This window comes from Acartia tonsa, chromosome 9, assembly GCF_053477335.1.
Source record: "Acartia tonsa isolate MP-2025a chromosome 9, ASM5347733v1, whole genome shotgun sequence".
NCBI classification, from domain to species: Eukaryota; Metazoa; Arthropoda; class Copepoda; order Calanoida; family Acartiidae; genus Acartia; species Acartia tonsa.
In genome coordinates, this window is record NC_137268.1 from 33,864,551 (window position 1) to 33,919,345 (window position 54,795).

General features: G+C 33.1%; 4 protein-coding genes across 5 annotated transcripts in view; all 4 read left to right on the plus strand.

The window, feature by feature from the left end:
- Positions 1–5,847, plus strand: part of LOC145328830 (methylcrotonoyl-CoA carboxylase subunit alpha, mitochondrial-like) — a 7,435-nt gene extending 1,588 nt beyond the window's left edge. The window contains exons 3-7 of the mRNA XM_080172737.1: positions 162–245; positions 2,969–3,040; positions 3,393–3,506; positions 3,868–4,029; positions 5,245–5,847. Of these exons, the coding sequence (XP_080028863.1) occupies positions 162–245; positions 2,969–3,040; positions 3,393–3,506; positions 3,868–4,029; positions 5,245–5,439 (627 nt within the window). The 3' untranslated portion in view covers positions 5,440–5,847. The remainder of the gene's footprint in view (positions 1–161; positions 246–2,968; positions 3,041–3,392; positions 3,507–3,867; positions 4,030–5,244) is intronic.
- Positions 5,848–6,046: 199 nt separating this feature from the next.
- LOC145328831 (E3 ubiquitin-protein ligase HUWE1-like) lies at positions 6,047–7,955 on the plus strand. The gene is made up of 4 exons (XM_080172738.1): positions 6,047–6,112; positions 6,480–6,560; positions 7,121–7,239; positions 7,815–7,955. The coding sequence occupies exons 2-4, from the start codon at positions 6,494–6,496 to the stop codon at positions 7,827–7,829; spliced, it is 201 nt and encodes a 66-aa protein (XP_080028864.1). The 5' UTR covers positions 6,047–6,112; positions 6,480–6,493; the 3' UTR covers positions 7,830–7,955.
- Positions 7,956–25,093: 17,138 nt separating this feature from the next.
- LOC145327838 (Golgi-associated plant pathogenesis-related protein 1-like) lies at positions 25,094–37,700 on the plus strand. Of its 2 annotated transcripts, none has more exons than XM_080171380.1 (12): positions 25,094–25,179; positions 30,747–30,821; positions 31,413–31,458; positions 33,243–33,301; positions 33,955–34,038; positions 34,350–34,436; positions 34,856–34,917; positions 35,839–35,920; positions 36,174–36,234; positions 36,819–36,880; positions 37,234–37,273; positions 37,431–37,700. In XM_080171380.1, the coding sequence occupies exons 1-12, from the start codon at positions 25,114–25,116 to the stop codon at positions 37,505–37,507; spliced, it is 801 nt and encodes a 266-aa protein (XP_080027506.1). In that variant the 5' UTR covers positions 25,094–25,113; the 3' UTR covers positions 37,508–37,700. The 2 variants fall into 2 exon arrangements, with proteins under 2 accessions (XP_080027506.1, XP_080027507.1); XM_080171381.1 differs by lacking the exon at positions 25,094–25,179 and adding an exon at positions 29,827–29,904.
- Positions 37,701–43,451: 5,751 nt separating this feature from the next.
- Positions 43,452–45,608, plus strand: LOC145327839 (oplophorus-luciferin 2-monooxygenase non-catalytic subunit-like). The gene is made up of 3 exons (XM_080171383.1): positions 43,452–43,595; positions 43,710–43,779; positions 44,145–45,608. Exons 1-3 carry the CDS (start codon positions 43,520–43,522, stop codon positions 45,139–45,141), a joined length of 1,143 nt encoding a protein of 380 aa, XP_080027509.1. The 5' UTR covers positions 43,452–43,519; the 3' UTR covers positions 45,142–45,608.
- The last annotated feature ends 9,187 nt before the right edge of the window (positions 45,609–54,795 follow it).

Sequence of the window (54,795 nt, forward strand, 5' to 3'; positions counted from 1 at the left end):
ATTTTCTGATCATATTTAAGCCTTAAGATGGATTTTTTACTTTTTCTATTGAAACTAAAATAAAAAAATGTTGGGATCTATTTCAACTCACCACTAACTCAAGTGCCCCTAGAGGCCTCTAGGGGCTTAGTTACTATTGACCATACACTGTATTATCTTAGGTTGCGGCGGAAACCGGCTCCGATGCTGTACATCCTGGCTATGGATTTCTCTCCGAGAATGTCGAGTTTGCTAATCTTTGCCAGGTAAATGCAGGGAGGGAGGGGACAATGGGCTGTTAACTACACGTGTCCCCAAACTTTTATAATAACGTATTCTTATTCGTTGGCTTAACAACTTTGGGGATTAAGTGATCTCTGATTGGTTGGTACATTAAGTTGAGTGTCCAAACGTATCAACCACAAAAGGTAATCTATGTAAGGGGTAATTTTGTGTATCATCAATGGGGTTGTACATGTACAGTACATCAATTTGTCGACCATTGTCTTATCCCTTAAGATTCTTGGGTAAATGGATATATTATTACCTGGATGTTACACCAGTTTTTCATGTACTCTAATAAAGCGGTACTCACAGCGGGCTAAAATAAAGATACACCCTTATTCCTCCCTTACAACACCCCCTTACCTCCTTCTGGGTAAACGAACTGACCAATATATGAAGTCCATGTTAGGAACCTAAATTCATGACAACAAATTTCCATGATATGTCATTAATAATATCCACGTGTATTTTATATCCCTGGACAGGTAATATTTTCCATTTGACTGCAGGGAGGGAGTGGATATTAGACTGGAAGTTATACTGGTACCCAAAGTTTTATAAACACGTTAGCTCACAACTTTAAATCTTGATTGGTTCATTCAAACTAGCACACTATGTTCCAGCGAGTGACAAAAAATCGTTTTTTACATTTTGGAAAATACACTTTTAAACAATTGTTTAGTAATATACACAAGTTTTTGGAAATAAAGCCGAAAGAATTAGCTCTTTACTATGAAAAATAAGAATTTTATATGTAATTATACCAGAGGTATGGAATTAAGTTCCTTTTCATCATTGTAAACAACTATTTTTAAGGTCAACTAAACTACATTTCAAATCAGTGTGGACCCTTTATTTTTAAAGCTATTTTTAAGTATTATATATTTTTGGAATCAGTATGTAATAATTTATACGTTTAGCCTTCAAAAGAAGTCAAATATCCATTTTTTGTTGTAATTGTAGATGGTTTTCTAAGCATACCCGATTTCTGTAAAATAGACAATTTTCTTCTAATGAAAATTTTACGTTTGGTTCCAGATCTCTTAAGCGCAAAAGAGCGCAAGCAAATCCTCTTACATGGTGATATTAGATGTATGTATAATATCAGAGAACTTTACCCTGTGTATGCGAAGCTATGCGAAGTTTGTTTTTTTAAGCCCTAAAAATACTAGGTCTATCAAAAAATAACAATTTTTTAAGAATTTATTTTCTACTTATTTTAAACACATATTCATTTAAACTAAAAGTAAAGATAAGTTTTAAATAAAGATTATCCCTAAATGTCTAGGCTCTTATCCGAACCATTTTACCTTTTTTATTGGGGGGAGGGGGGGGGGAAAGCCCCACTTATATCCACATCTGAACCCATTAAAGCTAGAAGTTTAAAATTTTTTATGTCGTTTCCTAGTTCAAATATACATTCTTATCTAATTCTTAAGCATTATGTACTCCCTTCACCCTTTTATTAAGCAACCTTTTTCCAAAGGTGCTTTCATACTTATTAAAAAAAGACAAGTATAATTTGTATTGTTTAAGATAGAAAATGCTTCCTTTCAAGTAAATTGAAAACAAAATGAAAGTCTTACATATCAGAGATTTACAGGGATTAGACAATGGCCGAGAAATTTTTGTACATTCCCAATGCTAATTTACAAAATTGCCCCTTCTATAAATTACAATTAGTGATTGAAACTTTTGGACACTCAACTAATAAACCAACCAATCAAAATTCAATAAAAGTCCCACAAATTGTTATGCCTACAAATTAGAAAACCCTATTTGGTGAATTTGGGGACTATTATAATAAACAGCCCATTGTCCCCTCCCTCCCTACATATACACACAGAAAATAAATAAGAAATAGGCTCAACTGTATGTCAACTTCAGATTAGAAATCTCAAAATATAAATTTCGGCAGCGGCGGTCAGCGGGAAAACGGCAGCAGATTTTCATATGATTTCAGTAGGTCATACATACTTGTTAGAAAAGCTTATGTTTAAAATTTGAAGTCTATAGGTAAAAAATTGCGGTCTCAAGAGCTGTTTAAAGACTTCTGAAGGATCAGAACCTGCAGGATCATACCTGGACCCTGAAATTGACTTAAACACTTAAATTTGATATGGGTATGTACTGGTATAGGATATTTTAGTATTTGGTAACTTAAAATGCTTAGTTTAAGGCAAACAAAATATTTTTGCTCTTTACCTGTATGACCCTGCCAGGTTTGTTGGCATCCTGTGCCAGCCAGGATGGAGATATTTAAAATTTCGCCATTATATTGAAAGATATATGGATACTTATTGCTATTTAAATAAAATTTCATCAAAATTTTAAAATATACACTCTCTATGATTTTTTGTCATTTTTTGGCTTTTCTGGAACACGGTGTAGCAGTGTCTGAACTAATCTAAGGTGTTGTTTTGTTCAATATATTTGGGGATTTATATATGTATATTTCGTTCATTATCTTGTCCACGGTCATTAGTGTGAGGAATGGGGTTGACAACACACCCCTTAAAATTAAAATTATGTAGATTCCCCCCCCCCCGTTTTTTAAAAACCTCTAAGATTACATCCCTTCCCGTAAAAACCCTGTGCACGCCACTGTACTGCTTACGTTTTTTTCTGGTTAATTTCAAGAATGTAATATTATATTAATAAGAATGATACCTACCTTTTAATTTAAATTTTTTTTTTTTATCAGGAGAAAGGAGTTATATTTGTTGGTCCACCGTCCACTGCCATTAGAGATATGGGTATCAAGTCTACATCTAAGGTAAATGATAGAGTAGCTACTCAGGAACTTATTTTGGTTGATTTCAAGTAGAAAAAAATAACACTCTATACTATACCGGAGTAACAGGATGTCTGTTCATTTGTCCTCTACGATCTCAATCTTCTGGTCTTCCATAATTTTCAGGGAATGTTTATGCTGTTTTTTTGGCGGGGGGGGGGGGGGGGGGGTATGACACCGCTTCTTGGAAAAATGACCTCGAATATTTTCATTGGTAAAAACCCTCCAACCATCCTCTTTTAAGACGAAACACAAGTAGGCTCTAGGAAAAGCAACTGTGTATTTAAAAGAAGTCTGTCGTTACAATTTTTCTAATATTTAACCTGTTTTTTAGATGATCATGGAAGCCGCTAACGTACCTGTAATCCACGGTTACCACGGAGAGGACCAGAGCCTGGACACCTTGAAGGCGGAGGCAGACAAGATCGGGTTCCCTGTTATGATCAAGGTGGGAACAAGGACAAGTATGTCCACATGTACCGCAATAAAATAGTAAATAATATAAATATAAAACAGGATGTTTAATATGGACAATGACATAATATATTTCAACTTCAAGGCTCGATTATAACATTAAACCTTAGGTATAATTCTGGGAATCAATGTTAAAAAATAAAAGGAATATGTAAGTTATATAAATTAGATATATGTATGTAAAGAAATGTAGTGTTATATTTTTCTACCATTGTGTAATGATATATAGTACAGTCAGACGGAGTGACGGCATACCTTATTGTAGAGTAGCTGCTAAATTTTATATTGTTTTTATTTTTCTACCTGTGGAAAACTGTTATTTGATATTGTCATAGGCTGTCCGCGGAGGGGGTGGCAAGGGTATGAGGATTGCCATGACCGCTGGCGAGTTCGAGGCCCAGCTGGAGTCTGCCAAGCGCGAGGCGATGAAGTCCTTCGGTGACGAAGTGATGCTCCTGGAGAAGTTTGTTGTTGACCCCAGACACGTAGGAGTTCAGGTCAGTTTTGTTCCAGGGGAAATTATCAGGAACGCATGGGCTTTTTATTTCACTAGTCCCCAAAGTGTTATAATAACGTTTCCTTATTCGTTTGCTTAACAACCTTTGAGACTTTTATTTAATTTTAATTGGTTGCTTCATTATGTTGATTGCTAAAACGTTTCTACCACTAATTGTAATCTTCAGAAGGGGCAATTTTGTGTATCATCATTGGGGATGTATATCAATTTATCGGCCATTGTCTTATCCCTTTATATCCCTGGGAAATTATACTTGATTAATGCCTATGGAGAGAGATGGTTGATTTAAAACGTAGTTAGACATTTGTATAAAGTTCCAAACATTCTTACTAATGCATACAATCAATCATTTGATTGAAAGATCTTTTGTCTTCAAGACCTCACTGTGCTGTGCATCCTTTTGCTAATAAGTAAGGCAAGTTTATCGTAAAAGAATATCAAATTCGATCATAAAGGCCAATTTAACACACTGCACTGATTATGACTGTTTAATTTACTCCTCTGTCTTTTCTTCATTTTTTTCCCCTAGGTAGCAGGGGTGTATATTTTCAAATTTGACCCTGCTGAGGAAGGGGGGGGGGATAAAAATATGTGGTAGGGGGGGGGGGGGGAATGTAAAAAATTAAGAGAACTGAAAGCATTTTTTCCATTTTTCTCACCTTTTTGGTGAAAAAAAACTAAAAGAATATATGGGAGGGGGGATAATATGAATAAAATAAAGAGTTTTGAAAATATTTTTCCATTTTATTTCCTTCCTTGCTGAAAAAAACTAGGGAGGGGAAAAAAAATAAGAAAATTGCAGCAGGGGAAAAAAATGAATCTTGTGCAGAATATACACCCCTGAATAAGAATTTAAAAAAAAACAATATTAGGGTTACTTTTCCTAGGAGTGAGAATATATATATAGTTATAAACATTCCCTGATCTTATGAGAAGCTAATTGAATAGGAGAACCATACAGATCGATCCAGCGGTTTGTAAGCTCAGCATTGTTAATTTTTAAAACATGCATTTTTAAACTCTCTTTACAAACTAGAATGGAAGAAAATAAAACCAAACAAATCAAATACATATAAGACCGATCTTTATTTATCCATCTTTCTTTATTACTTTAAATATATAATATTTATTTCCATATTTTTATTCTGTTCTTTACTTAGGAATGATAACTTTTTAACCTAACCAAAATATTCAGGGTCTGCTGTATTCCGGGCTGTTCCTGTACCACCTGGCGTCGTATGAGAGCGGCGGCGAGGCGCTGGTGTCCTGCGGCATGTTGGAGTCACTCCTTAAGGTCATACAGTTGGCCAGCAGTGAATTGGAACACATTACTTTTGTTACTAGGTATGTTTTTCATGGTTTGATATACAAGTATTACACTGAAAGCTAGGTAAAAAAAACAAGGTTGACATCATCCATAATGTATATCATAGAAATAAAGAAAAATACGCACAATTTATAAAAATAAGTTTCTTTGTCTTTTAAAGCATGACCGACGGACGTAGTAAATTATATACTGGTTTCTCGCCGTCTGTCTTGAAAAGGATCGCATGTTAAAGATTGCATCACAGACGTATAAAGCGGACAAACAAAGCGTATTATAATAAAGTAGATTCTTTATAATAAGAAATATATTCAAAAGTTTAGAAAAATTTGTTTTTCATTCTTTTTCCAGCGTGGCTTCGAAACAAATTAAAATCGATTAGAAACGGTTCTCAGCCATAATGATAAAACATGTATACTGACCATTTTCCAAATAAAAATCATAATACAAGTACCAGTTTTGGTAGCCTAAGCCTTAAGCCTCTCAGGGCTAACAAAACTGGCTTTAATTATATGATTTTTATTTGAATATCCACAGAAAGCTATCTATAATACGATGGAATAAAAAATATTATTTAGGGCTGTAAGAGTGATAGATCAGAAACTATTCATATGACGTAGCGGCCATAGCCGCTCAGGAGGAGCTGGCGGCGGCTCAGGATGCGGATGCTGTTGATCCCATTGGTGGTCCTAGTGGCTCAGGTTCTAGCTCTAGGCTAGCTTCTCATCTTATTCAACAGGTATGCATTGTTTATTTATACAGGGATCTTAAGGGATAAGACAATGGACGATAAGTTTTTTAAGTTGCAAGCCAACGAATGAGAGATGTGTTGATTAAACCTTCAAGACCAGTAAAACTTACAGTCCAGTGTAACTTCCTTTCCTGGCATTTATAGAAGTTGAATAAGAAATGATAAAATATTATAAAGATATGCGAAAATGTAAAAAAGAGATAGGATATATGAAGAAATATTGATTTTAATCTTATATTGTATAACACAAACTTTGCTTAAATAAAAATAAAATCCTATAACGTAGCCCTATACTATTGAAAATAGTTAAATATAACAAAACATATTATTAATATCAATCTATCTGATTATTTAGGACGTACCCAAGCCATGACCTGCCTACCCCAGCGGGCTGCCTTGCTAAAATCTATGCTCAACTTCTTAAAGAAGGCTATTCAGGAATGGGTTACTAAATGATTTAAGACGAAGTAAAATATTGTTTAAGTTTAAAAAAAGATTGTACTAAAATAATTTACGTTTCTGTAGACACAACGGGAAACATGGTTCTTATGGGATAGGACAAAGACGAAGTATTGAAATTAAATCAAGATTTACCTAATAAAAATTAGGTACTCAAAGTTTTTGAGTTGACGAATAAGTAAACTTGTTTCTGAAACTTTGGATACCATTATGATATTTACACCATATTTTACCCTCCCTGCCTGGGATTTAGGTCTAAATTTATCTAATATTAGTACTTGTTTGGGACAGGGATCTAAAGGGACAAGACAATGGCGGATAAATTGATGTACATCAGCAATGATGATACACAAAATTACCCCTTCTGTGGAGTATAATTAGTTGTTGAAAGCTTTAGACACTTAACTTGATTAATCAACCATTCAAAATTCAATAAAAGTCCCTAGAGTTGTTAAAGCAACGAAGAAGAAAATAAAGCTTTGGGGACTAGTGTAATAAACAGTCCACTTCCTTCCTTCATTTAATCCTCCATAACTTAGGACCCCGCGTTCCACGACTCCATACGCCACGTGAAGCATATAATCAGTAATGCCGAGTACTATGGCCCCAGCCTGTTCTTGTTAGCCACGGATGTTGTTACTGCTTATGTTTTCCAGGTAAGCTTTCCCTTTATTTTTTCTCGTTCTGCGTTTTCAAAGATGTTTAGTTAGATAAGTTTGCTGATTTTTTTGCCACGTGTCAAGATGCCTGTAGGAAATGAATGAGGGGGGAGAGGGGGAGTCGAACCTACACACTTTTATTTTTGCTTTCAAAAGAAAAAATTTAGGTGTGAGAGTAAGGGGGGGGGGAAGTTCTGACACATTTGCGTAAACAGCGAGTATAGGCTTTATCTTTGGGACGGACAGACGGACAGACATCGTTCTACTTTGTATTATAGATTAGATATTTAGTAGGGAGGGATGGGACATTGGGCTGTAAATTACACTAGCCCCCAAAGTTTTCAAATAACATTTTCTTATTCTTTGGCCTAACAACCTTGGGTACTTTTATTGATTTTTTATTGGTTGGTTCATTAAGTTGAGTGTCCTAACATTTCAATCACTTATTGTAATCTACAGAAGGGGTAACGATGTGTATCATCATTAGAGATGAACATCAATTTATCAGCCATTGTCTTATCCCTTTATATCCCTGTAATTATCTAATTAACTAATGAGCAATTTTATTCCAGGTTGAATATCAGTGATACGAGGTCGAATGGGGCCGGTGCCCAGCAAATCCAGGAGGTTGCGCAACAGTTTTCGGCCAGAGCAGTAGAATCAAGAAAAATATGTTTAAGTGTTGTTTCAATCAATAAAGATAAAAATGAAAACAATTTTTTTTTTATTTTTGCGATTTATGTACAAGCGATGTTTTTCTATAATTAAGGTCAGTCGTTTTTTACCACTTTCTCGTGATTTTTACCACCCGTTTTTACCACAATTTTTGGTCAATTTTTACCATATTTACCCTATTTCCGGTAAAATTTTACCAATTTAGGGCAAAAATAATACCAGGTGTTGAACAGTTTTACCACTTTTTCGGTAAAATCTTACAGAAATTTGCGGTAAGATTTTACCAAAAAAGTGGTAAAAATTGGTCAAAATCTGGTATAAATTTGCGTCCTAAAATGGTAATATTTTACCGGAAATCTGGTAAAATTTTACCGATAATTGTGGTAAAAATCGCTGGTAAAAAGCGTGAGAAAATACCACAAAAAGTGTTTTTACCACGGTTACGGTAAAATTTTACCACCTTTTAAATCGTATAGGCTGGTAAAATTTTACCATAAAAGTGGTAAAAACTAGGTGTTTTTATGGTATTTCGTAGAACCTGGGATGCATTTGAAATTTTTGTATGAATTAACGTGATTTCTAAAACTCTTTAATTATTTCTAGAAAGTCTGTATGTCCTATTTTAAGCTTGATGCTTTTTTACATCCAAAAAAAGAAACCATTCAGTTTATAACTTACTTTGTCTGTCGGTCAGCAGATCATGTAAATTGACAAATAAATAGTTTTCCTATATGCTAGTTTGATAAATTTATCTTATCGTAAACCTATTATTTACCTAAAATGTCTTTTTTATCAATATAATTATGTTCCTTTCTGATTTTTATTTAGAGAAATTCACGAAACTTTATTCTTATTATGATAAAAACATTATTCACGAAACCTTATTCTTATTATGATAAAAAAAATTATTAAAATTATTTTACACTCTATAATGAAATAGATATTTAATAAAAGTCCATAATTTTTTTAGCCAACAAATGAGAGAACGCGTTTATATAACTTTTTGGTCCAGTAAAATTGAAGGACAACTTTCTTGCGGAGGTGAAAGTTCTTGAGGTAAATTATTTCCAAAATTTTGAAGGTCCCTACGTGGTACCTTCAAATTTGGCACCCCTTTACCACACCCCCTCCCCTTCTCTTATACGTCTCGTAGGGTAGTGTTTAATTTAAAGTCAAGAAAACAATACATTATTATAACCGGTTCTACCCCCTCCCTTATTCTCTTTCCCACTTTCAGGTTGGTGGGGTGACGCAAATTTCAGATCCATGATTTCGCGATTTGAGAAAAATTTATCTTTATATTATAACGAATTAAATAATCTTACAAGCTTCGCTTTTATCTTATGAAGAAAAATCAGCGAAAAACGAGATCTGAAATTTGCGTCACCCTTCAAATATGACGCATGACCGTTACGACCGCGAGACGTGGCAGTAAATTGTCCTGTAGTCCACTCATTCTCTGGAGAAATAAGAAAGCAGCAATGTAAAGTTAGAAATATTTGTAGACTAACATATAAGCATATTCATATACAATTAATTCTTTTATTTAATCTTCTTTTTTTGATCAGGAGATTTTGAATGACGCCCACCCAAAACCCTAAAATATTTAAAATATTATCAAGCTGAATTTTGATAAAAAAAATTTGAAGAATAAAAATCAATATTTGATTAACCTCTCCCTCAACCTGAGTATATTAATTTGTTTATAAGTTCATATTTTAAATGTAAATATCAACAATTTTTATAAATTAGACTTGATTTATAAAATTCTTTATTTTGTATAGAATAAAAAGATAATTAGCAAAGAGAGAGAAGGAACATTTACTCTTAAATAGATTTAAACAATACTTATGCTAGTCACTATCAGGGGTAGCTATTCTAACAGTCAATTTTAAGAAAAATCACGAAACCTTTTAAATTATAGTGGGGGTATATTTTGTTTTTACGTAACTGAAGAGGGGTGGGTAAGAACGGGAGGAAAAGGGGAAGGGGGTTGTGGGGAAATTTTCCTTTAGAATGGTTTGTCAAAATCACATCACTACTAGTCCAATGTCCCCTCCCTCCCTCTTTAATAAACAAAGTACTTGAATATTTATTTGTCTGTTTGTACATAAAGACAATGTAGGTAAAATAAAGCAGACCCCATGAATGGTTTTAAATTTAGAGAAATTTTTTATCTTTTAAAGAATAAAGTCACAACTAAAAAGTGTGTAATATCAAAACATTTCAATGATTTTTCAGTTTTAATCTTTATTACTTCTGTATTAAGTGAGCTAGATTTGATAAAAACAAGGATAATTATAATATCCATAAATAGACAAGCACATGAAATTTCGATCATTAGTAAATTTATTGGCGAAAAATCACAAAACCCTTAGAGAATATTTACAAAAAATCATCCGTCTATCTTGAATAGTAGCCGAGAAAATCCTGTTTATGCCATAGTGTTACAGACTGACGGACTGACAGACAAAGGTAATTATAGAGCAGCTTCGCCATGTTTATTGCAAACTATGCATGGAAAATTAATTGAAGATAATTTTATCCTCTTCCAAGTGAAATTCTTTTTTCAATAAAGATAATTTAAAAGCTTGGTTAAATCATATTCTTTTCTAGAGCGTGCGATCGTAGAGGGCATTTGCTCATCCTACCCCCCCCCCCCCCCCGACCATTCGTATCTAAAGCAGTAGGGGGGTGTCCACAACCCGCTTAAAAAATAAACATTCTTTCCTTAATGCCCCCTCGAGGCCTCTAGGGGCATAGTCACTAGTAATGTAGATATCTAATAATTTTAAAACAATCATGATTGTTATTTAGTACGCCACAAACACACACACATCATGTTACTTATCAGGATACAGGGGCGTCCAAGCTTTTATTTGGGAGGTTTTAGAAAATATAAATTAATATAAATAAATATAAGAAGTTATAACAAGTTATAAAGAGTTATAACATGTTATAAAGAATTATAAAAAGTTATAAAATACAGAAAATATCTAAAAAAAAATTTAAACAAAATTATTTTAATTCTCCCCTGAACCTTTAGGGAAAAAGCCCCTAGAGGCTAGGGGCGAAGCCGCTAGTTATTATATAAAGTAGTAAGCTTTTATGTATGTAGCGAAAGATCTTGCTGACCGCTGAACCGATATGATTCTTCTTTACAGTGAAGCTCTTATATGTCAAGAGAAGGTTTATAACTATCTTGGGGTAGGGTATCACCACCCTCCCAAGAGAAATAGCTGTTAGAAAAAATACCCCTCTAAATATTTTTTTAAAATCTCCGGGCGGGTTAGCTCTCCCCTCTCCCCGAATTAAGTGCCCCTAGAGGCTTCTAGGGGGCGTAGCCACTAGTATTGTATAAAGGGGCATTAATATTTATAATTTTATTTTACTTTTTGCATCTTTTTTCTACGTCTATTATTTTAAAAAGTTAGACAATAAACATTCATACGAGTGCAATTATTATAATAGATATAGAATATACGTGGATATTATGACAGGGGAAAATTTGTTGATAATTAGGTTGCTAACATAGACTTTATTTATTGGTCAATTCGTTAATCCAGTAGAAGGAGAGGCGATGGTGTAAAGGAAGTGGATTGGGGGTATATTCTTTACAGCCAGCTGCGCGTACCACTATATTAGGGTACATGAAAATTTGGTGTAAAATCCAAGTAATCATAAATCCATTACTATTATTATTACGGTCAAACAATTGAACTACGACGATACATTTGCTAAAAATAATTTTTGATCAAATGTTAAATCTTTTTAAATGTTTCATTCTTCTTTGATTGAATATAACATCCTACTAATTTAAGTAAAATGATGATACTTAGGACTATACGGCGATTTGATCATTGTCTTTTAGGAGGAGGCCATCTGATATTTCCCCCAACCCCAGATAAAGGAAAAATTCTCCACAAGGGCTAGAACTCGAGTTGTAGTGCTCAGGAGAGGTAAGTAGAAATCAAAATCAATAATGTTTTCTAATTGTCATTGCTTGGTCATGATTTGGGTCATTTTTTGTTAGTTTCTGACAAAAACTGTAGGGTTTATGTTGAAAAGAGTGAAGCTATCAGTATTTTTTTAACACCCTTTAGGAAAGCTTGGACTTTCTTAGTAATTTTATATTTTAAAAGACGTATAGACTTTCTAGAACGATTTAAGAGTTTCTGCACTTTCTACGTAGTACATAAATGTTACAGGGAACCATCATGCAAACTTTGTAATCTTATAGGACAATCTATACATGCACAAATAACGGACGGACAAACAGACCCTGTTTGTAGAAAAGCTTCGCTTTTAACAATGACTTTCAGAATTATGCAATGAAATCGATCACTTGAAGAAACAAAAATTTATACACTTATTTAAAACAATCGAATATAAAAAATTAAAGTGTTTACCGAATACAACAAATATTATTAATAGTACAAACAAGGATAACAACACCAATGAACAGCGAAGCACAAATAATGCATGAAATATACAAGAGGTCAAAGTTAGTTTTAGAGCAGATTTTCGGTTGTCAAAACAGAGAAAAAGAGAGAATATGCACCAAAAAAACTTAAAGAAAATCACAAAACATTTACAAAATAAGTTTTTTTTAAAGCATTACATACAGACAAATGACAAAACAATGTATAGAGTAGATACGCACATGTCAAAGGAATCTTCAATAACAATTTCAGCTGTTTATCTTTAATAGAAGTTGAGAAAATCCCTAATTTCCCCAATCGCGTAACGTCCTGACGGTCGGACAGACAAAGTAAATTATAGCAGTTTTGTTTTATATAAGTCTACTAACGGCTTCCCCCCTAGCCTCTAAGGGCTGTGCCCCGATAGAAAGTTTTAGAAAAATGATGTAAGTATGGGATTCATTGCATCTTGTATTACCTACCCAGCCGAAAAAATTGTGAATGAATCGACAACCTCAGCTGAAAAAATTGCGAATAAGTCGCCTAATTTCAAGAATAAATGGCGAATTCGCAAAATATATGAGAAAAGAATTTTTAAAAAAACTTCGGAGAGTATTTTTTGTTTTGTGTCCCATCCCCCAAGAAAAAAGCCTAAAATTAACACAGGACCAGTAGGTATATTCCCTGAAAAGTGTAATATAATCAGTTCAGTGGTTACCGAGATCTTAAGGGAGGGACGGTCAGACAGACAGACGGACAGACATCATTCTACTTTGTATTATAGATAACAATATATGTTATCATATAATGCCTCTAGATTTATCACAATAATTTATACATTTAATCCTTTTACTAAACTGAAAATCATTGCAGGCAAAAGATTAACATTTTTGTATCAACACTAAAGTAGTAATAATTTGAACATTTTTGCGGACTAAATAAAATCCATGATTTTAGTCAAAACAAAGCTTTGCTATGGTTAGCTAATTTTTACTCAGTATTATCATTTTAACTGTGCATTGATATTAATTCATGGTGATTGTCTTGTAACAAGGATGACAACATCCATAAAAACGAGGCTTTAAAATAAGAAGGAAGGAGAAACAAACAATTACACTTGTAGAGTGTCCGAACTAAAAAGCAGAATATAAATGTATATATGTATTAACAAAATGTTAAAGAGGTTAAAAAGCAATTTGTTTTAAATTAAAGAAAAGAACCAACTGTTCCGGACAGACGGACGGACCGACCATAATTATAAAAAAGCTTCGCTTTTAACAAGGTTGAGAACATCCATAAAAGTGAAGAACAAATTATCAATAACTCTTGTAGAGTGTCAGAACTTAATGGTCAGTACAATAATTTGTAAGTTGAAACAAAATTGTACATAAATTTGGTGCTAAATTGCGTGAATAAAAAGACAGAGAAACAACATTCTTACAATTTTGGTTTTTAATTATGGAGATGCCTAGCTTATAGTTCTTCATCGAATCGTATTATAGACTGCTTATCGTGGATATTAAAAAGAAAAATTGATTTTATCATTTGTAGAAAATTGTCTGTAATACGATGCTATATATGATTTTTCAGCATGGCGGAGCTCCAGATCTTATCCAGCGTATATTAATCGATTTCAAAGTCAAATTTACTTTTCAGTTTTGTTTATTATTTAATACCTATATTTGCGACAACTTTTATTTAATGAAATCTTCCAATTTTTAACATGTACAAAACGGCCTGCTTTATTGCATCAAGATCCATGACAGATCTATATAGGAAATAAAAGTCTATAAATGAGCTCGAATCTTCCAAGCATATGGTGTATAAAACTCATAGTGTTCCAATAATCTCTATTAAATTCTCATTGACCATAACGTTAAGACTCATTATTCTACTTTTAGCATCATAAATTCAGTTTTTTTAATTCATGTTGCTATGTAAATAACATTGAAGTATTTGATTTCTATTCATAAAACAGAAAACCTAAATTTATAATATAGTAAATCTAAGAAAACTTAGTTTTAAAATGAAATGATTCATGCGACACTCCCGTAATGTGGTCAGATATTAACCCATTAGTGCCGAACCGGGCATTAAAACCCGGTTCCAGAAAATGAAAAAAAAAACGGTTTTCGGCTTCATAATTGCATCATTCTCAGTATGAATCCCCCCTCTACTACCCTGGCTTTCATTTCCCCCTGGAGCAGGCAGTTTTGCTTACTTCCGTTTGCTGGTATAGCTCAACAAAGTTTGAAAATCATGAAAATTCAAAATACCCCATCTAACTTTTTTGTTTTTATAGTAAAGTCGCTGATTTTTTTTGTTAAATCTAAAGTTTATTGACAAGTACATCTATTTGTGAATTCGTTTTATTTAAATTATTATTTTTTATATGATTTTTTTATCATTTTTTTACGCCCTATATAAGCCCGGTTCGGCATTTCCATTTGGAGTCTGAAATTTTTATTACCCGGTTTTACTAATAGATCTTTTTTGACAACAACAACAAAACCGGGTTTTTTTACCCGAAAATGGCGGCACCTATAGCCGAAACACTAAATTTGAAATAAATCGCTTCGTATATTACTTGTAGCTCTATAGATTACATGAGGTTATGTAGTTTTCAATTACGGATCGTATCAAAGTTCTAAAAAGTGTTCATCTCACTTTGGGCGTTCAAAAAATACATTTTTCAATTTTTGGTCGAAATAACCGGGTTTTTACAGCAAAACCGGGTTTTAACGCCGGCGGAAACCGCCCAAAACGGGTAATAATGCCTGGTTGGTATTTATGGCCAAGCCGGACCGGGTTTTTTTGCAACTTTTCTGTGCACGCCACTAGAGCAAAACAAAAAAATACGTTTTCCGTTTTTACCATTATAAAGCTTCCCTGAGATTTTCAGCTCGATCGGCCCATAAAAGTGGCGCTCGGCACTAATGGGTTAAACTAAACATTTCAACCCTTTGAGGACGATAAATTGAAATGAAGAATATTAGGATTTCAATCTTTAAAATATGATAAAAAAATGGAGCAAAACATTAAATCGTGTATTGTTACATTGGGTGTAAATATAAAACTAATAATTACTGATTAAATATATATTAAACAGATATTCTAACGTAAAATGTTAAAGTTGAATGTCGTAAAATGTGTAACGTATATATGAAGAGAGAGAAAAAGAGAAGGAGCGAGAGAGATAGAAAGAGAAAGGGGGGAGACCGAGAGAGAACGGGGGAATGAGAGAGAGAGAGGTTGGGGGGGGGGGGATGAGAGAAAGAAAGAGAGAGAGAGAGAAGGGGGAGGGGAGTACATAATGAATCATAGGCATTCTAATTTTATTACAAGCTGAATTTGAAAAGATGATAAAATGAACATTTAATTGAAGAATAAGAGAATAAAATTTGTAAGGCAAAGAGCGATAGTATTTAAAAGAGTAATTATCTCTGATAATTAATAACATTAACAAGGATGACAAAATCCGTAAAAGAGAAACATTAATCAATTCTACTAAAGAACATTAAGAAATATAGAGTAACTGCACTTAAAACTGAAAATATTTAGATTTCAGCAAAAATTTAAGTAAATATGTCATTTAATAGCTTAAATAAAAGTTATTTTATTTGGACTTACTAACGTCATGGTGATAGGGCTATCAGAACTATCTGTTAGGGACGTACGGATGGACAGATCAACCCCCACTGTAGAAAAGTTTGGCTTTTAACAAGAAATAGATCATTAACATTATACAACCCTTTTACCCAATTTCCTTCCCTCTTACTGGATGAAAGAACTAACAAATAGATAAGGTCCATACTGGCAAGCTATATAGGGAATATTAACACAATTTTCAGCCATTGAATAGCAAATGAGAAAATTACTTTTTCCTCTAATCCTAGCCAACAGACGAACGGACGGACATTTTGAATTATAAATAAGCAATAAACAATTATAATAACAAATGTCTATTATAATCTTGATTAAAAATTTAAGCCATCTAATTTTTATAGCAGCTGAGAAAACAAATATTTTAGAGTGAATTATAGAGTAAGAAGGATAATTTCAATTCCAAAATTTCTTTTCCTCAGGGAAGGAGGTAACATATGACTGTAAATTACACTGTTAACCAAAGTTTAGTAACCACTTTGACTAAAAAACTTAATCAGTGTTTCGTCAGTTCTAAACAAGAAGTGTTCAAACTTTTAAATCAACCGAAGGCTTACCCCTGTTTATCATCATGGGGGATGTAAAATAAATATAAAACATTATTTCCTAAGATCCCTGAGTTTAAAAATCATAAACAAGGATGATAATATACATAAGTAGCAAAAATCCTAATAGTAAAAGTAAAACTCAAAAGCAAAAAGAAGAAAACGCGACACAACCAACAGACAGACGAACGATGATCAGAGCAGTGGTCATACAAATCTTTACACAAAATATTTGTAGTCTATAGACAGAATAACAGACTAAGTAAGGAATAAAACTTTTAACGTTTAAATTAATTGACTTCGCTACTAACATTTAACATGTAAATAAGTATGACAACATCCATAACTATAGAAGCTCTTGAATTTAAAAAAACAAAAGGCAAAGCAAATAAAAGCAAAAAGGGTGCACAACAGACAGACATATAAAGTAATGATGCATAGTGAATCTTTACACAAAAAATATCTTCGATAAAAGCTGGGAAAATTATTTAAGAGCATTACCAATAGACCGACAGACAATATTATTCTTGCATTGGAGTAGAGGTGCATTGGTCAGCAAACATAAAATGAGTCTTCTGTCTTAACCCTGAAAGATCGGGCCCTCTACAAATTCTTAACTGATCGGATTTTAATAATTGCATTAGCCTTCTACCTTTCCAGTACGGATATTTAATATTCTAAAGATCATTACAGACCAGCGAACAACGTGAGCTGTAGGCTAGTGTATAATATTTATTTATACATCAAACTCAAGCTCAAGGTCAGGCGCAGGGATATTAAGACAAGGATGACAACATCCATAAGTAGCAAAGCGCAAAATTTTGAATGGATATCAGTAAAATATTTACTATAAAGCAGTGTCATACCGTAAACATTAAACTTGATAAAAATAGAGAAATAACGAAACCTTTAAAATCACGAAAAATTAAAAATCTAGGAATCGATCTATCACCCCAAATAACAGACAGATGGACAAAACAATGTATAGATTAGATGGGCATATGTCTTAGGAATCTTCCCTAAAAATTTCAGCTGTCTATCTTGAATAGGAAACGAGAAAATCACGTATCCCCCAATTTATTAATTACGGACAGAAGGACGGACAGACAGACGGACGGACATTCGGAATTATAGAGTAGTTTCGCAACTAACAATGCAATGGAGCGATAAAATGATATAAATCTCCAATGAGCATGATGAAATGACCAGTTTCGTCGTTTTAAAGTATTGCTATTAAAGTTTAGACACTGCTAATTTGAACCAATCTATCAAGATTAAGTATTAAAAGTACCCAAAGTCTATTAACAAACGAATAAACGAGTACCAGTATATATTTTTACTGGCCAATGTCAACCCCCCCCCCCCCCCCCTCCTTTTAGATCAGTCGTTATTGGGAGAAATCAAAATCCCCATGCGCCAATTTGAAAGCAAAGATTTTTATGTTTATTTAACTCCCAATGTCCCCTTCCTCCCTGATAACTGATAATTAGACAAATAAATCTATAAATAGAAAATTTATTATAAAAATAGAATTTTAATGATCAAACAAAATTATTTAACTATGTAATTAATTGAAAGATTTCCAACAAAATGGAATATGTAATAGTAGCCTAATGTATTGTCAGACAAGAATCCTTGCAGATCCTCTTTGACCAGGAGATTCTTAAGCGGAGTAGATTCAATTCATGGCAGAGAAATCTCTATGTGATATAATTATCCTATTCATCTGATTTTTCAATACTGATTTTTATTACAACAAGGTACAATGTTTTCATGCGAAGCATCTCTATAATACATTCCTAAACATTTTAATAAGTAGGTCCTTAAACAATATCCTATATTTAAGCAGTTTTAAAATAAATTTACTTACAATTTTGTTAAAATTTTATATATGTAAATTCTGATCATTCAGTTCTGACACTACAGTATTCATGTTCGTTTATTCAATCGTTTCAGAGCCTCGCTTTTATGGATGTTTCATCCTTGTTTTTAAATATGGGTGAGTGTTTTTTAGAGTTTTGAAGATCATAATAACTACTGATATAAAGAAATCTACACTTTTAGGAAGCCTTACATAGGTCCAGGGATAGTTTTAAGCTATTTATTTTTAGATTTAAGGATTGGGATAATTTTAGGCTGCTTTTTTGACGTCCTTTAAATAAAGAGCTCTGAGATTGTAACCAGTTTTACAAAAGTATTTTAATGTATTTTTATTATCAACTAAATTGAGATATCCAATCAAGGAAGTCAATACTTAATTCTACTTTAAATAAATGAATTTGTATGATGATGTACGATCTTATTTGACATTTTATGTATAAAATTAAAGCTACCATGTAGAGAAAAAAAAACAATATTGGACATATTTTTTCTGAGGCCAAAGCGGGGATCGGCAAATGATTTGAATGAGTATAATACACCTCTGGATAATTTAAAATTTATCCTAAGTCTTAAACCGCTGACGACCAGACATACAATTGTATAGCTATTTGTAAATGGGAGTCAAAAATTTATTGAATCAGAACTATGGCTTCATGGTGCTCCCAGGAAAGGCCTTGAGGAGTAGAATCAGGAACTTTTGACCGATTCAAAAAATCTCGTTCCTAGCCTGAGACAATCTAAAAAACCTCTACAAATTGGACAATTCTCAATAAACCTTTAAAAAATGTGGGTTTTTTTTAGTGATTTCTTTGGCTAGGAACGAGATATTTTGAAACGGGCAAAAGTTCCTGATTCAGCTCCTCAAGGCCTTTCTAGGGAGCACCATGAAGCCATAGTTCTGGTTCAATTTTTTTTTGAATGTCGTCTTTGCATATTAATAAGTAATCAAATATTTTTTTTAGTGGTCGCGTTCTAAAACTCAATTTTTTAAAATTCTTTTTCGGTCAGAAATATTTTAAAGGTTAATTTATCTGTTCCATATCCCCTCTTTGTCTCATTCCGATATGAACCCGCCCTATTAAACACCCCCCATTATTTTCTTATTTTTCTAATAAATTGAAAATAAGTTGTTGGTACAGGGGGTAGTTTTCCTCATATGCCTCTACAAAGAGCCTGTACCTGCGGTACACCAATCCCAAAGAAAAACCCCCCTTGTTTTCTATTTATCCGAAAAGAGAGAGGGGGGGGGGCAAAAAATCAAAAAGCCAATTATGTTCTATCAAAAGATATATAGTATAAATGTATATACAGATAACTACCTCCCTTCCTTTTTCTATGACCTTTTTTGTCTGCTACCAAATTGTTTTCTAAATCTTGATTGGGTTGTACAAACTATTAATTCACCGACCAATGCATTATTATTAAGATCTCTGAAATATCCAGTTTCCAAGACAGTCATCTTTATCAACTAGCTTTATATCCTGTCATACATACCAATGGAGGGACATACCCTAGATATAGAGTAGCTGTGTTTAGATAAAACAAGGATGACAACATCCATAAAAGCGAAGCACTGAAACGGTAGGACAAACGGACATTAACACTTGTATAGTGTCAGAACTGAATAATCAGAATATAAATGTATAAGAGTCGAAGCAAAATTGTAAGTAAATTTGCTGAAAAACTGCTTGATTCAGGATAATGTTTATGGACATACTTACATTTTTAGGACTTGATTATAGAGTTGCTTCGCTTATTACATTATACTTTGTTGTCCCAGGAATCAATATACCAAAAATCAGATCAATCGGATGATTAGATCACATAAAAATTTGTTGTTAAAAAAGTAAAAAAATCAACATGTTTAAAATGGACGTACGGACATTTTGGTGATGATTATAGAGTTGCTACGCTTTCTAAATCGTACCTAACTATTAAAGGAATTACCATGCAAAATTTGAAATCGATAGGACAATTCTAACATGCCTAAATTAACGAAAAAAGCTATCCGTTACGGACGGACGGACGGACCGACCAAATTTATAGAAAAGCTTCGCTTTTAAAAATAGATATAGAATACGTGGAAATATTGACAAGGGGAAATGTAGGTTGCTAATATAGACCTAATTTACTAGTCAGTTTGTTCATCCAGTAGAAGAGTATGATTGGGGTAATTGGTTTTATGGGTGGGTATCTTTAGTTTATTAGAGTACATGAAAATCTGGTGCAACATCCAAATAATCATAAATCGATTATATTAATAAAATTACCAATTTGCCTCTAATTCTAATAGATTTATTATCTTTTATTTTCTTTGTTTAAAACGTAAAAAAATGTTAAAAACTTATCTCTTTTGTTTACATACTTAATACTATAAAATACAGGTGTCCATGGATAGGTAATGGAGGTATAAAAGAGACAGGATGTCTATAAGTGTAACTAAGGATGTCGCTTACCGATGAACCGATATGATTCTCCTTTTCAGTGCAGCTTTACATAAGTCCTAGGAAAGGTAGAGTAGGATATCACCAACCTCCAAAAAGAAATCGCCATTAGAAAAAAGGGCCCCTCAATTTTTTTCTTTTTTTAATTAAAAGTTAAAGTGGAGGGTGTCGACTCTCGTCCCTCCCCTTTCCTGGGGCCCTCAGTGTAGCGAAACCGCTAGTATAAGATGAATTATTACCCCGCCTCCCCATTTATGCCAAAAAAAATATATGGGGTGTAATTTGTATATTAATTTATAGCTGCCATTATCATTACCCACCCTGGGAATATGTCATTTCATACCAAGTAGTTAAGACATAAAAAAGGCAAATAAAATATTTATTGTCGTAGTTAGGAGATGAATGCCTGAATGCTGTCGGGGAGGTATCGGGTTCGAGTCTGGTGAAGTCCCTAAATGGATTATGACGTCATACGATAAAATAACCAAAGAGAGGACAGCATAAATTTTACCATTGGTCAATTACAGTGTATACTGGCCTCTCATTGGATATTCTATCGTATGACGTCATAATCTGTTGAGGGACTTTAATCATCTTCAGTCTGGTCCACATCGCGTCATATTGGAGACGTTAAAAATGGTACCTACTGCTGCTATGTCTGGCACAAATAGTGAGGGATTGGGAATGCCTTGGCCCACAATTTATTAAAAACAAATGTATTAAAACTGAAGGCATTTTATTAATATTTATTGGTAGGTTCAAACTAGCAGTGTTTAAACTTTTTGACTAATAATTATCATTTAAAGTAAGGGTAATTTTGTATATAATAATTGGATATCTATATAGTAATTTATCTTTCATTGTCTTTTAAGATTTATTTACTCGCCGCAGCTATGATAACTGGTGATCTTCTATGCCCAACTGCAGACAGAAACCATATAACGCTTACCAGCCGCAAATAAGAAGATAGCTGCAGTCGCAAGCCAGCTGCAATCAGCTGCATCCATTAACTACAGGGCAGCTATTGGCGGCTTAATGTTAAACTGCAACCAAAATTGAAATTTTTAATCATGCCTTTAATCATTAAAGATATCAAAAGTAGTTATTAGTAAATAGTATACTAAATAATTTTTGGAAAGGGGTATCTTCACCAAAGAAATCTAAGATAGCAGCCGAGATAATCACATTTACCCAATCGCATTAGTTTAATAGTAGCTAATTAAATCTCATTTCCCCCATAGCGTTGCGGACGGACGGACGGACTGATGGAAGGTATGAGAAAGTCAATTATAGAGTAGCTTTGCTACTAAAACAAACAGGGCATAAAAGACGTAAAAAAAAATTTTATGAAAGTTACTCATTTTTACGCTTTCTAAGAATATCCAATAAAAATATAAATTAATAATGTGGTGTTACATTTCTCAAACGAATTCAAAATTTGGATGTTTTAAAAAACATGAATCCTTATGTAAAAGTAACTGGATCTATGTCTGTCTGTCTGTAATGTACAGAATGACCTCGCTAACCACTGAACTGATATGATTCTACTTTTCAATGCAGGTCCGCATAGGTCCAAGGAAGATTTATAACTATTTTGGCAGATTATACCATCAAAAATTACTCCATAACATATTAGATATATAGGCCAGGAATAAATAAGAATTACTAATTATACGACACATATATCAAATAAAATTATGTAATTGGTTAAATTCGATGAATTTTTATTGCTTATATGTGTTACAAAATTAATTTTTCTTATCATCCTTAATTTAAATGAAGCAATTTATTCTAATTCGTGTAATTTCCTTTCTATAGTAAGAAGATCCATTTATAAAAACCCGCCCAATGCTGTAAATTATGACAGTTTTGTTTAAAGTAACATCGAATCAAAAGCAGTGAACTATGGAGTCTTGTATCATAAATGCTACAAGACAATAGATTATAGATACTGTAGAGTCTAAACTATATACATACTATGGAGTCTTTTTGCATAGATACTGTAGAGTCTAGACTGTATTGATACTTTAAAATCTACACTTTAAAGGTGCTGTAAAGTCTAGACTGAATAGATACTGTATAGTCTAGACTGCATTGATATTGTAGAGTCTTGACTGAATAGATACTGTAGAGTCTAGATTGAATTGATAGTGTAGAGTCTAGACTGTGTAGATACTGTAGAGTCTAGACTGTATTGATATTGTAGAGTCTAGACTGAATAGATACTGAAGAGTCTAGACAGTATATATACTGTAGAGTCTAGTCTGCATATATACTGTAGAGTCTAGACTGTATAGATACTGTAGAGTCTAGACAGTATATATACTGTAAAGTCCTGACTGAATAGATAATGTAGAGTCTAGACTGTGTAGATACTGTAGAGTCTAGACTGGATAGCTACTGTAGAGCCTAGATTGCATAGATACTGTAGAGTCTAGACTGTGTAGATACTGTAGAGTCTAGACTGTATATATACTGTAGAGTTTAAGCTGTATTTATACTGTAGAGTCTAGACTGTGTAGATACTGTAGAACCTAGACTCAATAGATACTGTAGAGTCTAAACTGTGTAGAAACTGTGGAGTCTAGACTGAAAAGATACTGTAGAGTCTAGACAGTATATATACTGTAGAGTCTAGACTGCATAGATACTGTAGAGTCTATACTGTATATATACTGTAGAGTCTTGACTGAAAAGATACTGTAGAGTCTAGACTGGATAGCTACTGTAGAGTCTAGACTGTGTAGATACTGTAGAGTCTAGACTGAATAGATACTGTAGAGTCTAGAATGTATATATACTTTAGAGTCTAAACTGTTTTTATACTGGAGAGTCTAGACTGAATAGATACTGTAGAACCTAGACTCAATAGATACTGTAGAGTCTAAACTGTGTAGATACTTTGGAGTCTAGACTAAATAGATACTTTAGAGTCTAGACTGTGTAGATACTGTAGAGTCTAGACTGAATAGATACTGTAGAGTCTAGACTGGATAGCTACTGTAGAGTCTAGACTGCATAGACACTGTAGAGTCTATACTGTGTAGATACTGTAGCATCTAGACTGTATAGATACTGTAGAGTCTAGACTGTGTAGATACTGTAGGGGGGGGAATTTAAATAATAAAGAAAATGCTTTTATTCTTATGTGAAAAGTTGTATAATATATATGAGTAAGTAATATTTGCTTTTTTAGTAGTAATAGTAGTAAACTTTTACTAGAACAGAGTGATAAAAAATACAGTTCTTAACTTTTAGAATTTGGTATAACAATCTAATTTTTTGCGAAAGGTTTGCTTCATAAATCTTTTACATCCTATCATATAAAATATTCTTTTTTCTGTCTGAAGCTTAAGAATTAAATAACTAATGAACAGATTGAGTTATCTGATTTAGGGAAGCTTCATATATATTCCAAGATGGTTTTAGGCTTTTTCAATCTTATTAAACAAAGCCCATATATGCTAGGAGTATTTAATAATAAATTGTGCTCTTACAAAAGTAACAGGATTTTTTATTGTCTCTGTGTACCAAAGAATATAGCTTACCGATGAACCGAAATGGGTCTCCTTTACAATGAAGATTCTATTGTATTTTCGGGTATAGTCCTTTTCACGACATCCCTCCATAAGGAGCGATTCTTCGTATTTTTCACAGTAGCTTTTCTCCTATTTCTAGCCCCTGCGGGGGGCTCTAACCCTGCGGGGCCAATTACCTAACCCTGTGGGGCAATCACCTAACACAATATAACCTAACCTAACCTAAAATAACCTATAAAAAGCCATTTTAAAAATACGAAGAATCGCTCCTTATGGAGGGATGTCGTGAAAAGGACTATACCCGTATTTTCAAATCGTGATTTCTTAATTAACTACTTTTGGTTGATGCAATTTGATGCGATTGATAGATTAAAACCTTTCCGGGACCTAAAATAAGCTTCACTGTAGATTCAAGCCTTGGCAAGATTTTTTTGATACAAACGTTATAGCAGATAGACAGACAGAAAAAAAAGAATCTTTAATTTACTTTGTTAGTTAATCAGTTATTTTTTTCTCAGCTGCTAATAAAGATAAAGTTTAAAGTTTACTCTTTGTATATTGGACATCTAATCGTTAAACCCCATAGTCCATATGTTTATTAGCTTCATATAATTTAATATTTATTTCAATTTAGCTCCTATCAAAGATAGCTTTCTTAAAATTCTAATAAAGATTTTAGTTGATATTATTCTTAGACTTTAAAATGTCCCGAATGGAAAAGTCGGAAGCTTACACAATGATAACTACCACGTCTACTACATTCAAAAATGTAAGTATCATTCAATAGTTATAGAAAACCTTGCTCCATTATTATTTTTAGGCCAGGTTTTTACTGGTGTTTTCCCACAAGGTGTTTATCGAGCACAGTGCTCCATCCCCTTCTCTTATTCTTGAAATAAAATGAAAATATGGAAGGCTATACCCTGCGAGGACGCTAACCCTGCGGAGCCACATACTGCAAACCCCTCACACTGTGGGGCTAACATGTAACTTCATCTAATCTGAAAGTAAAAGACAAAAACACGGAAAATATACCCCCTCTCTTATTTTGAATTAATTTCAAATAAGTGTAGAGTACTAGGGGGGGGGGTATTCTATGCTCGAACAGACAATTTTAAGGGAAATCGCCTTTTATATCTGTGTTTTCGTCTTTTTATCTACTTAAATATGCATCTATGAATTATCGCACAAAAAAATGCTTTTACTTGTAAAATAAACGGACGAAATATTAACTGTAGTAGACATGTATATAGTCAGTGGTGTGCAAAATGTTTTGCCCTATGGGTGTGCTAAAGGCACCTGAAAGTTATGGGATTGAAGTCGCCCCAAAACTGTTATAGCCAAAAACTTTCCTGGGACTTGAAGTTTCGATAAAATGGAGAACTCAGCAGTTCAGTGGCTAGAGAGATCTTAATCTACATACAAAAACCTTACTACTTTATGCAAAGGACATATAGATTTACACTAACATAATAAGATTAAAATAGTTGAATATTTGCTTCTAGCGTTATATGACAATAAACATGCATAAGTAACATATTGGTTAAACCCTTATTATCCACTAATTGAAAACATTAATTACATCCCCCCCCCCCCCCCGACTGTTTTGACATTTTTATCTCAAACAAAAGATGAGAAAAGCCAGCTTAAACCCTTATGGTGGGGTTTTCCTAGACTTCAATTATATTATACTAATGGTTTCGCCCTTAGAATCTAGGGGCTTTTTCCCTAAGGGTAAAGGGGAGGCTTTTTCCTAAAATTTTTTTTTTTACCCCCTCCCAACAAAGTAGGTTAAAACCACCTTAGAAACAGTATCTACCTTCCCTGAAGACTTGAGCCCTTGGTTCAACAGTTACAGACGGACAGACAGAAACAGACAGACAGACGGACAGACATAATTCTACTTTGTATTATAGATAAGGGAAGGAGAGGGGTGGTATGGATGCTACACAAGCAATTCAAAGCACATTCCCTGCTTTTTTATTATGACATTGACACGTCTAAATGTCAAACACTAATGGATGTTTTATTACTTGGATGTTACATCAGATTTTCATGTTCTCTAATATAGTGAAACTAGCGGCGGGATAAAATAACGATGACAACCATACACCACCTTTACCCCATCCCCACCACAGATTAATGTGCTAACCAATAAATAAGTCCCAATTTAGAAAGCTAAATTGGCGACAACTTTTCCCCCTGTCATAATATCCACGTATTTTGTATATCTATTGTCGAACATGAATATAATTTGTTCAGTAGCGTATTAAACTTATTACCGTAGGGGATCAACACTTTGTGGGTGATTAAAATCGGATTTATAGAATAAAATGAAGATTACTTGAAGAGTTAAACTTACTATGTCAAATAGTTATCGAGATAAATAGACAGACAAAACAACAGACTGCAAGTAAGTAGAAATATAAAATTACTGGTTCTACTGCAGTTCACGGTAAAATATTGCTGGTAAGCAATATTTCCAAAAATCTATTAATTTTAAAGGCTGCTAGTTGCCAAACGGCTGAACGTACAGAACATGCCCGCACTCTGTTTTAAGCGGCATAAGAAGGCCTAGAAATAATCTGGAATAGCCATAAATCAATAATGCATAATTATCTCGCAGTGCAGAGAAATGAGCGAAAAAGACCTATTTTACGCGTTTTTTCTTCAGTGAAGCTTTCCCTGTGCATAATTGGATCTTGGCTATTATAGATTATTTATAGGCCTTCTTATGCCGCATAAAATGTTGTGCGGGTATGATCTGTACGTTCAACAGTTTGGCAGCTAGCAGTCTTTAAAATTCATAGATTTTTGGAAATATTGCTTACCAGCAATATTTTACCGTGAACTGCAGTAGATCCAAATTACTAGCAGCTATGCCCCTTCTTGGACAACTTGAGGGAAGTAAACAATATCTTATCTATAATACAAAGTAGAACGATTTCTGTCTGTTTGTCTGTCCGTCCGTCTGAAGCTTAAGATCTCGGTAACCACTGAACGGATTGGATTCTACTCTTCAGGGTATATAACTATCGGTCCTGTGGTGGTTTTAAGCTATTTTCTTGGGGGGTGGGACACCCCCAACCCCCCCAAAAATGAAAATTTCCCCCCCTAATCTTTTTTTTGCAGAAGATTTCCTTGGTCCTTTTTTATGCAGAAGATTTCCTTGGTCCTTTTTTTATGCATAAGATTTCCTTGGTCCTTTTGCGAATTTCGCCAAATTTTTTTTATCACCTCTTGGGGCAAAGCCCCTAGAGGCTAGGGGCGAAGCCGCTTTTCTTATCATAAAATAGTAAGCTTTTTTGTTTGTAGCGAAGGATCTCGCTAGCCGCTGAACTGATATGGTTTTTCTTTACAGTGAAGCTTCATATTGGTCCAGTAAAGGTTTCTATTTATTTTGGGGGAGGGTATCTCCACAAAGAAAAATTTTTAATTTTCATTTTTAAAACTCAAATTAAAAATGGGGATGGTCGTTTTTTATCCTCCCACCTCAAGTTCCCCTAGAGGTTTTAAGGAGCGTAGCCGCTAGCATTATATAAAGACGTAAGGTTTTTTGTTTGTTAAGATCTCGTTAACCAGTGAACCGATTATGTTCTTCATTTTAGGAAAGCTTTTCGTAGGTTCTGGATATTATTAGGCCATGAATATTAGGGGCGCAGCTACTAATCAAGCACACAAAAAAAACAATAAAACGTTATAAATTCTGATACTATTACGTATCGCCTCTTGATTCTTAAAACTTTTTACGTTATATTTGCTATTAGAGATAAAAATGAATGAAATAAAATAAAATAAAAAAAACAAGGATGACAACACCCATAAGTAGCAAAGCTCTAAAATGATGGATGGACATCCGGAAAAAAATACTTTAAAGCAGTGTCATAAGATTAAACATTGAAATCATAAAAAAACCTTTTAAAATTTATAACGCGAAAATTTAGGAATCGATCTAGCACCCCAACCAATAAGCAAATCTCAATGAAACCTTGTATAAGGAATATGTAATATGTGAACTTATATAAACCCTGAAATTTTAGTCTTCTATCTTAAATGGGAGTCGAGAAAATCACGAAAAATAAAAAAAATAGGAATCGATCTAGCAACCCAAGTAATTGACGAATCTTTGAATGAAAATTGGTGAAAATATGAAGAATGTAAATTTATTTAATCCCTGAAATTTTCAAGCGTCTATTTTGAAAAGGAGCCGAGAAAATCACGACTACCCCCAAACGTTTCAAACGGACATTTCAAATTATAGAGCAGCTTCGCTACTAAAAATATATCACGCGTTACTCATAAAATTTTCTCTGTTTTATGATAAAGCGTAATATATATAATTTATTACAACTTTGTTTTAGGTTGTTATACTATTGTAACAAGATTACCATTGGAAATACTGCGGACGGACGGACGGATAGTGATTATGTGGTCAAATCCTATTATATAAAGTAGTAAGATGTTTTCATCCGAAGCTTAAGATATCTATAACCACTGAACCGATTGGGTTCATTATTTTAAGTAATTTCCACATTGGTCCTGTGATGGTTTTAGATTATTTTATTTTCAAATTAAGTCTTTGATTAAGATTTTTCATTCCTTAATTTGTTCTTAATTCGTAGCACACATATATCAAAATGGACTATTCTTTTTTTTTTGGGGGGGGGGGGGAGGGGGGGTGAGGATTGACTTAGTTGAAGTAGTTTCTTTTTAGTTATCTTGTTTTTTTGTAACCACACTAATAAGACATGTTTAGCTATTACGTTTGGACACCTTTTATCAGTATTTTGCTAGGTTGCGACAACACCTTATAAAGTTATATCTAAAGAATTCTTCTTAAAAACTTGCCAAGTCGTAACCACACTATGATTAGAATATTACAGAGGCTTATTTAGAAATCTTGTCCTAATTTTTTGTTCAAATCTTTGAGTAGTTATAAAGAGTCGAAAAGGAGGGGAGGGGACAATGACTGTAAATTACACTGGTACCCAAAGTTTTATAACAAATAATCTGGAATAGCCAAGATCCAATTATGGACAGGGAAAGCTTCACGGAAGAAAAAACGCGTAAAAGAGGTCTTTTTCGCGCATTTCTCTGCACTGCGAGATAATTATGCATTATTGATTTATGGCTATTCCAGATTATTTGTAGGCCTTCTCATGCCGCTTAAAACAGTGTGCAGGCATGATCTGTACGTTAAGTTGTTTGGCAGCTAGCAGCCTTTAAAATTCATAGATTTTTGGAAATATTGCTTACCAGCAATATTTTACCGTGAACTGCAGTAGATCCAATTGTTTATATGATACAATTTCTCCTCTTAGAAACTACTCTATGCATGTAAATAAGACACAACATAAAACTTCTTAAAATCCTTATCTTTCTGGTCAAACAAAAATATGAAAACATTATTTGCTTCCCATCATTTTTTATATTTTTATTTGCTCAATAGTTTTAGTAGATTTACAAGAGTGATGCCATAAAGGCAATTTATAAGGTAGAAATACATTATTTATTTATTGCATAGTATTATAGACAGGTTTCCATGGATATTAAAATGTAAAATGAAAAACTAGTTTGTAACCTCCGAGTGGACCGAAGGCCAGGACTAACATAATGGTTTTAAGTTTATGATTTTTATCTTAATATTTGTGGAAAATTGTCTGTAATACGTAATACATGATTTTTCAGTATTGCTTAGACCATGTTAGGTTAGGTGATATCGGGTATTATGTACTATGTAGCCCTGAATGGTTAAAGCGTTGTAGGTAAAGGTCCCGCAGGGTAAGGCACCCCACGGGTGTTAGGTATAGAAGGGAAAAAAATTATGCATTCGAATAATTCAAAATGTCCGTCTGTCTTGACCACGTGATTTTCTCGGCTGCTATAAAAGATATACGGCTCTGAAACTTCTTGTCAACATTCCAATTAATTTGGACCGTAAATAATTATAAAACATACATTTATTTTACGAATGCTCTTTAAACTCTTTTTTCCGATTTTTTGATTATTTTGTGCTTCGCTGCTTATGGATGCTGTCATACTTGTTAATCTTCAACCTTGTTTTTTAGCTTCATAAACAGATCTATAGTATAGATGTATATACAGATAACTACTCCCCCCCCCCCCCTTTCCCAATAATTTTTTTTTCTGCTAGCAAATTGTTTCTGCTACTTAGCTGTGTCAATATTTCCGACACCATTGGATTATTTCAAAGACCCAATTAAGAGTCGGTGCAAGGTCATTGCGATAGGGAAATACAGTTATTTAACCCTTTCTCCCTCTAGTGTTTTACTCTAATGCTTCATATTAGAAAATATTATTTTCCTCGATTTTTAGGGTGTAGCAATAACGAAGAAAAAAGTAGAGAAGATGTATCCTGATGGTACCAGGGAAGCTGTCACTGAGTCAAAGGTGAAAACAAGGATGACAACATCCATAAAAGCGAATCTTTTAGATCAAACGATGTGACTATTTAACATTAAAACTTGTAGATGCATGCTGTTCTAACCGTGCTAGGTCAGATCCTTCGTTCAGTTCGCGACGGGTTTGAGGCTTTTAGAACAGCTACACTAAAAAATAACAGTCGAACTTTTGAATAGATATGTGTATTTACAAAAAGTGCACAAATAACTGCAGTAAACATAATTTAGATAGAAAAATGGATTGTTACATTTACACATGTCATAAAAACATCTACATACAAGATTAAATATTTGCTGGCTATGCACCTCCTTATTTTGGGGTAAGAAGGGAGTAGTACCATGCCTGGGTTCCTGACTCCCCCGGACAGCAGTTGGGGAACCCAAATAAACACCCATCCATCCGATATATTTTGGGATGGAGGGAAAATGTACATTAACTTTAATGGTCAATCATTACAAACCTTTATTACAAGCATAACAAACATTATTTGGCTAAAGAAGAGCATGTCTATTCTAGAACCGGTTCTAATCCAGCGGATATTTGTCGGTTTCCAAGCCATACTGGAAATAATATTATTAGGTTACAAATGAAGAGAGGGAGAGTCAAAGAAATTTCAAAGATGCAGGTACTAAAAACTTATTTTTTTCAGGGATCTAAAGGGACAAGACAATGGCCGATAAGTTGAGGTACATCCTAATGATGATACACAAAATTATTTCTTCTGTAAATTACAATTAGTTTAGACACTAAACTTAATAAACAAACCAATCAAAATTTTAAAAAGTACTCAAAGTTGTTAGTCAACGAATAAACATGCGTTATAATAAAACTTTGGGTACTAGTGTAAAAAAAAACAGCCCTAGGTCCCCTCACTACTTTTTTTTTTGTTACTTTTTAGTCAGATTATCTAAAAAAAAAACTGTTTCAATTATGCAATTACTCAAAACTTAATTATAAAACATATTTTTAAAATTGAAGCTTTTCTGTGATTAAGTCCGTCCATACTTTCGTCCGTCCGGAACGGTTAGCTCTTTTGGTCAATTTAGACATGTTAGAACTGTCCTATCGATTTCAAACTTTGCATGATGATTCCTATAACAGTTAGGTACAATTTAGAAAGTGTAGCCACTCTATAATCATTGATCTGATAGTTAGTATACTGATTCTTAAGACAACAAAGTATACGGCTATAAGCAAAGCATCTCTATAATCAAGTACTAAAAATGTAATTATGTCCTTAAACATTATCCTGCTATTAGTATTTTTTCAACAAATTTACTTCACTTTTTGTTTTGACTTTTATACATTTATATTCTGTTTATTAAGTTCTGACACTCTACAAATGTTAATGTTCGTTTGTCTCACCGTTTCAAAGCTTCGCTTTTATGGATGTTGTCAGCCTTGTTTCCTTGTTAAAATTAGCATAGATAACATGAAATAAGCAAATAGACTAAAAATTATTGAGTAAACATAACTAAATAATGGATATAGGATATACGTGGATATATTGATATGGGAAAATTTGCCGTCAATTCAGTTTACACTATAAATCTCGTTTAATGGTTAGTTCGTTCATCCAGTAGGTGGGGAGGGGATTGGGTCAAGGAGGTGGATGAAGGGGAGGGGGTATCTTTATTTTAGCCAGCTGCGAGTATTAATTTATCAGAGTACATACAAATCTGGTGCAACATCCAAGTAATAATTAATCGAATACTGTACCATAGAAACATGTTGTCTAATATTTCTCTAAATATGTTTCAAGTTAAAGCTAAGCATAATATTATTGTTAACATTTTATCAATAATAATTCTTTTTGATAGCGGACTCACTCTATAATTCACTTTGTCTGTCTGTCAGTCTATCCGTAATGCTATGGGGGAAATGTAATCTTCTCGGCTGCTTTTAAAGATAGACATTTGAAATTTTCATTGAAGATATCTAGTATACACATTGTTTTATCTGTCTACTGTTAGTCATTATTCAAAAGACATAATCCTTTTTATTAAAGGTTTAAAGATTATTGGCTTATTATGGTGGTTGTTATCCTAGTTATAATATATATAATTTATCTACTAGCGGCTACGACCCTACGACTCTTGGGAGGATGGTGGTTCCCTCCCACAAAATAGTCATAAACCTTCTCAGGACCTAAGCTAAGCTACACTGTAAATAAGAATCATATCAGTTTATAGGTTTCCGATATCTTTTGGTACAAACAGATACACAGAGAAATAACCTGGTACTTTTATGGAAGGTTAATCAATTTCATTGATTTATTGATTTAGTTGTAAAGAAACTGACTGGAATGAGTGATGCAGATAGTGGTGCACATCTGGAAAATTAAACAGACAGACAGAAAGACATCCTTTTACTTTTATAAAAGAATAATCAATTTCAATATTAATTTAGTTGTAAAGAAACTGTCTGGCCTGAGTGATGCAGACAGTGGTGCACATCTGGAAAATCAGGTAAAAAACAATTTTGTCACATTAATCATTTTTTGATTTATTAATTACTAGCGGCTTCGCCTCTCAAGGCCTCTAGGTGCACTTGTGGCAGGGAGAGTTGAATCCCAAAACCCATTTTTTTAAATTTAGATTTTAAAAAATTGTTAAAAAATTTTTCTTGGGAGGGTGGTGGTACCCTCCCCCAAAATAGTTATAAAACTTCCCAGGATTTATGATAAGCTACCCTGTTAAGGAGAACCCGATCGGTTCAGCGGTTAGCAAGATCTTTCGGTACAAATAAACAACCAGAAAGACAGACAGACTTCGTTCTACTTTGTATTATAGACTAGTGGATTCACCTCTAGAGGCTTCTAGTTATTATAGATAACAAATACTTCCTCTCAAAAAAAAACCTCGTAAATCCCGTAAAATGTTTTTTTTACACACAGTACATATGCTTTTTCAATCCTCCCCACTCCTCTAAAAAAATAAGGGGGAATAAATACCCACTCTGCTGCCCTGGGTATACTTTTTATTTTTTGGGGAGAAACTTTAACCCAACCCCGCACCCCTCCAAAAAAAAGAGTTTGGACGTCCCCTTGATTCAAAGTTCAATCAGTTCTGCCATATTATAAATTTTTAATAACCAAATTAGATTTGTATAATATTTATAGAACAATGACTCAAGCAGTGATTCTTCAGATGACGACTTTTCAGACACTTTGGACAGGTCGTCTTCCAGCGTCTCTGGAGAAAAGGTATCAATAGATAGATAATTAATAATAGATCTATTTATATCCAAGAAATAGAATAAATCATACAGTGTGTTTATTTAATGGGAAAAAAAGTATTGCTTTATTTTACCCGCTTACCATTGACATAATTAATAAGCAATTTCATATTTTCTTCATTGGCTTGGGGCATATCATGTAGAAAAAAATATTTTACAGTTTTCAGCAAATTATACCCCCAAAAATAATTATTTTTCTATAGCTAACATAAAGCTTATTAATTTCTTGATTGATTGAAATAAAGATTTATTATATAATTTCAAGTATGTTATTTTTAGGTTGATAAATTTGCAGAGAGATGTCTGAAAGAACACAATAAGTTTAGAGCTATGCATGGTGTTGAACCTTTAAAACTAAACCAAAAGGTGCAAAGGAAAAAATAATATATAATTAATGCCAATGCATTATTATCACTAGCGGCTTTACTTCTAGAGGTCTCTAGGGGCACTTTTGAGAGTAGTAGAACCCCGTCTTTTTAAAATTTCAGTTCTTTTTTCAAAGTAAAAAAAAATTGAGGGGGGGGGGGGCATTTTTGTCTAGGATTTCTCTTGAGAGTGTAATGGTTACCTCTCATATACTAGTGAAAAACATTCTCAGGACCTATTTGAAGCTACACAGTAAAGGAGAACCATATCAGTCCAGTGGTTTGCAAGATCCTTTGGTACAGACAAACAGACACACAGACCTTGTTACTTTCATATTGTGCCTTTTTCCAAACTTCTAGTTTCATTATAAATCAACTTCTAATTTTTTTCATTTGAATCTAAAATAATAAATGTTTTAGCTGTGTGAGTATGCACAAGAATGGGCAGAAAATTTGGCATACAACAAGATTTTTGCACACAGGTAAAATACAGAGATCTAAAGGGATATGAAAACGGCCTATAAATTGAAGTACATCCCCAATGATGATACACAAAATTACTCTGTAGATTACAATTGGTGATTGAAACTTTTAAAAACTCATCTCATTCCTATACATTCCTTCCTATACAATTAACCAATCAAATTTCCCAATGTACCCAAAGTTGTTGGCTAAAGGAAAAGAAAAACGATAATATAAAACTTTGGGGACTAGTGTGTCCCCTCAATCCCTGGGTAAAACAAGTATATGATAAGACCAAGCAGAAGTAATGAATTTGCTTTTTAAAAGCGAAGCTTTTCTATAATTAGGGTCGGTCCGTCCGTACGTCCGTCCGTCCGTTACGGATGGCTCTTTTCGTTAATTTAGGCATGTTATAATTGTACTATCGATTTCAAATTTTGCATGGTGATTCCTTTAGTAGTTAGGTACGATGTAGAAAGCGTAGCAACTCTATAATCATTACCAAAATGTTCGTACGTCCATTTTAAACATGTTGATTTTTTTTACTTTTTTAACAACAAATTTTTATGTGATCTAATCATCCGATTGATCTGATTTTTGGTATAGTGATTCCTGGGACAACAAAGTATAATATCATAAGCGAAGCAACTCTATAATCAAGTCCTAAAAATGTAAGTATGTCCATAAACATTATTCTGTATAAAGCAGTTTTTCAACAAATTTACTTACAATTTTGCTTCGACTCTTATACATTTATATTCTGATTATTCAGTTCTGACACTATATAGGTGCTAATGTCCGTTTGTCCTACCGTTTCAGTGCTTCGCTTTTATGGATGTTGTCATCCTTGTTTAAATTGCATTTTGCAAAATATATCAACCAAAGATAAAATTTTGATGTAGAACTGAAAATTTATTAAAATCTAACCTAAATTATTTTAGGGGTGATTTGAAGTATGGAGAGAATATATGGACTTTATGGTCCAGTATGCCAACCAAACCAAATCCCAAGAGTGCTGTTCAGGTTTCATATCCATTTTTTAAGAAATTAAAATTAAGTTTTATAGGATAAATTGTATTTTTGTAATATATTTCACGCTGGAATGGGTATTTCAAATATTCTGGATATGTTTATAAGGCAAAGCTTTGGTTGGATAAGAACCGGTTCTAATCCACCGGACATTAATCGGTTTTGAATGAATATGAGAAAAAAAAATTTTTACATAACTATTTACTTAACTATTTTGAAACTAAAATATATTTTTAATCTTATTTAGAGTTGGTACAATGAAATCCAAAAATATGATTTCAATTCAGAAGCTATGATTCCTGGCACAGGTAAAACAAGACCTATGGTCCTATGACAAACGCAGGAGTCCCAAACGCAGTAGTGGACAAACGCAGAAGTGAACACTTAACCTAATCTAACCTATTTTAGACATTTTTTTAGGTTTTTTTAATGCCTAACCCCTGCTGGGGGCTTATTTGTACATTCATATCTTAACCTAACCTAATATGTATAGAAATACTTAATTAAATTAATATTTTAACACTTCTGCGTTTGTCCACTCCTGCGTTTGTCCTGGAACCTTTTCTTTGACAAATTAGATTTTGTTCATGTTTAAAGATTGCTTTAAAAGTAACAGAATGTCTACGATTTTGTTTGTCTGTTTGTTGAAGGAATTTGCTAACTGCTAAACCCATATGGTTCTCCATTACAGTGACCTTCTCATAGATCCTGGAAAGTGTTACATCTATTTTGGGGGAGGGCACAACCACCCTTCTAAGAGAAATCGGCCCTAGAAAATCACCTCCAAAATTCTTTTAGTAAGAACTAAAATTGAAAGTTGGGGAGGATCAACTCTCCTCCACACCCTCCGTCTGGAGACGCCGTTAGGTAAATATAAAAATAATATTTTTAGGACATTTCACCCAAGTAGTGTGGAAGAGTTCAAAACAACTTGGAGTTGGAGTTGCATGCAAGGTATTTTATTCCAAGGACTCAGCAAAAAAAGTGCAATTTCATAATCTAATAGAATACAATTTGTGATAAGAATTGAAAATTTTCACCTGCTTGAAATTTATAGTTCTTAAATAGTAAAATTTAGAAAAATAAGAATTTTACAGGGACAGAGGAGTTGTTGCACTATAAATAAAAAGATGTACATATAAACATTAGCTTTTTTTATATAATTAAAAACATTACTATTATGATTTCTTGGTGTAGTAAAACAAACCTTTAGTGTTCAAACTTTCTCCATAATTTTAATCTTAATAAGTAGAAATTTTATTATATAGTGTACATCAATGTCTCATATATTATCTCTTTCATTTTAGGATGGTAGAACAGTTGTGGTCACAAATTATGATCCTCCAGGTAGATTTTTTTTTCAAAGTAGATTTTTACCTTGGAGGGAAAAAGTGCTGTGTCTACAAATTTGCAGTTTATTTTCTTATGTATTCAAGACATTTTGTCATAAAAACAAAAAAATATTATGCATTTATCATTGGATATTTTATCTTTATTATCATAGGAAACTACATGGGGAGATACAAAGAAAATGTGTTCAAACCTTTAACAACAAGCAATGAAGAAAGAACAAGATGTTAAAAATTTATAGAACTAAAATAAATAAACTATTTTAATTTTCATTTTCTAAAGGCTCTGTTAAAAAATTAAATTTATTTCAGTAATTCTTGAGTACCAGTAGAGTTTGATATTATCTTTAATTTTATGTCATGTTTTATGTACCTATATACAACAATAATGTATTTATTCAATTAATTGATATAATTATACTAAAGTAACAGGATGTCTGTTTGTCTGTGAGTTTTTGTGTTTGTACCAAAGGATCTCGCTAACCGCTGAAACGATCAGGTTTTCCTTAACGGGTTAGCTTCTCATAAGTCCCTGGAAGGTTTATAATTATTTTGGGGGAGGGTACCACCATCCTCCCAAGAGAATTCGCCCATAGAAAAAATATACCCCCCCCCCAAAAAAAAAAAAAAAAAAAATTGTTTTTATCTTTTAAAATCAAAATAATAAATTTGGTCATCAAATTTGACTCTCCCCTCCTGAAGTGCCCCTAAAGGCCTCTAGCTGCGTAGCCGCTAGCCTTTGTATATAGTATTTGTAAGTAGTCTTGATTTTTACCAAAAATATTTGGAATGGAACTGTAAATCAAAATATGAGCTTTATTGTTAGTTTTTTATAATTTATAGTATTTCTATAAATCAAGTTCTAGTCATAAGAAAATATGTAATATATGAAATAATCTTTGAAATACATTTTAATAATTACCTGATTACATCAATTAGAAAATCAATAGAAGACAATTGTTGACTGCCTGATAATCCAGAATCTAAAAGACCACACAGACTTGATTGTAACATGCTTGCTTTTGTCAGGGATTTGTGGGTCTGAGTCTGAACCACACTGGGTTAAACAAATGATGTTAAAAATTTTACTGCAGTAATATTGAGTTATTGACATCAGCAGTAAAGTTTCAATATTATGATTGAGAATTTCTATACAGATGCAGCGTGGCCACATTTTTCAGTATACTGAAAATGTTCAGTATTGTTCTGTTTTTGGAAATTTGGGATTCAGTATGTTCAGTAAATACTGAATGTTCAGTATTTTGAAATTTTGTTCAGTATTGTTCAGTTTTTTCAGTATTTCTCAAATTCCAATAAATTTTGCACAAATAAGATGTTTTTTGGTAATATCCACCGACAGAACTCTATGAGCAGAAAAGTTTCCTTTTGGGATGTAGTTTTCATATTTAAAAAAATTGGATTTGGCCTCAAGGTTCAGGTTATAAAAAAAATTTCAAGTTAGAATAAAACTTATTTAACAAAAGTTACTAATTATGGATGGTATGGACTAATTTGAAGCAAATCTTGAAATCAGGCTCCATGTACAGGTACTGCAAGCATCCTGAACAACTTTTAAATTTTTACTTTTAAAGTTAGAACAAAACTTATTTAACATTAGTGGCTTCTTTATGGATGGTATGAACCAATTTAAAGAAAATTTTAAAATCCGGCTCCAGGATCAGGTACTGCAGGCCTCTAGGTGGATCCTGGACAGGTAAAAATTAAATATTTTTACTTTTAAAGTTAAAACGAAGCTTATTTTAACATAAGTGGCTTCTTTATGGATGGTATAAACTAATTTGAAGAAAATTTTAAAATCGGGCTCCAGGTTCAGGTACTGCAGGCCTCCAGGTGGATCTTGGATAAGTAAAAACTGAAAAATTTTACTATAAAAGTTAAAACAAAACTTATTTAACAAAAGTTTATACTTTATGGATGGTGTACACTAATTTGAAGAAAATTTTGAAATCAGGCTCCAAGTTCAGGTACTACAGGCCTTCAGGTGGATTCTGGACAGGTAAAAACTGAAAAATTTTACCATTTGGGTTAGAACAAAACTTATTTAATTAAAGTTGCTACTTTTTAGCTAGTATTACCTAATTTGAAGAAAAAGATGAAATCATGCTCCAAGTTCATGTACTGCAGTATTACCTGCTTAGGAAACTTTACAGGAAGATATCTAAGAAATTGTGGCTAAAATTTTATATTAATGGGAGTACTACTTTGTTACTACTAGCAGCTACTCCACCTAGATGCTTCTAGGTACAATAAAGATGAGGGAAAGAAAGGATGATTATAAGTTTTCTGGTTCAGTTACCTTACCCAAAAATAGTTATAGAACCTTCCTGGATATATACAAAGTTCTACTTTAAAGGAGAAGCATAACAGTCAAGCAGCTAGCAAGATCTTAAAATACAGTCAAAAGATCTAACTTCTTTATACTAGTACTAGCGGCTACGCCCCTAGAAATCAAGGGGCACTGAACGTAGGAGGGGGAAAAGTGGACCTCATCCCATTTTTTTATTTGAGTTTCAAAAGAGTAAAAAAATATTTTTGGGGGGAGGGGGTGAAGAGACCTTCCCCAAAAATAGTTTAAAACCTTCTCAGGACCTATAAGAAGCTTCACTTTAAAGGAGAACGATATTGGTTCAGCGGTTAGCGAGATCCTTTGGGACAGACAAAAAACGATTACTACTTTATATAATAGGCTAAGATAATATCATGTTTAAAGTTGCTTTCAAAATATTTCCACCGGGTTAAGACTAGCTTTAAAATATGCTCAAATCCTTCTAATGTAAGAATATGCTTAAATTGTCAATGAAAGTAAATAAAACCAATTTGATGAATTTTCTTTGTTGACTTGAGCAAAAAACACAGAATCTGATCAAAAAATCCTTTTCTAACTGTAGATAAATTTTTGATTGCTTTATAGGGTGATTCTGGTGGACCACTGGTGGTTGTTGAAAATGGGAAATATGTTGTTGTTGGTGTTGTCAGCTATGGAGCTGGTTGTGCTCATACTACACATGGAGTATAGGCTAGGTAATTATGGTGCTGGGGTTGTCTGGCTGTGCTCATACCACTCCTGGAGTATATGCCAGGTAAAAAGTTTGTCTGGAGTATACACCAGGTAAATATATTGTTAGTGTTGTCAGCTATGAATCTAGTGCTCATGCTCCTCTTGGAGTATACCCCAGGCAAATATGTTGTTGATGTTGTCTGGTATGAATCTGGCTGTGGTCATACCACTCCTGGAGTATACCCAAGGTAAATATGTTGTTGGTGTTGTCTGGCATGGATCTGGCTGTGCTCATACTACTCCTGGAGTATATGCAAGGGAAATATGTTGTTGATGTTAAATGGTATGGATTATGATGTGCTAACATTACTCCTGGAATATACGCCATCAAATGTGTTGTTGTGTTGTCAGCTATGGATCTGGATGTGATCATACCACTTCTGGAGTAAATGCTAGGTAAATAGTTTGTCTGGCATGGAACTAGCTGTGCTCATTCCACTCCTGGAAGATACACCAGGTAAATATGTTGTTGGTGTTGTCAGCTATGGATCTGGATGTGCTCATACCACTTCTGGAGTAAATGCCAGGTAAATAATTTGTCTGGCATGGATCAGGATGTGCTCATAACACTTCTGGAGTATACACCAGGTAAATATGTTGTTGGTGTTGTCAGCTATTGATATGGACGTGCACATACCACTTCTGGAGTAAATGCCAGGTAAATAGTTTGTCTGGCATGGAACTAGCTGTGCTCATTCCACTCCTGGAGTATAAACCAGGTAAATATGTTGTTGGTGTTGTCTGGTATGGATCTAGATGTGCTCATTCCACTTCTGGAGTAAATGACAAGGTAAATAGTTTTTCTGGCATGGATCTGGATGTGCCCATACCACTTCTGGAGTATACACCAGGTAAATATATTGCGGTTGTTGGCAGCAGATGATATCGTTCAATGGATGGACTATATTTAGAGTAATATCCTACCTGTACTGGATCAAGACTACAATCAGATGGATCTTGTGAAGGATCAACTGGAACAACAACTACCAAGCCTGCTACTACAAAGAAGACTACTGAGCCAGATTATTATCATGTAAGTGAATATTTTTTTAAGCTGCTTACTTTTGAAGCATTGTGCTTTTGTTTATTGTCAGCCAGTAATGCATGTCTCTAGACACTTAGCTATCAGCAAACATATATACTTGGTTCATATGTAAAAAAAATAGCACTTCTTCTCAGGAATAAGACAATGGCTGATGAATATATGTACCTCCCCAATGATGATACATAAAATTACCTCTTCTGTACATCACAACACATTACAAACATTTGGATACTTAATTTGATGAACCAACCAAACAAAATTTAATAAAAGTCCTCAAAGACAACGAATAAAAAATGTTATTATAACTGTAATAAACAGTCCAATGTCCCCTTTCTCCAGGACTCCTTCTTGTTCCTTACCATTGCAAATTCTGTTCTAGTTTTCTAGTTTTCTTATTAAATATTATATTGATTAAATTTTTTTTCAGAACTGGTACGGTTAAAGACTGATACAGACAATGGTGTTGGATTAAATTGGAGTAGTAAAATATTTACTAAATATGATTTTAAATATTTAATTCAATATTTTTAAAATAAATTTTTAAGGGTTGCAAATATTATTTTTATCATTATTCTACAAATTGTTAATGTTCATAACAGTAGAAATTAAAAACATGTCTCTAGACTTTAACATCAAGGATCTAAAAGGATAAGACAATTGCTGATAAATTTATGTACATCCCCAATGATGAAACACAAAATTACCCCATCTGTAGAATACAATAAGAAGTTAAAATGTTTAGAACCAACCAATAAAAATTCAATAAAAGTCCACAAGGTTCTTAAAATTGTGTCTGACAAAAGTGTTTTGAAATGTGCGTTCCCAAAATGTTTGTAACTCACTGTGACAAGTTTTTAAAGATCTGAAGTATATATATCACAAATACTCTATCTAGTATTTTTCTGTTTTATTTTCAAATAAGACGACATCTACTGATAACATATCAGACAGAGTACTTTAAAATTAAACGATAATACATTTCCAGTATGGCTTCAAGACTGATTAATATCCAGTGGATTAGAACCGGTTATCAGCCATACAGACAATTTTTCATGAATATTAAAATCATTTTTTTTCATTTTAATATTTGCGGAAAGCTGTCTTTAATATAAATAAATATCAAAATATGCATTTAAAGAAGTTAAGAACCAAAAGATGGAAAAATTTGTAAAAATATTTTGTTTGGTAAATTCAAAATTTGTGCCTTTTTAGATTAAGCTTTTGAGAAGTTATTCAAATGATGATATTATAGAAAGCATCATATTCTAAATACCAAATTAGCTGTATGACTGTTTGTAAAGATCTTGTAAACGACTAGACAGTGACACAACTTGTGATATCCCCAAAACAAATATTTACTACAAGAATCTGAAATTGCAAAGCGCAGAAAAAACATACAAACAGACAAATGGAGAGCAGATGTTCAATATTAAAAAGAGATAATATGCCAAAAAATAAATTTACCTTTATAACCTTTATAATAAATTAGGTTTTTGTCTTTTAAAGCATGAACGACAGACATGCGGACAAAAAATATATATATAGACTACATGTGAACATGCCATAAGAATCTTTTCTTAAAATTAGAGCTATTTACCTTAAATGGCAGCCGGGTATACAGTATACTGTTGTCATTGACTCAATATTATGGTTCAATAATAAAAAAAAATATTCAAAACATGACATTAAAGATGATTAATATGATAATCAACATAATTTTTATATGAATTAAGTTCTCATTAACTTTTATCTTGAAATTCTTCTAAATTATGAAACCAGTTCAAAGTGGATTTTTATATTGATAGTTCATTGTTTTAGTTTATGATAGAATTAATGTTTTGTGGATAGTGAGTCAGAAATTTCATTGTAGAGAATAACCTAGCCCTTTATTCCTGCTCAGACCTTGTTTCAATCCTTTTATACAAATGTAATTTTAATTTTATCTTTAATACACATTCTTTTATCTTTCCATAAAAATCTCATACAGGCTTTATCTTCTCTTATTAATTTTGTGCAAAAAAAACAGCTGTTTCCATGAATTAATAAAATATGAGTAGTTTATCATTAATTTATTAGTAGGTGACAACTTAATCAATTTTACAGGTCTGTAAAAATTAAGAATGTTGTGCATTCTGCTTTTGGTATTTTATGCTGGAATCAGTGAGGGCTATAGAAACAATAATTATATTGTCAGAGGTAACATTTCTTTGTTGGAAAAAAAATCAAAAGAATTTTATGTAAGATTTTTTTAAAAATGATAAAAAAGAAATACATCATATTTGTTAGATTATAATTTCAAATTCAATTTAGAAAGTATGAACAGAGATATAGGAGCATGTTCCTTTCCACCACCTGACTTAATAAAGCCCTGTGATTGCAGGTAAAATTTTCATAATGGATAAAATTGGCATTCTTTATCATTTGGTAAATTATCAGCAAACAAGCAACAGAAAGTTAAAGAGATAAATAAACCAGTAGAGATTTTTTTAAAAAATTGGTAGGGGGAGTCAACCACCCCAATTTTTAAAGTTTTAGAAAGAATTTTTTACGTGGTGATTTTTCCTAGGATGGTAGGGATACCTTCCCCCAAATAGTTATATACCTTCCCAGGACCTATGAGAAGCTACCCTGCAAAAGAGAACCATTTCAGTATGGCAGTTAGGGAGATTCTTTGATACAAATGGACAGACAGGATTGTTCCTTTAGCTTCTAATTTAAAATGTATTATATTTTTTTTATTTGTAGTAACAACACAGAAACATTGGAAGTTGAAGTTTATTGTGAGTTCAGTTTTGCAGCAGAGGATGATGTTACTGAGATGACAGAAACAATCTTTGCACAATTTGACAAGGCAAACTATACAATTGATCATCTATACATAGATTTTGGAAGGACTGGGCATGTTGCAAACTTTGCTTTGAATTTGAATACTACAGGAAAGTTGAAACTGGAAAGTATAACAGTTTGGTTATTTGACATACAAGATGACATTGGACAGCATCTCTTTACTAGCACTGCTTTTTCAAACTCAAAATCTAGCTTGAGAGGCATTGAAATAATACCCTACTATGATCAAGATTTGGTCTTTACATTTGATCCTGAGTTTCTTGTTGGACTAGAAAATCTTACTGATCTGAATTTGATTAGGTATGACTATGCTGCTCAGCCTTTACCTGAAACTATATTTAAAGGTTTAGAAAGTTTTACTTTAGATGCTCCACTGACTAACTTAACATCAACCACATTCCCAACCATGCCCAACCTACAATTTATCTATTTATCATCTCTGAACATTTCACACATCCAAAAAGGATTCATGGATCTCTTTCCTGTTTTGGAAGATTTTGTTATAACTCAAAGCAATATTGCCACTATTGAAACTGGATTCTTTGTCAATTCAAGTGCTAAATTAGAATATGTTGGCTTGTATTCAAACATCCTTACAAGTGTTGACCTTACAGGATTGTCACCCAACTGTATTGTAGAATTAGACTACAACTCAATTTCCAGACTGGAAGAGGAAAACTTCAGGCCTTTTGTGGAAGGAATTATCAACAACCCAGAAGCTGATGGATATATAAATATTCCTGGCAATGAATTAGAATGTTCATGTGATGTGAAATGGTTAATTGTTGACCTGAAGACTCCTGGTGTGTTTAGGAATGCTTTCTGTGCTGATGATATTGCTCTTGATCAAGTTGATCCTGACCTTTTGATTATTGAATGCCCTGATAGTAACTAATTAACAAATACATAAATACAATATTAGACTTTTTATGATTGAGGTATTATTATTATTGTAAAATATGATTTATAAATAATAGTTATTTCTTGCATCATATTATAAAAAGCTTTCCGCAGATATAAAAATATACAATTAAGAGATTAAAACTGGTTTTTATCTTATAATTGTACATTTTTATATTCGTAGAAAACGTGATATACTAGACTTAATTTTTTTGCATGGTTCTTATCCACCAGATATTAATCAGTTTCGAATGAATAAAAGAAAAGAAAAAAATATTTTCCACCCCATCACTGTTCCAACTTTTTTTTTTTTAGTAAATAGAAAAAAACAAATATTTATAAAAAATAAACAAATATTGTAAAAATTTAGAAATTTCTATAAGCCAGCTTTTTTATTTTTAAAATATATAAAAGTTAAAATTTAAGATGCAATATATCATAAATAATAAAATTTAAAATATCTTAATTGTCAGTTAAGAGATATAAGTTTTCCGGAATTTTAATGTAGGGAGGAGATTTGAAATCTGCATCAAATTTTAAGGATTTTTTATTAAATTCGTTTTTTGTATAATTCTTTATCTAAAAGCGGAAATACATATTAAGTTAATTAATTTTGACCAATAGGATAGGTGGATTTTAAACTACCTGCGCTCTAATTGGTTGAATGATGTACGACATCCAATCAGAGCGCTGATTTTTTAAATCCACCAATCACGGATGCCAAAATTAATTAACTTAATTTGTATTTCCGCTTTTAGATAAAGAATTATACAAAAAACGAATTTTATAAAAAATCCTTAAAATTTGATGCAGATTTCAAATCTCCTCCCTACATTAAAATTCCGGAAAACTTATATCTCTTATTGTCAGTATCCTGGAAAATATAATGGTCAGCTAATTATAGTCGAGTAGAAAACAAGGATGTCACTAATATACGTAAAGCGAAGCTCAAAATATCGGATGGACAAACGACCTTTGACTAACAACACTTTTGATTTTGAAGAAACAAAATTATATTAACCCTTAACAGTCGGGCCCCTTGCCGCACCTTAATCAGTCGGGGGGGGGGGGGCGTTCAACGCCCCCCCTCATTATCTCAGTTCCTATTAGAGCTAGAGGGCTAAATTTTTTTGTGCAAGTCCCCTGTGTTAAGGTAAATTTCCGACCCTAAGTAAGTCAAGGTCAATTTCCGCTTCCTTCACCCTTTTATTTAACAACCTTTGTTTTCAGGTCCTTTTTTACTTAAAAATTTCAAACGGCTGTAATTTTTTTATTTTTAAAGCTAGAAGAAAATTTTTTTTGCAGAAAATTTTTATTTTATTTAAATTTTATATTTGAAATATCAAAACATAAGTTTCAGCGGCCGCAGCTGTACTTGGCAGCTGCCAGCCGCCGCAGTCGGCGGTCGGCGGGAAAACGGCGGCGGATCTTTATGAAATTTTAATACATTGTGTAGACATGTAAGAAAAGCTTAAGTTTAAAATTTGAAGTCTCTAAGTCAAAAATTGCGGCCACAGGAGCATTTTAAAGATTTCTGGAGACCTGCAGGATCAGGACCTGCAGGATCATACTTGGAACCTGAAATTGACTTGAACACCTGTATTTAATATGAGGATGTACTACTAGAGGATATTTTAGTATTTTGGTAAGATAAAATGCTTTGTTTAAATCAAAAACAAATTTTTGTTCTTTACCTGGATGACCCTGCCAGGTTTGCTGGCATCCTGTGCCCGCCAGGATGGAGATATTTCAAAAAATTCCAACTCTCAATTATGTGTCATACCCATACTTAAAAAGTCAAGAGCAGTTTGGGCTCTTTATCTTTCACACACAGAAAATGAGATAGAAAAACCGGATGGGGGGGCGTTCATCGCCCCCCCCCCCCCCGACCGTTAAGGGTTAAAGATCTGATCTAAAACTTATTGTTAGTCTTTAAATATCTCATTGCTGGATTTTTAATACCGAACTTGATACTTATCGATTCGTTGTATTTTTACAGTAGCTTTTCCCATATTTCCAGCTCTAACCCTGCGGGACCAATTGCTTAACCCAGCGGGGCAATCACATAACCTAATTTAAACTAACCTTACCCAAAATAACCTATCAAAAGCTACTGTGAAAATACGACGAAACGCCCCTTAAGACGCGTTGCCACGAAAGGGACTTTTACCCAAAATCTCTAATAAATAACATGTGGTCATACGGACTTATTAGTATTGATTATATAGTTGCTAAGCTTTTATATTGCTCCTAACTGTTACAGGAATCATCATGCCACATTTGAAATCGACAGGATATTTTTAACTTGCCTAAATTAAAGAGCTAAGAGTTACTGACAGTTTATCCAAAATTTTTAATAAACAAGGATGACAGCATCCATAAAAGCGAAGCTCTAAAACGATATGACAGACGAACATTAACTTTTGTTAAGTGTCAGAACTGAATATACAAAGTATGAAAATATAAGGTTTGACAAAATTATACGTAAATTTGTTGCAAAACTTCTTAAATACAGAGTTCTGTTTAAGGACATACTGATATTTTTAATACTTGATTATAGAGATGCTTTGCTCATAATATTGTACTTTATTGTAATAGGAATCAGTAATCAAAAAATCAGATCAATCGGATGATTTTATCACATAAAAAAATTTTATGAACAAAGTAAAAAAAATCAACATGTTTAAAATTGACTTACGAATTCTGGTAACGATTATAGAGTTGCTTCGCTTTCTAAATCGTACCTAACTACTACAGGAATCACCATGCAAAGTTTGAAATCGATAGGACAATTCTAACATGCCTAAATAACGAATAAAAGCTAACTATCTCGGACGGACGGAAAAGGATTTTTAAAAAGGATGGTTTTGACGTGATAAAATAATCAGGTTATAGTCCCTTACGTGGCAACGCCCCTTAAGTGGCGATTCTTTGAATTTTCAAAGTAGCTTTTCTCCAATTTCTAGCTCCTGCAGGGGGCTCTAACCCTACAAGGCAATCACCTAACCCTGAGGGGCAATCGCCTAACCTAAAATGACATTTTAAAAGCCATTTAAAAATACGACGAATCGCCCCTTAAAGGACGTTGTAATCCTAATAAATTGATTTTAAAAGTTAATTTCTAACCACTTAATTTTAAATTACATATATTAAATAAACTTTAAATATCTTGAAGACGCCTAAACGTGTTCTAATAATGGCGTTGCTACAAAAGACCAACGCCTAAAAAAGACCAACTAGTCGGTTCTACAAAAGACCAACGCCTACAAAAGACCAACGCCTACAAAAGACCAACGCCTACAAAAGACCAACGCCTACAAAAGACCAACTCTACAAAAGACCAACGCCTACAAAAGACCAACATTATAAAAATCATAATGCTAAAAAGGTCATGGCCGCAGCGCTCGGCCCCATTGCCTATAACCTAACCTATCCTAACTAACCTATGTATGAATGTTTAATGTACTTTGACTTATTTATAGTTTAGAATTTCGTGGATTTAACAAAAAGTGGTTGGTAGATTTTTTTCAATTTTTCAATATTTTTTTAAAAATATTTAGGTAAGGTTAGGTTAGGTTATAGGCAAGGGGGCCGAGCGCCCGCAGCTAGGCAGGCCAGGGGGCCGAGCGCTGCGGCCATGTATTGATTATGTATTGCTTTAATAACAATATATATTTGTTGGTCTTTTGTAGGCGTTGATCTTTTGTAGGCGTTGGTCTTTTGTAGAGTTGGTCTTTTATAGGCGTTGGTCTTTTGTAGGCGTTGGTCTTTTGTAGAGTTGGTCTTTTGTAGCAACGCCCTAATAAAGGCATTAGAATAATATTGGCAGCTGCCAAGACCTGTTATGGTAACATTATTTAAGTTACAAAATTGTCTATAGAAGCAGTTGCAATTAGGTTATAATACTTTTCAGGGAGGTTTCTTTAAAATTTCCTGGCATTAAATACACACAACTTTCATGGATCCTCTATTTCTTATTTATTTCTAATATTAAAAGAATGAACAAGGATGTCAACATCCATAAAAGCGAAGCTCTGAAACGGTTGGACAATCGAACAATAACATTTGTAGAGAGTCATAACTAAAAACTCAGACCATAAATGTCGAATCAAAATTATAAGTAAATTTGTTGAAAAACTGCTTTTATACAGGATAATCTTCAAGGACATACTTACGTTTTTAGGACTTGAGTATACAAATGCTTCGACCTATAACATTGTACTATGTTGTCCTAGGAATCAGTATTCCAAAAATCAGATCAATCGGATAATTTTATCACAAAAAAATTTGTTGTTAAAAAATTAAAAATCAACATGATTAAAAAGGACGTACGGACATTCTGGTAAGGATTATAGAGTTGCTACGCTTTCTAAATCGTACATAACTACTACAGGAATCACCATGCAAAGTTTGAAATCGATAGGATAATTCTAAGATGCCAAAATTAAGGAAAAAAGCTATCCGTTCCAGACGGACGGACCGACCCTAATAAAAGAAAAGCTTCGCTTTTAAAAAGCATCACGGTGGCGTCTAACGTCCAGACTTAGGGTTAGACCGATAATTCTAAGATTATATTATTTTGGACGTTTTCCCTCAAAGTACTTTGTTGAGCGCAGAACATCCCCTCCCCCCGTATTTTTGGGATAAATTGCAAATATGTGTTGGATAGATTATCTTATCTTTCACAGTGCGTTTGACAATGCTTTGACTTTTGAACTTTGCTTTTATAAAGTTCTTCATAAAACCACTCCTAAAGTGAGTTAATTCATGGCCATATTTATCAGTTGCTTTGCTAAGGTCGCAGAAATTTAGCCTTAGATAAATCATATATAAAGAGGTTTTATGAAAGACTTTATAAAAGCAAAGTTGTTCAAAACTTTAAATAAATAATCTTTGCTTTCCTTATTATGATTATACGGTAACTTCTAGGGGATGAATATTGAACTTTTTCAAATTTTCAAATCTAATTTTCTCAAAAATGGCTGCATTTTAGATTTTATTGAAAAGTGAAATAAAGTTACCTAACCTAGGGTAATGAAATGCACTATGTCCCAATTTAGGTTCTGACAATTTAATTTCAGACCAAAAATGTGGGAAATTTTACCCTACCAATAAATACCTTGGAAAATTGTCTGTGATACGATGTTATACAAGAATTTCAGTATGACTGAGAACTGGTTCTAAACCAGCGTATATTAATCGGATTGAAGCGATACTGTAAAGTATTTTTTAAAATAATTTTCTGACAGATCCCTAGTTTGACGTTAATTAAGCGTCAGCAATAATCCTTTTTATAAAAAGAGTAATCCAATATTCAATATTATCAGGGAGTGGACACTTGAAGAAAAAACTGTCAAAATTCTTCATTTGGTAGATTTACTTTAGCAGGGATAAAGTTGGGTGTCAGAGAGTAATGGGAAAATGTGCCATGCTGTTTTTTACACAAGTCCCCAAAGTTTAATAATACGTTTTCTTATTCCTTGGCTTAACATCTTTGGGAACTTTTTTGAATTTTGATTGGTTGCATCATTAAGTTGAGTGTTCAAACGTTTGAACCACTAATTTCAATCTACTGAAGGGTTAGTTTTTTGTTTCATCATTGAGGATGTACATCAATTTATCGGCCATTGTCTTATCCCTTTAGATCCTTGATTTTGTGTTACCCTCCCCCCCCCCTAACTATTTTAAGCAACCAAAGACATAATTATACGCATAGATTTTGGGGAGAAGATTATTTTATCGTTCATTGTCCATCCATGAATCCCTGACTGCTACATTTTGATGATGTAGTTTATTTTAAAACTTTAGTTTTGGCGTCATAAAGCATATAAGAAAACAAGGATGACAACATCCATTAAACTATTAAACAAACCCGCCACCGTAGCTCAAAACGTAGCGCATCCGCTCGTCGTCGGGAAGGTGCTAGGTTCAAATCTCGGTCGACCGCGTCATAACTAAAGACGTTAAAAATTCTATAGAAATCATCATGCAAAGTTTGAAATCGATAGGACAATTCTAACATGCCTTAAATTAACGAAAAATGCTATCCGTTACGGACTTACGGACGGACGGACTGCCCCTAATTATAGAAAAGCTTCGCTTTTAGAAATTGATGAATTGGAGTTGGTTAAAAATAGAAGATTATATATATAAACTTGAGCCAGACTATGCTTCAAAAATCTGCATAAATAATAACAAGGATTTTTTCATCCAAAAAAAACAAAAATAAATTTAATCATTCATTCGAATCCGGTGGATAGGCACCGGTTCTCATCCATTCGAAAAAAAACTATGTCTAGCATTGTATCATATCCAGCTTTCTACGAATATAAAAATGTACAATCATAAGATTAAAACCAGTTTTTTAACAGGTGCCTTCGGCACCTCAGGGCTAAAAAACTGGTTTTAATCTTATAATTGAACATTCTATATCCGCGGAAAACTGTTTATGATACGATGCGAGAAATAACTATTATTATTAGAACCATTTCTGCTGTTTTTGTACATTCTAATGTAAAAGAAACAAGATATCTGTCTGTGTCTTTATCTGTCTATACCGAACGATCTCACTAACACCTGGAGCGATATGGTTTTCCTTTACAGGTCCTGTGAAGGTTTATAATTATTTTGGGGGAGGGTACCACCACCCTCCCAAAAGAAATCTCCCCCCCAAAAATTTAAAATTTTCCTTTCTTTTTAAATCTAAAGTAAAAAATTAGACTGTCATAATCAACCCTCTCCCATTTCAAGTGCATTTAAAAGCTTCTACGAGGATGTAAATAACCAAACTGTAGAAAAGATTTGTTATTAAATATCAATATTGGGACCATAAAATACATTTGCAACTTTTATTTCTGTTAATCAATAGCCAAATTAAAAAAAGTTTGGATCCTTTTGATTTTAAAAAAGAAAGGGGTTGCCACATTTGGATCAGTTTTAGACCTCTATCTGATTTTTAATTGTAAAAGGTTGATTTCCCTTATGTATCTTTACAAAGTGTCTCAAAAAATCAGCCATGGGAAGTCATAAAAATGAGGGATTATACATCTCTTTTTTAGGGGTTTTCTTTCCCACTTCTCCTCTCATCACCCTCATTTTTATGACATCACATGGCTGATTTTTGAGACACTTTGTACAGTTATTTTGCTTATTCTTACCGGCGGCTGAGCCTAGCAAAATAATCTTATTAGTTTTTTCACAGAAAAAAAGACTTATTTTCAGAAGTGAAGCTTAAGAACCGGTTGAGCTCTTGATTTTAGTAAAGCTTAACATAGTTCGTTGGGAGGTTTTTGGCTATTTTAACGATAGATTGAATTCTTTTTGGGTGGTTTTAAGCTAATTTCTGCTCTTCCCTGCCCTTATAGGAGTACAATACATTTAATAGATGTTTCTTAATTTATTCTGTGTATTTACCGGTAATTGGTCATTTGTATTGTATTTTTATAGGCAATATAAAGAGCTTCTCATATGGCCTATAACACAACTTTGTCCGTTTTTTATGTGTTTTTGCTTCGCTTCTATTGGATATTTCCACTCCTTGTTTTTTGTTTGTTGAATCTACGATGTTTTGTCCAATTCTATAACAGATATATTGTATAGATTGCTAGTTTGATTATAAGAAAATATTGAGCTTTTATTGACCCGATTTTAAAAAAAATGTATGTCCGGAACGGTTAGCTATTTCGATAATTTAAACATATTATAGTTGTCCTATCGATTTCAAACATTACATGATTATTCCTATAACAGTCAGGTACGATTTAGAAGACGTTACCAGAAGTGCTTTTCTTAAATTTTAGTTGGTTGGATCAGTAACTAACTAGCTTTCTAAGCAATAATTCTTATCTATGGAAACAATTTTGTTTATCATCATTTGGACTGAGCATCTATTTATCGTAAATTGTTTTATCCATTAGGATCCTTGCATTATTAGGAATCTCCTTGTATCTAAAAAGTTTTCTATTTCTCTATGATTTTATACTCTATTATTTCTAGGATCCTGTGACGTAAATATATCGCAGGGATCTAAAGGGATAAGACAATGACCAATAAATTTATGTACATCCCTAATGAACACAAAATTACCCCTACTGTAGATTACAATTAGTGGTTGAAACGTTTAGACCCTTAACTTAATGAACCAACCAATCAAAATTCAATAAAGTCCCTAAAGTAAGTAAGCTTACAATTAAGAAAATATTATTATAAAACTTTGGGGACTCCTGTAATAAACAGCCCAATGTCCCCTTCCACCCTGAATATATCCTCCCCAACTTCCAATATTGTCCGACAACATGCTAATCTGGACCGCTGTACCATAAGAATCCGCAAAAAAATCTGCAGAACTAGTCAAGAACCGCCAAGCTCATAATATAACGCAACAAATAAACTACTAATCATTAGGGAGGTAGGGGACATTGGGGTGTTTATTCCGCTAGTCCTCAAAGTTATATAATACCTTTTTTAATCAATTACAACTATGGTGACTTTTGTTGAATTTTGATTGGTCGGTTCATTAAGTTTAGTTTCCAAACGTTTCAACCACTAATTGTAATCTACAGTAGGGGTATTTTTGGTGTATTATAATTGGGATGTACATTAATTTATCGGCCACTGTGTTTGGATATTAGCTAATTTAGCCTCTAGGACAAGGATGGAAAGAGGGGGGGAGGGGTGTATAATGAATAATACCCCTCCCAATTTTATTTTCTCAATCCTTGTTTTCGGTAATATAATTATATGATTTTTAAAAGCGAAGCTTTTATATAATTAGGGTCGGTTAGAATTGTCCTAACGATTTCAAACTTTGCATGGTGATTCCTGTGGTAGTTAGGTACGATTTGGAAATTTCTATAATCGTCACCAGAATATCCGTACGTCCATTTTGAACATGTTGATTTTTACAATACAATAAGGTACAATATTATGAGCGAAGCATCTCTATAATCAAGTCCTTAAAATGTCAGTATGTCTTTAAACAGAATTCTGTTTTTGAGAAGTTTTGCAACAAATTTACGTATAATTTTGTCAAAATATATTTACATTTATTATATTCAGTTCTGACACTCTACAAAAGTTAATGTTTGTCTGTCATACCGTTTCAGAGCTTCGTTTTTATGGATGTTGTCATCCTTGTTTACGCTGTAGATATTTAGGTGCAAATTATTGCACACTATCCTTCCCGCATAGAATTCGATAGTGCTTGTGTTTCCTAAAACCAATTTTTTGGGGGTGCCTTCACCTTCGCAGAAATTTATATCCTCATAGTAGCTGGTTTTGTCTTATTTTTAAAGTAGCTTTCGAAAGGTTATTTTAGGTTAGGATAGGTAAATGTTAATGATTGCCTCGCTGGGCTAGGGATTGGCCCCGCAGGGGCTAGAAATTGGAGAAAAGTTATTATGAAAATACGACGATACATCCTACTTCATTTTTTTTGTCTATGATCCAATTTTTATGATGATGCTGAAGCAAAAGTGAAAATTTGTGCCGTAATAATAATTTACTTATGGTTAATTTTTATTGTTTAATTTACTTAATTACTGTTTTTTTTTCTTTGAATCCTTATTTCAATGTTTTCTTGTTTGCTACTATACAAAATTTTTCTTTCTCTCTCTCTCTTTCTCTTTTTATCTCTCTTACTACTTATCCC

What these genes read in the sequence shown, in the direction of transcription:
- LOC145328831 (XM_080172738.1), top strand. Translation starts at nt 6,494, where the DNA reads ATGACCTGCCTACCCCAGCGGGCTGCCTTGCTAAAATCTATGCTCAAC. An exon ending in CTTCTTAAAGAAGGCTATTC is followed by an intron (nt 6,561 to 7,120) that starts AGGAATGGGTTA and finishes CCTCCATAACTT; the next exon opens with AGGACCCCGCGTTCCACGAC.
- LOC145327838 (XM_080171380.1), top strand. Translation starts at nt 25,114, where the DNA reads ATGTCCCGAATGGAAAAGTCGGAAGCTTACACAATGATAACTACCACG. An exon ending in AACAAGATTTTTGCACACAG is followed by an intron (nt 34,918 to 35,838) that starts GTAAAATACAGA and finishes AAATTATTTTAG; the next exon opens with GGGTGATTTGAAGTATGGAG. An exon ending in GAGTTGGAGTTGCATGCAAG is followed by an intron (nt 36,881 to 37,233) that starts GTATTTTATTCC and finishes CTTTCATTTTAG; the next exon opens with GATGGTAGAACAGTTGTGGT.
- LOC145327839 (XM_080171383.1), top strand. Translation starts at nt 43,520, where the DNA reads ATGTTGTGCATTCTGCTTTTGGTATTTTATGCTGGAATCAGTGAGGGC. An exon ending in CAATAATTATATTGTCAGAG is followed by an intron (nt 43,596 to 43,709) that starts GTAACATTTCTT and finishes AATTCAATTTAG; the next exon opens with AAAGTATGAACAGAGATATA. An exon ending in ATAAAGCCCTGTGATTGCAG is followed by an intron (nt 43,780 to 44,144) that starts GTAAAATTTTCA and finishes TTTTATTTGTAG; the next exon opens with TAACAACACAGAAACATTGG.